A 71,459-nucleotide genomic window follows, 5' to 3' on the forward strand; every position below is an offset into this window, starting at 1 on the left:
GGTTTCCAGTCTTACATGTAGGTCTTTCATCCATTTTGAGTTATATAAAGAAGAAACTGGTTCAGTTTCATTCTTCTGCATGATGCTGTCCAGTTTTCCCAACACTATTTGCTGAAGAGGCTGTCTTTTTTTCCCCCGTTGGGTATTCTTTCCTGCTTTGTCAAGGATTAATTGGCCATACATTTGTGGGTTCGTTTCTGGGTTCTCTATTCTGTTCCATTGATCTAAGTGTCTGTTTTTGTGCCAGAACCATACTGCCTTGATGATTATGGCTTTGTAATATAGTTTGAAGTCCAGAATTGTGATGCCTTTAGCTTTGGTTTTCTTTTTCATAATAGTGGTATTTTAATATGGTTTAAATTTGCACTTCTTCAATGAACGATGATGTTGAGAATATTTTTGTGTGCCATGCATACATGTATCTTCTATAGTAAACTGACTTTTCAAATCTTTTGCCCACTTAAAAAAAATCAGAATGTTCTGGGGTGCCTGGCTAGCTCAGTCAGTATAGCATGCGACTCTTGATCTCAGGGTCATGAGTTCAAGCCCACATTGGGTGTAGATATTACTTTAAAAAATAAATAACAACAAAAATAAATTAAACAGAACTGGATTTTTTTTTAATTGTTCAGTTTTGAGAATTCTTTATATACGGAACATACAAGTACTTTGTCAGATATATAATTTGCAGATAGTTTTGCCCAGCCTGTGTCTGGTCTTTTCACTTAAAAAATAGTTTTAGAGCCTTTTTATGAACATACATTTTTCATCTTGATGGAGTCTTACTTAGTTAGTTTATCTATCATGGATCATGCTTTTGGAGTTGTATCCAAGATTGCTACTCAAAGTAACAAGATTTTCTCCTATGTTTTCTTTTAAATGTTTGATAGGCTTACAGTTTATATTCAGGCATACTATCCTTGTTGTGTTTATTTTTGTATAATGTGTGAGGTATATGTTGAGGTTCACTTTTTTGTGGGTATGGATGTCTAACTGTATTAGCACTATTTGCTAAAATGACTGTTCTTTTTCCATTGACGTCCCTTTGCATTTTGTCAAAGAAAAACAATTGACCATATTTGCATGAGTCTATTTCTGGACTCTCTATTGATTCAGGGTCTTATTACATTCTCTGGAGAATGTTAATTTTTGTTTGTGTTATTAAGCCCAGCCAATGAATTTCTCTTTATTTCAAAAACTGTATTTTTAAGATCTGAAGTTTCCACCTTATTCTTTTTTTTTAATTTTTTTAAATGTTTATTTATTTTTGAGAGAGACAGAGACAGAATATGAGTGGGTTAGAAGCAGAGAGAGGGGGAGACACAGAATCCAAAGCAGGCTCCAGGCTCCGAGCTGTCAGCACAGAGCCCGACGCGGGGCTTGAACTCACGAGCTGTGAGATGATGACCTGAGCCGAAGTCGGACGCTCAACCGACTGAGCCACCCAGGCGCCCCTCCACCTTATTATTTTTTATAGTTTTTAGTTTTTGGTGGAGAACATATGTATTTCCATTCCTTTGAAGAGTGTCTACCTTTACTTCACAAAGCATGTGTTGTAATAGTCACTTTAAAATCTTTACAATTCTGGGGCACTTGGGTGGCTCTGTTGGTTAAGTGTCCAAACCTTGATTTTGGCTCAGGTCATGATCTCATGGTTCGTGATATTGAGCCCTGCTTTGGGCTCTGTGCTGACAGCGTGGAGCCCACTTGTCATTCTGCCTCTCCCTATCTCTCTCTGCCCCTCCCCCCACTTCAAAATAAATAAATAAACGTAAACATTTTTTTAAATAAAATCTTTATAATTCCAACACTTGGGTCATCTTGGGTTTGGCATCTGTTGATTGCCTTCCTTTTGAAAATTGAGCAGATTTTCTCTTTCCTTTTGTTTTTTTGTTTCTCTATAGAGAAGTAATTTTGAGTTGTATTCTGGAATTTTGAATATTATGTTGCGAGACTCTGGGCCCTCTTAAAATCCTCTGGAGAACATTCATTTGTACAGTCATTGTTTGTTCTAGCAGGCAGCGTACCTGGCTGAGTTCATCCCTCCAGTTGGGTCTTGCCTTCTGAGAGTGGTGCTTCCAATGTCAGCTCAGTTTTCAAAGCTTCTGCTGTGCTGTGAGTGCCCGCCTACCATGCACCATTCAGGTGTTAATCTGTTACACGGGCGGTGATTTCTATCCTTGTTTAGTCCTCAAAGCCATCTCTATTCTTGTTGGGGTCTGTTCTGCGCATGCCTAATGCAGGGGTGAATCTGAAACTGGTAATAGTTCATATACAAACCTCAGGGGTTTCCTTCTCCAATTTTCCCATCCTTGGAATTTCCCTGAGACTCTCTGGCTCCCAGGGGTCTTTCTTCCTAGCTCTCTGGCTGTAAAACCAGTGTCTCTCTGAGAATTTTAGCCCATGCACGGGACACATTTCTGAGCACCTGGGGTGCCCCAGGGCAACCTGAAGAGAAAAAAGAGCGAGAAGAAGGTGATAGGCATCCCATACTTTTTGGACTCTTGAGACCCCTTTCCCCAATACCTGTGTCCTGAGGGATGGTTGTCTTAGGGTTTTCAGTGCCCATGCCAACGCCACTGCCACTATGGCAGTGCACCTTAGGGCTAGTTGAGGACTCGGAGGAAAAAAAAAAAAGAATAAAAATAGAAAAATTAAAGGAATTCTCCCCATCTTCAGGTTCAGGGGCCCCTCTTTCTGATCCTCTGTCTAGAAAAGAGGGTTCCTTTCACATGTTTTGCTGTCGTCCTGTGGCATAGTTTCAAGCATCAGCCCACCCTCTGACTAATGCCAAGAAATAAAAAAGGAAAGTAAGTTCACTGCCATACCGATCGTTCTTCAAGTTTTGCCCTCCTTTCTCAATCTAGTTGCTACTGTTTACTTTTCAGAGTCCTCGGCTAATTGCTTTTGTATTATTTCTAGAGGTTTTGTTTATAATCAATGGGAGAGATAGGTTGTAATGGACTTACTCTGTCTTAGTACCAGAAGTTCTGTAATGACAATTTAAATACTGGATGAAGATTCTTCCAGATCATCATTCTCAAACCTACCAACAAATTTGAATTAGCCAGGAAACTTAAAGAACAGACAAACAAACCCCAAACAAAAAACGATTCCAGGGCCCTACCCCAGACTCAACTCTGAGGATAGGAACCCAAGAATCTTTAGAAGATGCTTCTGGGTTTCCGATAGCCAACATGGGACTGGTTTAGGGGCCCGAAGTAGAGGTCCACGCTGGAAGTTTGGGAACCCTTGGATGAGAGGATCTCCAAGTTTCTCTCCCATCCTGAGACACCCAAGCTCTATATTCAGAATATTCCATTCATAAAGCTACTTGTGGAGTGAGTTGCCAGTTCTGTTCACTTCCCTCAAATTTTAAACTGAAGCTTTAGATGACATAGGACGTCTCAAATAATGTCACAGGCACGGACAGAAAAAATTTATAGAACTAATAGGCAAAGTCAACATATTAAAACCAATGCCACAAATGGACTCCCCACCTGTAAGATTAGTTTCATGGAAATTACAACTTCTTGGAATAATAGCAACAATAAATTCTAAGTCTGCTTTGTTTGGTTTTAGCCGCGAGGAATACTGGGTGTACTCATGTCTGATGATTAGTGCTTTCATTAAGAGCCCCCTTTCCTCCCTAGGATTAATCCTTTCCCACATATTTGACAAAATTCTTTTGGTTGAGTGTGGTTTCTTCTTATGTGCTAGGAATCACTGGTGACTTTGAATTTGCTTTTCATGAAAATTTATTTCTAAGGGACCTCAGAAATGATTTCCTTGAGCTCATGTCTATGAAAGAAGAAACCAGACCTAAAAAGTAAAGTGTCTTGTTCTGGGGGTCAAAGCTGGGACTAGCAGCCAGACTTTGGCTCCTGGGCCATGCATTTTCTGTCTGACTGAGTCAGGTGAGATCTTGGATGCAGAGTGTCCTGGCATCATAAGTGAGCTGAGTCAGATAGCTGCAGAAGGCAGTGGCTGAGTTCCATGCAATGCATCTGTAAAGGGCACTTTGACCTAAAAATGTTTTAGCTCGTAGATTTGTGGCTGCGAACATATTGGCAACCAAAATGATCCACAGCTTGTCAAGTGCCATCTTCCTGGCATATCCTATACTGTGGGCACTGGGAAGCAGACAGCCCCTGGCCACCTCTGGAGCATCCCCCTGTCCCTTTTGCTCCCCGAAGTGTCACTTGTCTAGTCAGGGTTTAATCAGGGATGCAGAACCACGGTGAGTTATGATATAAGGGATTTCTTATAAGAATTAGACCTTGAACGATTGTATGAGGGAAGTAAAGGTTTGAAAGGGTGAGTTGGAGAATCAGAGCAGTCACCAACGACTCGATCTGAGAAGCCAAGCATTCCTCTATTGGCCAACTCAGAAGCACAACCATAATAACAAGAAGGGGTTTTGTGAAATGTTGTTCTGGCTTGTATGACTCCGTACAGTATAAGTCACTACAGGTGGAAGCCTGAAAAACAGGGACACCTCAGGAGTAATGTTCTTGAAGCTCTATTCTCCCTTGCCAGTGAACAATCTAGAATCAGCCTGCCCGGGGTGCCTGGGTGACTCAGTCGGTTAGGCATCCGACTTTGGCTCAGGTCATGATCTCACACTGTGTGTGCGTTCGAGCCCCGCGTCAGGCTCTGTGCTGGCAGCTCAGAGCGTGGAGCCTGCTTCTGATTCTGTGTCTCCCTCTCTCTCTGCCCCTCCCCTGCTTGCTCTCTGTCTCTGTCTCTCTCAAATAATTAAAAAAAAAAAAAAAAAAGGATCAGCTTACCTTACCACAGTCTGGAAATGGTTGGCAGCTTTCGTACGGTGGCACTCAGGAATGTGGTGTTTTGAAATCAGTGCGGTGTTGTTGTTAGGCAGTTCTGCATGTCCATGCTGGCTTTGCCCCGTTAGGTTGTGACTGGGACATGCTCTTCCTGCTTTCTGAAATTAGCTTCCTGACTTGTAAAATGGGGCCAGTGGTTACCACCTTACGATGTTGTTTTCAAGTAGGTATAATAGTAGATGCTCAATAAAAATGATTCTTCTGAACTCTCAAGTCGCACTCTTTGCCCTGGTTCATCTAAGACATGTTGTTTTTCTCAGAATGTCTTCGTGCAGGGGCGCCTGGGTGGCTCACTTGGTTAAGTGTGTGACTTCAGTTTAGGTCATGATCTCGCGATCCGTGAGTTCGAGCCCTGCACTGGACTCTGTGCTGACAGCTTGAGCCTGGAACTGTGTCTCCTTCTTTCTCTACCCCTCCTTTGTTTGTGCTCTGTCTCTCTCTCTCTCTCTCAAACATGAATAAAAATTTAAAAAATTACAGTATCTTCATGCAGAAATGCCCTTATTGTCTAAATGTTGGATTTTAGTAATGAATATAGGTATATAATTTATATTCAGCATTCCTGCCATTCCATCATGAGTCCCAGTATCAACAAGTTGGAATTCGTGTGGACAGTGAGAAAGACCACTGATTGGCCAGGGAAACACCTGAGATGGAGGTCATGGCCTTCACCCCACAGGACAAAGATAGAGCATTTCTTAAGCAGTTAGAAATCTATTGACTTGGAATGGTTTATTAAAGTGAGTGTGGTGACCTCAATTCCCCTGGAATCTTCTAGTTTTCCTGGGTTAGAAGAGAGATTACCATGAGGGTAGAGGGAAGAGACAAGTTGAACTTAGAGACAGACAACCATAAAAACAGCATGAAAAGCATAATACGCTGGAGCCATTTATTTTAGGAGGATACACATCTAACAACCTCTGAGTGTATTACTGTGTCATAGATGGACTACATCATTGGTTGACTTTGAATTTAAAGAAACAGTAGTGCTCATGAGTTTCTGAAACATGAAGAAAAATTAGATTCCAAATACTCTATTTAAGAAACTGGGGAACTATATTATCATTTTAGAAAGATTTTAGTCAATAGTAACTAACAGTTTTCAGTCAGGATAAACTTCTGGAAGATTTACACACATAGGATATTTTCTTTCTTTCTTTCTTTCTTTCTTTCTTTGTTTATTTTTGAGAGAGAGAGAGAGAAGAGTGAGCAGGGGAGGGGCAGAGAGAGAGGGAGACACAGAATCTGTCTGAAGCAGACTCCAGGCTCTGAGCTGTCAACACAGAGCCCAACACAGGGCTCAAACTCATGGACCCAGAGATCATGACCTGAGCCCAAGTCGGATGCCCAACCAGTCAGGTGTCCAACCGACTGAGCCACCCAGGCAACCCCACACAAGATCTTTTCTTATCCAAAGTAAGATAATAGACATTGTTTTGCATGATACAGTGCTAAGCAAATGGTAAAAACTGAGTAAGTACTTTTTAAATAGAATTCAGTTTTTACAGGGCAAATGAGACTCTGTGCCTAACTCCTGGAAAATGGAAGATTTTCCTGTAGCCTTTCAAAAATGCAGTTAATTACTTGACTGTCAGAAGACGTCGATAATATATTCCCTACCTGTGTTGTCCTGCAAAATGTTGGCCATTGTGACAAGCCCTCATTTAGTTACTTATCCAGCTGAGCAAATAATTGACCCGAATGTACTCAAATAAGACATTGAGATATAAAATCACTTCTTTAAAAGTTGATTTAAAAATTGATAGTTTTTTTAAACCTAAAATAATGACACTTTTCCTTCCAGCTTATCTCTTATTTTAGGCTCTCAAGATTTGAAAACCAGCCAGTGATACATGCCTTAAAGAATCTGCAGTCAACCCACATGCTTCTATATAATTAATAGGATTGCTCAGACAGCTTATCTGCTTAAGTTCTGAAAATCTCTTTATCCTTTATCTGCAGGAACACTAATCACTTGAAAAGAAGAGGGCTGAGGGAAGTTGTTTCAAAGCCAAGTTTAAAAGAATTTTCTTGTATCAAATTTTATCAGTTTTCTGGGTTCCTTGCATCTCATTCCCTTTCAGGTATTTTAAATTTGCGGGAACGTGGGTGAGTTGCTTGCATTGCTGGTGAGATAAGCATTTCTTAAAGCCTTATCTATTTGCTCCTTGGCTGGATTCCACCAGGCCCAGGAAACAGAGAAGTATCTGGTCTGGGAATTGGGAAGCCTTGGCTCTGGGTTTCCCTCTGTGATTTGGTAAGAGAACTTAGTTACCAGGTGTGGAAAGGATTGGCAACTTTAAGCAAAGGAAACTTACTGGAAGGGCACAAAAGGCTGGCAGAATCAGTGGATGGCTGAAAATCAGGCTGGAACAGGAGCAGGTGCCATGGCCTTTCCAGAAGTTGGGAGACAGGAGCCCCAGCAGCAACCTTGTAACTGGACCAGAGTGGTGAGGAGCCACTGCTAGGGACCAATGGGTCAAATCGCAGGGAGGTTGGCCTAGATTTACAATCCATGGGGTCCACCTCATAATTCCTTAAGAGGAAACCAGGAGGCAGTCTGGGAAAAGAGACTCCATGCTGGGCAGATAACTTTGTCTACTACTGTACTATTACTTGACATCTTTAAAGTTGCTTCCTGCTTTAAAAATGAACGGACAGTGCTTCTCCCATGAGAGCCCTTCAGGTTACCATGTCCCTGTACTGTTTGCTTCTATGAGTGTCTATAAGACCAATGAACAAAATAATAAGACAAATAAGGCAAAGACATATAGGGAAACTAGCGGGTTATTAGTTGTCCTGCTTTTGGTAATTTTATCACTGTATAATAGGGGTTTTATTCATTATTTGTTGCTGCATAACAGTATTACCACAAACTTAGCATCTTTTTTTTTTTTAATGTTTATTTTTGAGACAGAGAGAAACAGAGCATGAGTCGGAGAGGGGCAGAGAGAGAGGGAGACACAGAATCTGAAGCAGGCTCCAGGTTCTGAGCTGTCAGCACAGAGCCCGACGCGGGGCTCAAACCCACTAACTATGAGATCGTGACCTGAGCCGACTATGAGATCGTGACTCAGACGCCCAACCAATTGAGCCACCCAGGTGCCCCCACAAACTTAGCATCTTAAAACAACACAGACTGATCATCTCATAGTTTCTATGGGTCAGGAGCCCAGGAGTGGCTTAGCTGGGTTCTCTGCTTGGGGTCTAGATCCAGGGCTGTGGTCAAGGTATCATTTAGAGTTGCAATCTCATCTGAGGCTTGACTGCAGAAAGTTCCATCTGCAAGCGTACTGAGGTTGTTGGTAGACTTCTTTCCTTGTAGCTATAGGTGGGACTGAAGATTTCACTTTCTTATTGGCTGTTAGCTGCAGGCTCCCCTCAGCTCCAAGACACTGTCCCCAGTGCCTTGCCATGTAGGGTTCCCTAGTTGGGTTACACTACAATCTTAAGTAATGTAAGTACATAACCATGTACACATAACCACACATACACCATCACCCTTACTGTATCCTGTTAGTTAGAAGGAAGACACAGGTCCCACCCACACCCAAGGGCATGAACACCAGGCAGCAGGGATTATGGGGGAACCTTATGAATCCAAGTAGAAGAACCCAGTGGGACAATCCTCAGAGCAGTCTTGAAGTCTAACACAGCTCATTCCTTCTGTGCATCTGATTTCCCTAAACCTCAGTCCCAGGGTGGGGTGGGGGGCAGTGCGGGTTACTTCTTATGAACTGATAAGGGGGCAGAACAAAATCCTGGCCTCCAGTCCCTCTAGTTCAGCTTTAGAGCAGACAGCGGGGATGTAAGGAGCTTCATCGCCTCAGACCTACCATGACCGGGGTGGTTTCTCTTCACAGTTGTCTGGGTGTAGTTGAATCTGGTGGCCTCCACTGAAGTGTATCTTTTGCCTATATTTACCACTGGGCAAGTTACCTTCTCTTCGGTACTTAGTTACCAAGTTACCTTCTGCGTGGAAATGCTTTCATTTGTTCATGTGCACATACTGTCTCCCTCAACTATATCATAAGCACCTTAAAGGCAGGAGACATTTCTTATATCAGGAACCATTCACATATCCTCCCAAGCAGGATAAAAGCAAAGGCAGAAGTACTTTGGAAGAAATAGTTCATATTAGTTCTCTAACGGTGTGAAGGAAGGGGAGTCTGTAAGTCGTTGTGAAAATGTGCTCTCTTGGCTGTACTTGGTTATAGAAACAAAACATATATATTCGAGAGGAATGACCTTACAAATGCTTAGAATACCCGGAGTGTGCTCGGTTCCTACTACGGCAGCTAGGCATACACGTGGAAGCGTATTCTAGCAATGGGATTCTGGATTTACTGCTTTAATCTCTATGAGCCTGTGACCTCATCGTCTTAGCTCGGGGAGACTAGGTCTTTAAAATGTATAGCGCAGTACCTGGCATATAGTAAGTATATACGAAATAGGTATCATGCTGATGCTTGAAGACCCTGACCAGTGAAGGCCCGTGTCAATTCTGAAGGTGTAATTCATCCCCATAACAAAGGGGTCAAGGAGATGCACACATAACAACACACTGTAGCTCGTTCCTTCCCTTAGAGCTCATGGGGGTTCAGTGTGGTAGTTCCTGGAGTAAATTAGACTCCCCATTGCTGTTTTCCCATCCCTGAAGTCGGGCTGTTTGGAAAGTGTGGTAGGACTGGAGCTGTAGCCCCCCCTCCTCTGTAGACGGCAGGGGACGGGGCCAGAGGCTGGCCATTCGCGGCCAGGGTAGGAAGTGCCTCTGCTCCTGTCTTTGGTTTCTAAGTGCCCAGGCCATGGTGGAAAGCTCAGGAGACTTAGCTGCATGTCCTGGGACAAGCAACAGCCTCTCCAAAGCCATTTTCACTCCAGAAAGTAGAGCCATGTGAGGGGGGGATCAAGAGGGGGGAGGAACACGGGAACATTTTATACACTTGGCAGGTCTAAAGGAACCCAGAAGGTATTCTCCTTACCAAGGACTTGCCTCTGAGGTTTGTTTTCATTTTCTCCCAACAGCGTCCTAACTGGCCAAATGAAAATGTGAAATATATTTTAGAAAAGTTTTAATTTGAACAATTTATGATTAAAAATACAGTTTATAAATAATTTTTCCATAGACTTGATTGAGGATTGTTGCAAACTTTACAAAAGGACACACTGCAACAAGAACAGATTAAAGAAATTACAAAAAATACAGCTATAGCCCTCCTATTTAAAAATACAACATTATACATCACAGCATTTTCATTGTGCAAAGTCGAAGACGATGCGGCGTTGGGCATGTCACATATTCACTCAAAGGGAAGTCAACTTTAATATAGTTACTTTGCATAATAGCATAGGCACAGCTGAGACAATGAATCCTCCCCCCCCCCCCCCCCCCGGCAGTTAATATACCTGAGGTTCAACTTTTTGCTTTTATCTGATAGGACTGATGGCTGAAATTGGCTTAGTACAAATATGTGTGTGTGTGTGTGTGTGTGTGTGTAGAGAAAAAAGTGTCTGCTTTGAAATTAAGTAAACCCCCAACATATTTACAGTATTTTTAGAGAATGTGTTCTCCAAATCAGTCTGATTATATCTTCTCATTAAACAACTCTTTAGAAAATTAAATGAAGCCAGATCTGTCAATTAATGGACATCCTCTGTCGAGACTTCCAGTTTTCGCTGTGGGACAAAGAGAGTTCCCACGGAGGTTTTATTAGCACCATCGAAATCCATGCAGGATGGGCCCATTGGCATCATTGGTCCGCCTGGGGTACGGAAGAAACTTTCGGCCACTGACTGTGACCCTTTGGGTGTCACAGGAACAGGCTGATCGGAAAGAGAGGAAGAGGAAAAGGAAGTCAAACCCACACAGATAGGAATGGCATAATAGCCTCAGAGGGCTGGACCGGAAGGGCATATCGCATGGTAGGAGCCTGGCATAGTTTGCAATTGGCTGGGGGTACTGTGGACTCTCTGGGTACTCTTCCTGGGTTTGGAAGGCAGCTAGGCCTTCAGTCTCCTCCTCCCATCCTTCCCCTCTCCAAAGAAGCAAAGCAAAAGCGAATCTCCTGTGATATTATTTGAGCCTTAATAACCCCAGGAAAAAAAATCCACTGAATGGAAATACTCTCACCTGTTGTGCCCCTGTCGCAGCAACTGATTGTCCACTCGGTTGGTTCTGGCCGGGGACTGGAGAGTCGTACCTGGTGGCCCTTCCTTGCTGAGTCCCTGCATTTTCTGGTACAACACTAACAGGGTCTATTCTTGGAGACACAGGAACGGCTCCGGGGCTGGCAGACACCTGCACACTGGGGGAGATGAGTCCCAAGTGCTGCAGTGTGAAGTTTACAATGGCTGAGCTCGGGTTCTGGCCGGGAATGGGGTGGCTCGAAGTGAGAGCCGGGCTGTTCCCGACAGGTACAGCTGCCACGGAAGTTGGTGAGACCATTAGCTTCAAAGGTGTTACATGAAAAGAGGGAAAATTAACAGCGGTGAGTTCGGATGATGTCACTGGAATGACACCTGAAAGACAAGGGGGGAAAATATCTTAAAAGCACAGGCATTTGTCCAAGAAGCTTACAAGGCTTAAGTGAACTTGAGCCCGACCCACATTTGAATAGTTTTACATACACTCACCTGTGATTGGGGAGCTGTAGATCCTGTGGTTTGGGGAAAGTGTACTTGAGTTTTCTTTACTAGACAGAATAGACTCTGCCCCCAGGGATGAGCACTGGGTGAGAGGGATTAAGTATCCTGATGGGAACAAGGTCTAGAAAACAAGGAGGAAGGATTTATTTTACACACAAATATGGAAGAAAAATGGCCATGTGCCTGTTCCAGGACTCCTATCCCTTAGTGGTTGGTTGTCTCATCAGGACCAAAGCGTCCAATGGTATGGGCTATGGGTGGCCCAGCTATATGGCTCCCTGAAGACAATATCCCTCCCTTCTATTCCTGACTTTTGAAAACCATGTGTGTCTTAAATGTTATCTGTGGTCTTAGGAAGTGTCCTAAAGCCAGCAGTCGGCCTGCCTAGAGATAGGATCTGCCCAACACATCCCCTCCCACTGACATCCCTAAGTCCTGCTATCAGACTTTTTGGTGTGATGTGGTGCTGTCAGAACCATTTTAATGCCGTTGGATGCCATAATGGCATTGCTGTATTATTCTATGATTGTTCTTGAATTATGTAGAGTGGTAACTTCCCAGAGTGTTCCGAGGAACCCTACTTCCATGGGATGCAAGTTGTCCCTACTTGAATCGTGGTCCAACCTGCCACGGAAATGGTTAACTGAACAAAGGAAAATGGCGTCTTTACTGGAGAATTCCTGGGGGGCTTTAATGATGGCATGCATTGTAAATCCCCGAGGGGCTTCCAGCAGGTAGCATTTCCCAGGCAATTTAGCAGCTAAACTTTTGGTAGTATTGGTATTCAAGGAAAACATTTTAAGAAATGTTGACTTAGAGAAGGGGGCTGCCAAATCCTGGGCCAAAATCTGGCCTCCTGTCCACTTTTGTAAAGAACATTGTATGGGAACACAGCCATGCTCATTCATTTGTGTTCTGTCCGTACCTGCTTTCTTCTATTTTTACAATGGCATGGTTGAATAGGCAGCACGGAGACCATAGGGCCCACAGAGCCAAAAATATTTACTACCTGGCTCTTTACAGAAAAGGTTTGCTGACCCCTGATTTAGAATAAAGTAATTATACAACTACAGATGTATTCTTCCTAGCACTTTAGGTTCCGGTGATACCAAGCACGTTTATAACGCACCAACTGAAGGGCAGGGCACCAGAGTTCAAAAACTATAGTTGAAAAGAGAACTGATTAGTTCATACTGGAGACCCTCGTGGCACAGAGCAAAAGCTTCAGGCAATAAAGTTATATCCTAAAGAGAAATGGCCAGTGTTGGGTTGTGTGTACCCCCCACCACGCCTGCTTGGCCCCCGTACTTTAGCAAACGGAGAGCCTGCATGGGTGGCTGAACTGCCTGAAAAGTCTGTTTCGGCCTTACCACGAGCAGGCCTGGCAAAAGCTAAAAGCAGCTCTTGTAACCTGGGAGCCCTCTTTTTATCTTCCTTCAGATCTTTCTTCTCACCATTGTCAAAACAACAGTCTACACTTTGATCTAGCTGTTAATAGGTCCCATCTTTTCCTTGGGAACCAGCGAATTCCAAATCTGCAAGGCTAACGGTGTTCCACGACACTGCTATTTATCAGTTTTGTTTCTGAAATGTTTGGCACTGTTCCCTATCTTTACTCGTTGGTTCCTTGAAAGCCGCAGGAACAGAAAGTTTTAATGGGTGGATTTAGGCGATTTACAAGTAGCTGTTCTTTACTACCGTTCATCACACTCTCTCATGGTACAAGTTACTCTGGTGGCTGGTTTAATTCTTTCAAATCTTTAGCAAAACCTATAGTACTCTAATAATTATGTTTCAATTTTCTACAGACTACGTTCATCACAAAATCTTTCAACCTAAGATGCCAATTCCTTTTTTTTTTTTTAATTAGAACTGTTAATTAGCAGGTTGAATGAATTTGGTATATTTCAGCTTGCATGCTTCTCATCCAGTCTACATTAGCTCTCTTATCCCTTTCTTCCTATTCTATCAGCCTGTTTTATGGTCATTGCCTGACATATTTGTGTTTGTTTATAAACTGTCTTCTCTCCACCCACAGAAGTGCAGATTCTTAGTAATGTTTGTTGAATGAATTAACACACAAATCTCTCATTTCCTTTGTTCAGCTTAGTCCGCGCTAAAAAGAAATGGTCAAAATGAAGCCGTAGAGATGAAAAGAGAAGCAGGGGCACACGGAAAATCTATCTACTGAAAATCCTAATCCTGAATAACTAAGCGAGCAACAGGAGACCATTATTAAATCATATCCATTGGCCCAAAGAGATTATGGACCTCCCAGAAAATTGAATCAAGCCAAAGCCTTGTGATTTTCCCCTTAGCATGTATATTACATGCAAAATGATAGTATGCCAAGATAATAGATGTTTTGAATGGTTACCATGAGGCCATCCTCAGGGAAGATTTGACAAACTCTAAAGCCTCTTTAATAACAACAGTTGCAGATAATACCCTTCAGCTTATACGGTGCCTTAAAAGGATCACAAGCCCCTTTATGTATATTATCATGTAATAAATTCACTTAACCTCACAAAAACTGTAACGTGGCCCTGGGGCAAGTATTCAAAAGCAACAGTCACCAAAGGCAGGTGCTGGGTTTGATTTGATCCAGAGCACGGTGCTTTATACCCAGTAGATGATCAGGAAAAAGTCGTGGAATAAATTCTTTATAGATGTGGAAAAACAAGATGTAGAGAAGGAAAATAACTTGAGTTAATAGCAGGGACAAAATGAGAGATTAACTTCTGCCTCCATGTTTAGTGGTGTTTATTTGGTGATAATGTCCTCCATATGTAATTGTCCTGAGGGAGAAAAATGAGATAGCCTATATAAAAATGCCTAGTACTTCTGCTGCCCGGTATATGGGTAAGCATCTAATAAATGTCAATTCCTTCCTGAACCTAACTCCACCTAGGGAAAACAATTACCTGGAACATCAAAGTCTCTAGAAACCAATGCATCAAGTGTACCTACAATCTGCCAAGATACGCTGGACTTTTCTGTTACATAAAATAGAAATTTTGGTTTAAATTTTAAGTGGACAGTTAAAACAGAGGGGACGGTTTATCTTCCGGGCAACAGATGCCAGGTACGTGACATCCAACAAACATTAGGTAATGACTCAGAAAGCAGGAGTTACAGGAACCCTATGCATCCACCCATTCATTTGGGGTTACGTCTGCTTGTAAATTATTTAAGACTTTCGTGACAGCTGTTTGCATTCCAGTATGTGACACAGCAACAGACTTAAGGACAACCACCCGTGGTGCTTTAAAAAGGGAGCAAATAATCCCTTCCTCCAAAGGTTAAAAATGTCCCTGCCGTCATCCCAGTCAGGGGATTAGCTGTCTGGGGCTTTGTTTGGATTATGGGACACGAAGGAACAGAACCTTGTCTTCTGAGAAACTGCTCTTTGCTCTGGTAAATTTCACAAGCTACCAAATTCTCCTCTAATCAACTGTGCACTTCCTAAAGCTTTACACAGTTCGGGGCTGTACTTACTGTGGAGACACTGTCAAGTCCTTTCAGGTCCTCTTTAAACTTCTTTTTGGAATCACTGTCCTCGAGCATGCTTGCCCTCTTTGAGCCTCTTTCTCCAGCAGGCTCCTTGTCTCGGTTCTTCGCACCTGGTCTCTCAGGCACTGGCTGCAAGCTTCCAGGCCTGGTGGAGGCACCGGATTTGGTGGCGTCATTGGCTGCCTTCTCGGTGGTGGCATCTGTGGAGTCTTTTGATCTTGTAGCTTTAGAAGAGGGGGCGGGGCAGACTGTCGGGCTCAGGCCTTGGGGTGGCGTCACGGTCTGGGCGTGGGCAGGCTGCAGGTAGATGGCATAGGACGGGCCTGAAGGGGCCTGAGGTAGGATCATGGGCACTGCAGGTGACAATGGGCTGGGGATGAGGGGGACCACTCCCAGGGGCTGGATGAGGGGCGGGGCCGTCAGTTCCAGCTCAGCGTTTGCTGGGGTGTGCAGAGGAGACACTGGTTTGCAGTGCCCGCATCTTTCCAGCTGTCCCTTCGCTTTCTTGCTGGGTTCGCTAAAAGACAAGATGTAAAATATGACACAGTGGAAACACATCTTCTCTAAAATGTTCTAAGACTGGGCCAGATTGTAGCCGTGCGTTTATGAAACGAGCAGATAGCTTCTACAATGACTGCATAAAAGTTATAGAGAAGACGGTCTCACCAGTCTCCAAGGCTAGTGCATATTCTTACGTAAAGCAAGTAATCCTAACGATGCAACGTAAAAGTAATTCATCCTGCTACTAAAGAGTATTACTAACCTACCTTGACTGCTCTTCTAACTGCATTTTGCAAATAGCTGCGAGCTGAGCCATTTTACTTGGGAAGGGTGCCGGATTCTGAGCGCTCTCAGCTGATAAAACAGAAAGGGGGGCGGTGGTGTTGGTCACAGCAAAAGAAGGAATGCTCACACAGATAAAACATCATTGAAGTCAAAGGAACAGAAAACACGCACCTCCCTTCCAAATCACATAACCATTAAAACCCACCAATTATTTTTCGTCTTTTCATTCATACGTGAGTTCGGCTTCAAGTGAGTGGATCGGGGTATATGGGTATTGAAACAAATCTCTAACAAGTACCGTAGGGATCAAGTAAGTGAAAAAAAACCAGATAAAAAGGAATTCTTCAGAGCAGAGCCTGATGTGACTGAAAACATACCTTTGCTTGTCTTGATGGGGCTACTGGGAGCAGAATTTATCTTTCTCCGGTCACTTTCTATGCTCTTAACCAGTTTGATCAGAGATGGGTGTCGAGTGAAGTTTGGTTTCCCACGCGTGGAAAAGAGGTTTTTGGCACAGTTGTCTTTTGAAGGCCGCTTCACTTCTAGATCGGAATGGGGGAAAGGAAGGACTTGGCCACGTCCTGAAAGAGAGAAGGGCAGGGGGTCGAAACCCGGCTGGCTCGGCCTCCTTGTAGGAGATGAAGTCAAAGTGAGGGTCGAGAATGATCTTTAGGAATGAAAGAAGCAACATTTATAGAGCACCAGCTCTGGGATAGACACCGTCTGAAGGGCTTTCTGTACAAAACCTTGTTAATCTTATTTTAATTGAGTTCTGAGGTAAGATTTCACACCTCAACATCTCTGAAACCCACAGCATCTTACAGCCAACCAGTGGTGTGCTAGAGTGTAATCATTAGTGGTTTCTCTTTCTTATTATATATATATATATATATATATATATATATATACACACACACACACATACATATACATATATATAATTGTGCATCTTATAGTCAGTGGAGTCCTACCCTGATGAAATATGGTGGCTCTCACTGCTATGGACTGAATAATGGGGTCCCCTCAAGTCCACAGGTTGAAATCCTAACCCTCAATGTGATGGCATTAGGAGGTAGGGCCTTTGGGAGGTGCTTAGGTCATGAGGGTGGAGCCTTCTCGAGTACTCTTAGTGCTCCTATAAAAGAGGCCCCACAGCACTCTCTAGTCCCTTCTGCCATGTAAGTTATGACGAGAAGACAGCCATCTAGATAGCAGGCTCTCGCAAGACTTCCCAGCCTCCAGAACTGCAATAAACTTCTGTTGTTTATAAGCCACCCAGTGTATGGTATTCAGTTATAGCAGCCTGAATGGACGAAGACACTCTCAACAACTCCACCAGGTAGGTACTTCTTAGGAAATGCATCCCCATTTCAGAGACATTCATCAACTGACCTTGCTCTCTCAGCTAGTACAATGTGGGCCTGGGATATGAGCCCATCAGTCTGGCCCTGGAGCCTGCACTCTGAATCCCCTGTACCAAAGACCTCTCTCTGAGATGGCAGTTGACTCTTGAACAGGTTTGGACTCTGCAGATCCACTTATATGCAGATTTTTTACAGTGCAGTGCTGTAAACGTATCTTCCTTTACGATTTCCTTGGTAAGATTTTCTTTTTTCTAGGATACTTTATTGTAAGAATATAGTAGATGATACATAAACATACAAAGTATGTTTTAACTGACTATTTTCTTGGTAAGTCTTCTGGTCAACAATAGGCTATTAGTAGTTAAGTTTTGGGGAGTCAAAAGTTATATGCAGATTTTTTACTGCATTCCTAACCCCTGCATTGTTCAACAGTCAATGTATATTCAAAACTGCAATAACCTTACAAAGATACCACTCTTCTTCCCATCTTGCAGGTGAGGAAACAGCCTTGGAGATGTAACTTGTTCAAGGCCACATAGCCAATAAGAGGCTAAGTTTCCCTCTGCCCCCATGGCCCATGTTCCTGCTACTTTAAACATTTCTGCGTGGGATCTTTGACGGAACATAAAATGTCAGAACCCTGGAGCTGAGATGGAGACTAGAATATTGATACTGGAGTGAATTCACTTCATGTTCTCGATGTGTGTAGGCTCTGTTATGGTCACTGGGCAGCCTAACAATTAAGCAATAGTATCTTATGTTTTGTGATGCTTTCCACTTTTTCAGATCCTGTCACGCTCAGAGATTCTGCCTCGTGAGTACAGGGTTGGAGGTGTTTTGGCCCTTGGGTTGTTGATGGAACCAGTAGCCAGACTTTCCATATTGGCACTCGTCTTTGTCTTTCCAACAACTTATATATGTTCTTTCCATGTGGGAATGTGGGCAGGAAGGGGAAGGGAGAACATCTCCCAACGCACATTAATTGAAAACAATGAAGCAAAGAATGAAGGAAAACAAATACATACCACTGGGATTTGGACTGATTTCTGGGCCTGTCCATTTAAAAGCTGGTTTTCGGCCTCTTTCTTCCGTAACATGAACTTTCTTGATAAGATTCAGGCTACTCAGGACATTAGCTATATCATACAACCTCCTAATTTTTGCTAGAAAATAAAAGATATATACCACTTAATGGAATAATGAAAGATCAAAGGACTTTGCTTCTTGAGGACTTCATATATATTCAAAAAGCTATCCGAGTCATCAATGTCAGGCAGAGAAAAACGTGACTCTTTTAAGTTATTCTGGTGATACTGCATTAATTCAAACAAGAAAATAGTTTTAAATATTGAAAAGACTGTTACTGCTGGTACTGAATTTAGAAATGACAGAGGTTGAAAAAGGAAAAATGACTTTGTGAGATCACCCTATCGGGAACTATGTTACAGAATTTTTAATAAAAAGTCCCCATTGCTGGTAATCCTCTAATGACGATTCAGAAGAATTTTATGAACAAATAGAAATGAAGCATCAATGATAAATGTGTTGCTTTCCAACTTGTGACAGTTTATAACAATGAGATTTATTTAGTATCATAAGCATGGAGGGTGCTATAACGCATCAAAATGTGTAAATTTAAAAAAATTTTTTTTAATGTTTATTTATTTTGAGAGAAAGCGAGAGAGAGTCCGGGAGGGGCAGAGAGAGAGAAATCCAAGCAGGTTCTGCACTGCCAGGTCAGAGCCTGACGCGGGGCTTGAACTCACGAACCGTGAGATCATGACCCGAGCGGAGATCAAGAGTTGGATGCTTAACCAACTGAGCCACCCAGGTGCCCCCAAATTTGTAAACTTTTATATTGTCCTTATGTTATATGCAAATCACTGATTCGTTAATTCTACACATCTTACACACCTTAAAATGTTTTATTACAAGAAACTGGTCTTTACTTCCAGCTTGATACTACAAAATTATAAATTGACCTTGTTCTTCGTAGCCATGCCAGAAGGTTTTGAATTCCCTGGGGATGCAGCAAAGTACACATCCACAGTTCCTGGAATGGTTTCCAAGGCTGTGACTAACTAGCGAAACACAGAGCTGAAAACTGTCTGGTGAGTCAGAAAAAGCAGGCAGCCCATCCGTAGTGGGTTGAAATTGCACATCTCCCGAGCCAATCACCAGTATTACTGCCTTTACTCTCGACTTAATTTTGTCTTTATAGAGACACTATCAACCTGGAGATGTCTGAATATACTTTCATGGGATTAGTGCAGCTTTACAGGAACGGGAAAGGAGTCGGTGTGATGGCTCCCGGGCACTCCCCACAGCGGTCCCCTCGTCAGGCAGGTCCCCTGTTCAGGCTAGCCTCATGCCCTACGTGGAGGTGTGCTGATACCCCCAGAAGACGTGGGCATGCTGCAGACCCTTCCCATGTGCTGAGCACTTCTTTCCACACTCTCCTCTTCTGGAGGCTCCTGCAAAGCCTGTCACTGAGGCGAGGGCAGAGCTCTGCATCAGGAACCCAGCCCAGGCCCCTTTCCTACTTTGAGCAGGTCTGGCTGAACCTATTCTTTCAACTGGGCTGCAGGTCACTTCTGGGAACAATTTTAGAAGAGTTATTTATACCCTTCCCTATAAGAGCAGAGATCTGGGTTCCAGACCCACTTGACAATGTATTGCTCATTTAGACGTTTCTGAGCGACATTTTACGGTTTCAGAATAGGTCCGAAAGCCCACGGCAGTCCTGACACTTACTTTTAAACTTGCTTTTATCCAAATCTTCCACGTGGTCTTCCCCAATTAGAATCTTGGCAGCAATTTCTAGGCTTACTATCTGAGGCGTCGACACCAGAAACAGCATCACAAACTTCTGGCTCATCACTCTCAGAGACTTATCTTTGCGGCTGTTTACAGAAGCTTTGGAGGAGGAGGAGGATTAGAGAATTAAAATTCATGAAGGGACAAGTGACTTCTAAAGTAACAGGGCTAAAAATACCACAACCTGATCAGACAGCTGACAACAGCAGCGTTTTAGCATGTTAAAAGGCAGGATTTGCTTTAGAACCGCGTTCTCTAAGAAACCATTTTCTTTAGACCCAGGAGGAGGGCCCTGTGGCCCAGGCTCTTCCAACCATGGCTCACCTGCCCGAAATTCCACTCCAGGGAGTTCGACAAAACACATGTCCGCGTGTCCATTCTGGCCGGTGTTCGATTTGATGATATGATCCTCTAGGCTGATGGTCTTACCAAAGTCAAACTCTTGTTCGTATTCTTTCTTCTTGATCATCATAATCTGCTCGGCATACTTGTTCTCTTCCCCGACGCTTTTCAAAGTCCCCAGGGTTTTGTGGAGATTATGTCGCCCGTGCCAAGTGTATCTGTTTTTGGCCAGGCGGCTCACCATGTGTAAACTCTCTAGGACATTCACGATATCGTAAATGCGTCGCCGCTCAACATCTACGAAGAATGAGCAACGGTACATAACGAGGATCAGGTTTTGCAACGTGTAGAGAACTGAGTAACTTTTTCTTTCACCGTTTATGAGTCAGCGGGTCTGGATGACACAATTCTACTTACACTCAACAAAGAGCGTAAGGACGAGCCAGACACGTTTCTGCTCTCATAGCGTGTAAATAACGATAATAGGAATTGGAAAGGTAACATTTATTGAGGACCTACTCTGTGCCATACAGCTTTAGGAGATTTTTATCCTAAACTGGTGAGGCAGGTATTATTATTCACACTTTAATGATGAGGGAAGGGGGCTCAGGCTGCTACGTAGCCCAGGCCAAGGCACGGAGCCAGTAAGTGACAAAACCAAGTCTTTTAATATTCTAAACCCCACACATTACAAGCTGGTTTTTTTTATATTACTCTTCAAAGCACGTGTGTGCACACACATGCACACACACATGTGCACACACACAGGCAGTTGTCACAGAATAGGTACAAAGCACTGAGATTTCTTGCTGTTCCTGGAACCTGCCAGATGTGCCCTTGCCTGAAGCCCCTTTACTGGGCTGCTCCTTCTGCCTGGAATCCCTCTTCCAGATGCCCTCATCACTCCTCACCTCCATTTTTTCAAGTTCTTGCTCAGATGTCACCCTTTCAATGAGGCCTGACCTGACCACCTAATCTAACATTGCAAAAACACACTCCCAGCCCTCCTGGTCCCCCTCTACCCTGTTCTACATTCTATTTTTCCCCACAGCATGTATCACCTCCTAACATGTTGTTATACCTTGCTTGCTATGTGCTTTGCATATCTGTTATGATCTCTCCTTATCTGTCCTTTGCATACTCATCTATTCCCCCCGCTACAAAGTAGGTTCCACAGGAGGAAAGATTTTATTCTTTGTTTAAAAAATGTTTATTTAGCGGAGGGAGGGGCAGAGAGAGAAGGAGACAGAGAATCTAAAGCAGGCTCTGGGCTGCCAGGGCAGAGCCCCACACAGGGCTCGAACTCAGAAACCATGAGATCATAAGCTGAGCCGAAATCAAGAGTTGGATGTTTAGCTGACTGAGCCACCCAGGCACCCCAGGGTGTTATTCTTTTTATCCAATGATGTTATCCCAAGCTTTTACAGTATTGCGTGGCACACAGTAGGTGATCAAAAGCTACCTGCTGAATTAAAAGTACAGCCTGCAAAGCTACAATTAAGTGTGTGTGACTAGATGAATCTAAACGGCTATTCTTAAAATAGGAAATCAAGTCAGTATTTATAAACACGCATCCGAAGAGCAAAACTTTCTTCCTGGAGTGACAGCTATATATGAAAATATCCTTCCTATCTCTTCAGTTTCAGACTCTGAGATTTTCATGACTCCAAAAGTATCCCAAGTTTACCACAGACCCCTTTCTAGCTGTAACTAGATTCAAGTCTATGAAGACAAGAATAAAGGGGATAGGAGGATCACAGTAACTTGCCAAACACCAACACGTATTGTCCTCAGAATCGCGCCGAGTGGCAGGCGATGCTAAAGCCCTGCTTCTGCTCACAGAACAGGCTCCTCATCACAAACCAGGAAGATACCATTCTCCAGCCTAGCTCTTCAAGGAGAGAGGGAGGGAGCCCAGAGAGTGCAGACAAAAGTTCAAAGTTGTAGCTGTTTTTGAAACAAGTCATAAAACAATGTTGCCTTTCTCCCCGCGCCGGGGTGGGTCAGCTGGTTAAGTGTTGAACTGCAGCTCAGGTCAGGGTCTCACCGTTGGTTCCTGGCTTGTTCCTGAGTTCCAGCCCCGTGTGGGACTCTGCCCTGGAGGCCTGCTCCCGATTCTGTCTCCCTGTCTCTGCCCCTCCCCACTCTTTCTCAAAATAAATAAACATTCAAAAAACAACAACAACAACAACCAATGTTGTCTTTCTTTACAGCTTCAGAGCTTTTGAAATGCAATCAGAAGCAATCTCCGTTGTGATTTTTTTACTTCTGTTTGAAAACTCACGGAAGTTGGAAACTATATGCCTTTATTCTTAAATTAAAAGGGCTGCAGAGGGGCACCTGCGTGGCTCAGTAGGTTAAGCGACTGACCTGGGTTCAGGTCATGACCTTGCGGTCCGTGAATTCAGCCCGGCATTGGGCTTGGTGCTGACAGTTCGGAGCCTGGAACCTGCTTCAAATTGTGAGTCTCCCTCTCTCTCTGCCCCTCCCCTGCTCACGCTCTGTGTGTCTCTCTCTCAAAAATAAACATTAAAAAATAATAAATAAATAAATAAAAGGCTTCAGAGATTTATAATTTCTATGTGGCATTATCTGTGTCGTTAAGAACACTGGCTAGATGAGCGTGGGTCTGAAGGAGTACTTTAATTATTAACCTGAAATGGTTATATGGTTAAATGGTGAGCTCTTTGCATACTTACTAAGTTCTTCAGCTACTTCATCAAGACAGATGTCATTGTTCACAGCAGGGTTGGGGTAGTTAGGGTATCGTGCTAAGAACTTATGACACAACAATCCTAAACTTTTTTCTTTTCGACTTGGTTGGGATTTCTCATATTCATCTCCAGATAAGTGTTCCTACAAAAGAAGAGGTAAATCATGTCTGAATCGGAAATAGAGTTGGACAGATTTATTAGGGTCATCTGCCCTCGATGGCTAACATGCTTAGCTTCAACAGCTGCAAAACTGGGGGTGGAAAGGTGGGAGCCAGTGTAAACCGTGTGGCAGATCGAAAAAGGAGGCTTGTGCTGAAATAAGTCAAAGGCTCAGGATTCCTAGTGCTATATTTGATGGAGTCCTGTGCTCCGAAGCAGGCTAATAAGTCTGTGGGTGTCGATGCTTCATATTGCTGGCACTTCTGTAATAGCTACTCCTCCCTGCTCCTACACACACACACACACACACACACACACACACACACACACACACACCAGCCTCCTCCCATCCTTTTGCAAACCTACGTGCAAACAATCTTTGGCCTCAGGTAATCCGTTTCTGCTATCAAACAACCCCCTTTTCTGATCTCTATTTCGGATCTCGGGGCTCACGGCACTGATGAGCATTTTCAGGTTGGCTGTTGGTGTCCACGGTTCTCCCTGGGAGAGTTCCTTGGGCTTGGTGGGCGTGGTCAAAGGGCCAAAGTCAGGCTGTATCTCTGTCAACACTATATTTGCTGCAGTGGATTCTTTCAGAGGTGTTTTCATTAGTCCTCTTTTATGTGGCTCAAAAAAGAGATTTTCCTGGTTTAAAACAAGTAAATAATTAAATCCACCATAAAACAGGATTTATCATACAGTTTTCGATTCTAGAAATTGTACAATAAATAAAATATTGTCAAGGGAAAAGTGCCTAATCAGGTTATAGGGCCGATTAAATTAGTAACTATCCCAATGATCACTTGACACTTACTGTCCTTTTTACTAGCTAAATTTCCCATTTTTAATTTTGTAGTTCATCCTATGTTCCAAGAATTGAACAAAAAAACCTTTAAGGCAGAATTTTAAAACCTTTTTGACATCATTTTTGATTTAGAATAGTGTTGCAGTTAGTATAAAGCGTTCCCATACACCTTTCACTCAGCTTCCTCTAATAGGACTGCTAATTTTAAATGATCCAAAGCTCCTAGGAGTGACTTTTACACACAACACTGCAATAAGTAAAGGCCTACATGGCAGAAACCATGTCCCATTCATCTGTGTGTGTCTCATCTGGCACATGGCTCCATACACTGAGTGCTCAGTAAAACACCACTGATGTGGAAGAGTCAGAAAGCCAAGGAGACCAAGGTGAGGGCTGGCATATGGTCATACTTACAGGCAAAAGCTAGAAGGGAGCGAAACCCAGAGTGCCGATGAGCAAAGAAAGTCTGCTCTTACAATATTTACCCTTCTCACTTTATAGAAGGAAAAATGGGGCCCCATAAGATAAAATTAGTTATGGTTCCTGGCACAGGCAGGACTGCCACTGAGACATGATGGTAAATGAATAGCAGTTTACAAGTAAGAGTAATGGAGACTATGTTTCTTCCACTTTTGGACACTGGGGACTTCACACATTCTTACTCTCTATCTATCGCTATTTTAAAGGAAATGCTTGGAATGACAATAAGTAAAAGAACACAGAGACTCACTAATTCCTCAGTGACTTTAGGAACAAAGATTAATGGGGCTGTTTAACATGTCCGTGATTCCTTAGGATTTATCAAGTGCTTTTCTATTTGTATTCTCACCATATCCTACATGTAATTCTGGTCTGCAGAAGAGGAGAGGCTGGCTGAGAGAGGTTACACAGGCCTTGAACCTGAATGTCCTCAATCCAGCTATGGTGTTCTTCCAGGGAAATAAGTGTGACGAATACAATGGGGGACCCTCCTGGGCAGGTGCACCTGAAAGGTGCTGACCCAAGAATGGGATTTCTCTAAAGGCTGCTGTCCTTTACCTCAGACTATCAGACACAATAGCAATTCTCATTTGACTAGTATCTAAACCTTTTAGGAACTTTGCATTTTTTCAACCTATCAGTAGCTGGACGATGATCAAGACACCCCTACTGACAATTTTTATTTACAAAATGCCTATCTCACAAATAGTATTTATGGCCCCCAAGTTTAAGAAGCTGCTGATTCAGTAGAAAATCATCTCAAAAAGAAATCTGATCTCAAATCACGTCAGATGCCCTCTCTAAATTCTAATTGTTCAAGAATTCTGAGAAATATCATAATGCAGCTAACGAATTTTAGTATTCTTAAAAAAATACCTTTTCTCTCTGCTTATTTCTTTGAGACTTCCATTTGCAATCAAACTATTAAAAGCTTTGGATTACCTTAACTCTGGCCAAACTCTTCCCTTCTTTAAAAATTAAATTTCCCTTTCTTCTGGGTTTTTATAGAAGCTAACTAAAAAGGGATGTAGCTTTAATAAGATATTGGATATGGGAAAACCATAGGGTTAAATCAGGATGGCATTGCTTTTAAAACTGGGAGGATGAATACTAAAGTTAAAAAGGTACCTTTTCATTCTCCATTCTGTAAATTTCTCATACATTTAGAGTTTCTTTAAAAATGAAAAACTGGAGTTGCTCCCAACACCCTGATGGTTTAAGTAGTTCAATCAGTTCTATTAAAACGTTTAATATCCTTAAAAAGAAAAGGAAATAGAAAAAGTTAAAGAAAAATAAAACCAGGAGATCGGCTGAATATTCCCTCATGGACACCAGAGGCCACTTAAACAAAGACTAACGAAAAAATGACAAATTACATTTACATTTTATTACGGACCAGAGATCACGCTCCTGGGCAGAGAACTCCCATCAAACGCCAGTAAATTCCTTCAGCAAACCGATCCACTGTCATGAGACTCAAAGCAAACCACAGGACTTCCAGTGACAGCTTTCTCCCACCTTCAGGGACGGCACGCCATTCTCCAGACCCCACCGAAAAGGACTGTAGCAAGCACTAACACCCACCTGTTCACAGGTCAGGGTTGGGGACGGAGCCAGCGTCCCAGCCCTGCTTCCGGCTGAGCAGACACGTCCCCAAGCATCTGGATAAAAGTGTACATCTTGATGTCTGAACTTTTCCCCTGACACACACTTGCACAGGCTCAGCAGTAAAGACTTGGGAAATAGCTTGATGGGAAACTTCCAAATTCAGTTCTTAAGTTCCGAACATACTCCGGGTATTTAAAGAGCGCCTTATGATTAAGACTTATTCTTTTTTTAGGACATCCTTAAAGATGAAAGGCGCGGTGTACTCTCAATTCGGGTGGCGCGTTCACGCCACGATGTTGGATCTCACCAAGGAGGCTGCATTGGTTCAGTAAAGCCACCAGGTACAGTCCCCCGGCCGCCACTCGCTCCGCGCCCCGCGCACTTCCCCCTCCGCCCAGCCAACTACCCCTCCCCCCGGGCCCAGTCCGCGCGCCACCAGCCCTGCAGTTCCCGGACAGCATCCTCGCCGTTCCCAGGGCAACGATTCCTAACCAATCAGAGAGCTGGACGCGGGCCTGCGATTGGTTGGTGGCGCCAGGGGCGGGTCCGGACCTTCCGCCTTCGATTTAAAAATTTGGCGCGGAAAGCCGGACCGTGGCCGGCACCGCCCCTTGGCTGCGCGGGGCTTGAGCGCGGGCAAACCCGCGCCCGGAACCACGGTATCCCCGCCCCTCCCCCTCGCTCGCCCCCTCCCCTCTGCGCGGGAGCTCAGCTCCTCCCTCCACGGCCCCCGGCTGAGCGAGAGGCGGGAAACGGCCGTCGCTGCCGCAGCCCTCCCGATCCCTCTCCCGGTGCCGGGCCGGCTGGGTGCCGCATCCCTCTGCGTCCCGCTGACCTGTCAGTTCACTTCACGGTTGGAGCCTGCGGGGGCTGAGCGGGGGACACTTCGGCACCGCTTTCCCCGCTCAGGTCCGGGAGCCCGCGTGTCGGGCCGTCAGTCGGTCCTCACGCTGCGCCGAGGTGGGTGCCACGGAGGGAAACGCCGGGACCGGGCTTGGCGGGCCGGCGGGCGGGCAGAGGGAGCGTGACCGTCCAGGAGCAGTCAAGCCCCCGATTTGAAATTAACCCGCTCCCGGCGCGAGCCGATCCCGCGGGCTGGGAGGGCCGCTCCCCTCCCCCACGCCCGCTCTTCCCGGCCCCGGACCCCGCGCGCCAATCGCAGCCTCCAGACAAGAGCCGGCGGCGAATCAGGGTGCAGGCACCGCCCTCTGGTCCGCCTCCGAGACAGAGTTGGGGGAAAAGTTCAGCAACTTTTTTTTTCCTTTTTTTTTTTTTTTTTTCCCCTGAATACCCCCTCCCCTTGCTAAAGTTGGGGAATGAAGTTTGGCCCGCCCGGGGCACGAGGACTGAGAAGCGGGCGCTCTGCGATTCCCGGTCTGGCCGTCCCACTCCCTGCCCAGCCCCAGATCCACTCACCTGCCCTCCGGACCCCAGCCGGGACCGTCCCCCCTTCCATCTCTGGCATGCATTATTGTGCTGCCCACCACCTGCCCCACGGCCTCTAGAAAATTGGTGTGCAGAGGGGGAAGCCTGACCAACTGGTGCCCAAACTCGTTAGGCGTGGGGTCTTGGCCGAGATGTGAGAACTCAGGTGTGGGAGGAGGAGTAGCAAGGTTGAAAACCCGCCAGGCCAGTTCCGGGCGTCTGCCTTCTTCCCTCCCGTGGTCTCCCACCCGCTCGTCCTTTTCCCCTCCCTAGTCGTCTTCCCTCACTTTCCCCTCTTTTTCCGGTTTCCGATCCTCGGACAGTTTCAGCATGGAATATTGCAGAGTTCTAGATTAACAGTAGGATTGGGAGACGCTCTAGTCCAAAGCCCTCGTTTTGCAGACAGGGAAACCGAGGCCCGGGGCGGCAGAGCTGCCTTGCCTGTGCCCGGATCGGGTTGCCCTGCGTTGGCTTGCCCGGCGGTTCTCTGCCTTAAAGCGTTTCCCCTTTTCTGGGGACCTGCGCTGGAGTCGCGGTACCGCATGTATTGCCCAACCGCGCCTAGATCAGGGCGCCCATCTACCGACGGTTTGGTTTGAGCTCTTCCCTCTTTTTTGTGGTCTCGCGTCTCTAAGCTCCAGCAAGGCCCACGACCCCGATCCCCCAGTCCCACTCATACTTACGTGTCAGTGAATCACCAGTGCTGATTTGCAGCGCGGGACAGTCTCCTATCCCCGAACGAACGCAATGTAAGGGCGGGGATGCTGTGCTACGGTGGCTGGGGTCGCAGCGCTGCAGCGACAGACCGTAGGACCGGGGGTCCGGGTGGCGAGCAGTGGCTTTTTCACCCCTCAGATCTCAAGCCTAGGGGTGCACAGGGTGGCTGTCCCAACGGTTAGCGCCCTGGTGTCCCTGTCCTCTCCTCCAGCCGCCAGCCAGGGGGCACGGGCCATATCGACTTCAGGCAAATGTTGCTCAGGAAGGCGCTTCTACTTGGAAGTCGGCCTTTCGCGGGTGCTGTGCAGATGGTCTCAGATTTACAATAAAGAGAGAGTCACTGGGCAGAGTCTCACCACCAGCAGCGCTAAGCAGCTGGTTTTTATTGAACTAGGGTACACCTTTTCTAGAGCAAGGTGTGGTGACACATGCATGGACAAAAGGGGGGCAGTGGGTGTTTCTGCTTTAGCCGCAGTTTCAGATTTTTGCCTCCCTGTCCCCCTTCCCCAGCCCTTAGGGGAGTGCTCCCGTTCCCCTGTGTTCAGGGGCAGTGAGGAATGGGTTCATATCTGATCTATGTGGGCATTTATGCCCCAGGTCCGAGTGCCAAGGACCTGTGAGGCACACAGCACAAGGAACAGCCACCTCTGCTGACACCGCACAGATGGCATCTCATTTGATACTCAGCACAGGTGTTAGTTAACCACGGGCCATGAAAGGGAAGCAGAGCATTTTAAAGTAACCGTCCCTAAATGACAGGGCTGGGATCTAAAGCCAAGTCTTGTTTACCGCTAAGGGCTTTCCACTGAAAGCTCTCTTCTTCACTGTGCTGGTGCCGGCCCTCACTTCCTTCACAGGATAGTTGTGTCCCTCTTTATAGAGAAGGAAACTGAGGCACAGAAAGGGTTAAGTGATGGCCACGTTAGCTGTTGAGTCAGAATTGGAATCCAGGTCTCCCTGCTCCCGGTTCATATATCATCCGATTTCACGGTCTCTGAAAGTTCCTATGAAAACAAGGTTGGCGACACCTGAGAAGGATCTTTAAGCATCTGCCCCTCCCCGCACCCCAGCAGAACAAAATAGAGAAAAAGCAGGACGTGTAATCCTTGTTTTAGTGACAATTGTCATATCTTATTGAAGCATGTGAAAGTACAATCCAAGTCACTGACTGATGAAAAGTAGCTCTATGAAGAGTGAAATGGTGTGGTTTTGAAGCCTTAACTCTTTTTTATGTAAGAGGTAATGAAAAAGCAAGCTGAAGCCTTTCTCGACAGACACTATCGTGTGTTGGTTTGAAATTCAGCATGAATATGAAAGGAAGCTATGAGACTACTGAAAACTTTTCTCTTTACTGCACAGCTGAGAAGGGAGGATGAGGGGGCAGGTTGGAAATCTTGTAACTTTCCCATCAAACATGCGTTCTGTTGATTAGTTATAAAATCCAAGGGAATATTCGTTCATTTATTTCTGGTCTTTGGTTCACCGTGTTGTGTAATCTGTGTCTCACTGAAGTTAGACCAGTTTTTCAACTCTATGCTGCTACCCTTTATGGTTTGCACAACTTGGAGGGTGAGATGTTGTGTAATACGTTAAGCACTAATCAAGGAGAAAAGATACCAGACGTGAGGGGGAATGATGAGTGTTGTCTGAGGTGTCTAGATTCAAAGGTAACATTCAGGATTTGGGAATCATGTGTTTGTCATCACCACCGGAGCTGCACTCAGTGAAAAGAGCAGCGTCCCCCGCCCCCCGCCCCCCCCCCCCCCCCCCCCGCCCCAGGGCTAGAGAGGGAGGTGCCCTAGCTGGTGGGGCTCCTAGACCTTTTTGTCTTGCCGCCCACCTCCCAAGTTTGACCAGGGGGCAATGTGGGGGTTGCGCTTTTTCAACAGCATGAGTTGGCACAGCCGCCACAAAACAGCTGTCTAGTGCTTTAAATGGCACAAATCCCCAGGTGCGGGGTTAGATCGCAGCTGCTCGTGACCAGATCTCAGTCCTCCCCGGTTCTTTCAACTAGTTACTCTGTCCCCAGATGAATTGTGCTGGGTCCAGTCTGGGCAGGGTTTAAAGAGGGTGGATACAAGCAAGGGACGCAGGCGGTGGGACAAGCCTGGATCTGGCTTGTGCCGACTGTGGGGCTAGATTTGGTCCGAGCCTGTTGGCAGGGGCAGGCGGCTGTGGGAGCAGTCCCCTGCAGCTCTCCTTGGCTTCCTGTGGGAAACCTCACTCAACTGATGAGCCCTGGATGGATATCTGCAGCCCTGGACTCAGCTGCAGCCGCAACAGTTGCTTCCATATATCGAGCAATTACCACATCTAAATTTTTTAAATGCTTTGGGGATAACTGAACACAAAATACTGAAGACCCTTTTATAGAATGGGAGTCTGAGTTCTGTGCTCGCTGTATTACTATGTCATCCGATCTTAAAATTATCACAGAGCTGAGGATCATGTAGTCTTAGTGCTTATTTGTAGATTGGAAGAACCCATTTTTTCTAGGTTCTAGAGCATTAGAAATGCATATATACAGATTCCTGGGAGTGGGGGCAGGAATTTATTACATGAAAAAGTCCCAGTCAGTGCAGGAATCCCAAAAGCTCCATGGTTAGCAATGATTACCTTTTGCTTGAAGTCTGGTCGTGAAAGGTAACTGGGCTGACCCCCTTTAGGCAGATTCCTTATGTCCTGTCTTGATCACAACCCTGTACACCCATCTCTGGCACAGACACCCCATCTACACCACTGTGAGCTCCTGGAGGGCGGGGAGAGGGACTTCCTTATCTCTTTCTCCCCAGAGTGCCCAGCTGGGTACCTGTCCCAGAACGGGAGCTTGGTGAGCTTGGTAAGTGTCGGTTCATTGAATAAGGCCCTAGTCTTGAGTGCCCTCTCACCAAGCCCAGAAGATACCTTGTCTTTTAACCTCTTTATCTTCAGGGCCAAGTTCAATGCCTGACACCTACTTGGTTCTCAATAATGTTAGAGAAAATGAGCTCATAATTACCATCCTTAAAAAAATTTTTTTTTTTACTTTACTATTTCCACCTGCCCCCCATACGCATAACTGTTTTATCTATTCATTTACTAAAGCATAGTAAATGCATAGCATGTCCTGAGTGCCTTCCAAGCCCTGAATTAGGTGCGCTGTGTATACAGGTGAGTGAAAGAGGAAAAGTCCTTGCCCTTTTGGAATTTACAGTCAAGCAGGAGAACAGTGTCCGGCACAAAGCGTTCACTGCTGTTACTATTATTACTATTATCATTTTATTTTTTTCTCCTAAGTGTGAGACCTCTCTGCCGCTCCTCAACCTAGCAGACGTGACTTTTCTCTACGTTCTTCCTCTGTTGGACTTATTTAGCGAGTTAGTGAGTTTTCCGTAGGTATTTTTCTCCCCTAGGAACCCGTATTCTGTTCTTTTCTTCCTTTCAGCCACATGTAGGAGTCACTTGCTCTGAGCCCAGGGACTGTGCCAGGCACAGACAGAGACTCTGATGACAGAGACAAGGCCCGCCTTTCACTTACCACTCTTCTTTCTCTCTTTTTCTTTTTGCAGGGACACGACCTTCCTTTGGAGAAGTTGTTTGCTTTTCTGAGTCTTTCACACTGCTGCTTCAGAATCACTGGAGGAGGCCTGGTTTCTCGTGGAATGATCACTGAAGCCCGCTTAAGTTAGTTACTTCAACCTCGGCCCCGCTGTCACGTGTGTCCTGGAGTGGGGAGCCGGGAAGACAGAACAGGGTCCTGATCAGCCACGTCGGGCTCCGTGGCATCTCCCCACAGGCTTCCAGGCCGTCACCGAGCCCTCCAGTCTCCCACTTCTTCCTCTAACGGTGCCTCCGTGGCACTTGTGAATTCCCCTTGAAGTCATGGATTTCAGGATCTGATCTGACCTAAGATATCCCACAATACCCAGACATAATTTGGTAGAATTTAGCTGCTCACTGTACTGCTTTATCACACAATACAGAGATTGACTAGGACATGCATAATTCCTTTTGTTGACAAACTACTTAGGATCTTCCAAAAAGAAGTAGGTAACTCTCCTCTCAGCTTTCACTGCAAATGCTCAATAAAATCTCACAGTATGTTTCAGTATGGAAATTGGCTACAGTAGATTGCATTTGAATCTGCCCACAAAATGGATAGTTTTACATGTGCGTTTTAAATAGCGCTAAGCTTTGTTCCAAATTCAATCTCGGAAATAAGAGTCTATAATTGTTTTCAAGTTAGTTCGAATGATATGACATGACATTTTTTTATTACAAAAGGAAAGATACTGGTTAACCAAAATTTTCAGATGCTCGTTATAGCTTGGTGTCATTGTGATAATGTCGCATCTACGTCATATCATAGATGGTTGCCTCTTAAGGAAACTCGGGGTTTGGAGAAGGGAGAGGCATCTTCCCGTCGGTTATCTTCTTTGAACGAGGATAGGATGTGGATACAAGTTAGGGCTTTGGAGGGAAATAGACCGTGGTTCCAAGTCACCTCATCGTTACATCTGTGTGACCTTAGCTAAATTACTTAACATCTCTGAGCCTCACATTCTCCTCCTCACTGAAATAGGGATCAAAACACCCACCTTGAAGGGTTGCTGTGGGGCTAGATGAGATAAGGGATGTAAAGGACTTAGCACAACATCCACACGTTAGGGTAAGTACTAAGTAATAATTGTTATATTCTTTTTTAAAAAAATTTTAATGCTTGTTTATTTTTTTTAATGAAATTTATTGTCAAATTGGTTTCCATACAACACCCAGTGCTCATCCCAAAAGGTGCCCTCCTCAGTACCCATCACCCACCCTCTCCTCCCTCCCACCCCCCATCAACCCTCAGTTTGTTCTCAGTTTTGTTTTTTTTTAAATGTTTATTTATTTTTGAGACAGAGAGAGACAGAGCATGAATGGGGGAGGGTGAGAGAGAGAGGGAGACACAGAATCCGAAGCAGACTCCAGGCTCTGAGCTGTCAGCACAGAGCCCGACGCGGGGCTCGAACTCATGGACCGCGAGATCATGCCCTGAGCCGAAATCGGATGCTCAACTGACTGAGCCACCCAGGTGCTCCTGTTCTCAGTTTTTAAGAGTCTCTTATGCTTTGGCTCTCTCCCACTCTAACCTCTTTTTCTTTTTTTCCTTCCCCTCCCCTGTGGGTTTCTGTTAAGTTTCTCAGGATCCACATAAGAGTGAAACCATATGGTATCTGTCTTTCTCTGTATGGCTTATTTCACTTAGCATCACACTCTCCAGTTCCATCCACGTTGCTACAAAGGGCCATATTTCATTCTTTCTCATTGCCACGTAGTACTCCATTGTGTATATAAACCACAATTTCTTTATCCATTCATCAGTTGATGGACATTTAGGCTCTTTCCGTAATTTGTCTATTGTTGAGAGTGCTGCTATAAACATTGGGGTACAAGTGCCCTTATGCATCAGTACTCCTGTATCCCTTGGGTAAATTCCTAGCAGTGCTACTGCTGGGTCATAGGGTAGGTCTATTTTTAATTTTCTGAGGAACCTCCACACTGTTTTCCAGAGTGGCTGCACCAGTTTGTAATGCTTGTTTATTTTTGAGAGAGAGAGAGACAGAGACAGAGACAGTGTGAGCGGGGGAGGGGCAGAGAGAGGGAGACAGAATCCAAAGCAGGCTCCAGGCTCTGTGCTGACCGCTCAGAAACCACGAACACGGAGCTTGAGCCCCTGGACTGTGAGATCATGACCTGAACCAAACTCACGTACTTAACCCACCGAGTCACCCAGGTGCCCCTGTTCTACATTCTTATGATCCAGACAAATCAAGATTCCTTTTTGTTTTTTATTTTTTCTGGTTGTGATCACTCTGGGGAAGGAGATTCCCAGGAGCCAGACTATTTGGCCAGGAAATCGTTCCTCCTGACCAGCTGGGTCTGCGTCTTCTGTCCCCTTCCGCTACCTCCCGCCATCCCCTGCTACAGGGAAGCTGTGCTCAGTGCTCAGCTGTGGGGGCAGGTCTTTGAAACCTACAACTAACAGTCTGCTTCAGCTTTTTCTGCGGGGGGAGGGCGGACTTCATTTGTAGATATGCTGGAGAAAGATACACTGAACAAGAAAAAGTACTCTAAGATAACATATTCTTATCTCTTAGTAGAATTGGTAAGTGCATCCTAATTTAAGGTCTCTCATCTAGTTTGTTGGCTCTATTAGTACATATTGCCTTCTCCTGCTCTCTGCTGTTGTATCTCTTCTCCCAGCCTATAAACATCTTAATTGCTCTAAGCACAGCCCCCGGCATTGAGTTGATTTGGTTAATACTGGCCAACTGGCTTACAACCCAAAGACTCTGGCTCTAGCCCTGGCTGTGCTGGCTCTGTGACCTAAGGTAAGCCATGAACCTCTTTGTACCTCAGGCTCCTTTTCTGTGAAAGGGGCTGGAAATGTCTGTGACATAAAGACTTCATGGATGGTGTGGGACCAACCGAGGCAACAAACTTAAAAAAAAAAAAAAAAGAAAACGTTCATTTGTATTTGATTGTAAGGAAATAGTCTGCTTAATATGATCTAGTATCTTGCTAGGAACTGTCACATGCTGTGTGATCTTAGACAAGCCAGCCAACTCCTCTGAGCTACACTTCTCCTGTGGTATGGAAGGGGGAGAGCAGACTTGATTACTCGAGTGTCCCAACATTGTATGATTCTGTGCCGAGGCTGAGGTCCCCTTGGAAACGGGAAAAGGCACAGGCTTTGAAGTCTGACAGACTGGGGTCGAGCCCCTGATTCATCGTTTGCTGTCTTTCTTTGCTTTTCTGGACCCTTACAGGAGTGTCTCAGAGGGTTGTGGGTATTCGTGAAAACTTAACAGCAGTTTGGGTGAAGGGCAGTTTTGCCTGCAGTTAAGACAGCAGCTGTGAGCAGAGCTCTGCAGTGGCAGAAAATGGATCAGACCAAGATTTAGGTCTGTAATTTCCAAACACCAGGGGCCCATTTGATAGAACCAGTTTGCTTTGGCGTGTTGAGTTTTGGTTGCGTGCATGACGGTGCCGCCTCCAAGAACCGGGCTGGTTTATTGGCCCCTTTGCCATTTTGCTGCTCTCAAGGTATAGCTCAAGCGTTTCAGACAGGGCCCCGCCCCCCGGCCCTGGCCCAGGGGCCTGCAGCTGTGTCAATAGGCCTTTGAAGTTCACACACAGCAGCTGACCGGTCAGCAGCCCCTGGGATCATCTTGGCCACGTTTGTCCCCGGAAATCAGGAAAGGGATGTGGAAGCTGGTGTTGCCTGAGAGGCATGGGCAGGAAAATGATGGAGCCCTTGATGAGAAGACGGGAGGAATTTACCCAAATTCGTGGGCCAATTTCATTAGCAGAGATTGTTCCTCACTGCTGTTTCTCCTTCTGGCTCAAAAGCTTAATCATCAAAATGTGAATATTTGTTCCGGAGAATTTGAGTGTGGAGTATTATTATTATTATTATTTTGTATCCCCTACTTGGGGGCTCTGGCATTCTTTTGTTCGGCGTTTACTTCGTACTCTCTTCGGACAGGTACTTTGCAGGTGCATCACATTATCATCCCATTTTATCTTATTTAATCTTCACATTCCTGAGGGGTATGTTGTTTTTATCCCTATTTCGCAACGGAGGAAAGCTCTGGGAGGTGAAAACTGGCTGAGGGTGACACAGTTAGCAAATAGCATAGCAGGTGTCCCTAACTGACTCGTAAGCCCGTGTTCAGAACTCCTACTCTATGCTCCTTCCTATGGGGAGAGCTTTGTTTGGATAATGTGCTGGGTAACTGGGAATCAGAATCTTTGCTGACTAGCAAGCCCCCTTTGCTGTCCGTGATATTCACATTCAAAACCATAGTCATCTCCTCCTCCTCTTTCTCCTTGCTCCGCACATCCTCTTGGCCACTGAGTCCTGTCAGTTTGTCCTTCCCAATGTCCCTTGCATTTCTTTTCATTCATACCCTTGTTACTGCATGCTCGGACTATTGCAGTAGCCTCCTAGCTCACATGGTCACCAGTCTTTTCCTTTTCTATCCTTTCTGCTCGTCCTGCCAGATTCATCTTCCTTTAACACTGCTTTGTCCTAAAATATCATTTAAAATGTTCCAAGGACTTTCTGTGGCTCACAGGGTAAAGTTAATAATAGATAGAGTTAATAATAGTTAATAATAAAGTTAATAATAAAGTTACTCAGGGCTTGAAATTGAGATCCACCCCCCCACCCCCCCCCACCCCCCGCCGCCATGTCCCCCTGCCACAATTGACCTCAAAGCTGCTTTCCAGCCCCACACATCACTTCAGCATCTTCGCCCATGCGGTACCTTCTACCTAGAATGTTACACATCTTTCTACTCAGTCTCCCCTCTGTTAAAATCTCATCCTGGCCTGTCGTCAATGAAGCCTTCTCCAGTTGTCTTGCAGGCATGATGCCCCATCCCGGGGCATTTTGTAACACTTAAGCAGTACATCTCACATGTAACTTCACTGCAGTTATCTGTGTGCCAACGTTTCCTACCTAATCCCAACGTGAGGAGGGAACCCGCGTGCGTGTGCGCATGCACGTGTGTGTGTGTTTCCCGCTATGGTCGTTGTTACTTGCATAGTGCCTTGTGCATAGTGGGCCATTACTTGGTTGAATGAATGAACTAATGAGGGGAGGAAACTAAACGGGAAGAAATAAGTCACTTTTTGGGTGTTAATCTGTGCCAGACAGTGTTCTTGGTACTTTTATAGGTAACGATTCCTTTATTCCTTGCATCTACCCCGAAAGATAGGTGATACTATTGTCCCCGTGACAGAGATGAGGAAATCAGGGCACAACGAGCTGAAGTAACTTGCCAGAGAATTAATGATGGATCCAGGATTCAAATCCACACCGTCTGTCTCCAGAACCGAGGTTCTCCCTGGGGCTACCTGTCCAGGACTCTTTTTCATCTCTCCATGGACAGTCCTGAGCCTGAGAGGTTCACTCACATAAGAAACATAAGAAAGAGGTTCACTCACATAAGTCTGCTTCACAGACTTGAAGCAGGTGGTTCAGGAGACTCTGAGGATGGTCCGGATCTGGCCTTTCTTTTCTGCGTCAGCCCGCAAAGCCTTGCCCACCTCAGCGATGCGCACTGGGCAAGTTGGCGAGCCAGGGTAACCAGTCTCAGCTGCTGGGCCGGCGCTGTGTAAAAATGGAGCCTGTGTTCCACGTCCTAGGAAACATGGCAACTTCATTACACAGTCATCAGATTGTGGGCCAGGGGCTCCTAGAACCCTCCACTTCAGGCATGAGACGATTACTCGGTTAATAATCCTAATCAGCCTAGTGCACGTGCCCTATGTTTATCACTCCTGTCTCATAATCAACTTTCATATTTTTCTTAACTTTACAACTCAATCTGTGCACCAGAGTGACTGCAAACCCGTATTTATCTTATTTAGCAAACATTTACATGTGCTGCAATTAGCCTCACATGTGTGATCAACGTCCTTTGCTAATTGCATAATTCCTTTTGCGTTTAATTATCAGATGGCATCCTTTTTGCATACGTGTGTGTGTGTGTGTGTGTGTCCGTCTCCACGGTTTGCTGCTGGTCGTGAGCTGCATGCGTCACAGGCTGAGGCACCTGCAATGACAGAGCCAAAGACATTCGAGAGCTGGGAGGAGCAGCCTTTTTTGTTCACAGGTGAGGAAACAAGGCCCAAGAAAGCGAAGGGACCCCCTATCCAAATAGCTCATTACTGAGAAGTCCCGAAGGCATGGAAAGATAAATGTAATCTGCAAAGAATATCCCCCAAACCATTCCAGGGTAGAAATTCCGTGAATAATTCAATCCAGCCTCAGTGGTTAGCGTGGAACTTAAGTCTGGACAAGATTAGGCCAGGCCTAAAAGAAATCAAGTTACTGGCAAGGAAGAATCTTAGGATATCCTGAAGTTACAACCCTTAGCAATTGTTTTGCAGTGTCAGGCTGCTTATCCCCAGCCCATGTTTCCTTATAAGGGAGGCTGGCTAACCTCTTTCCCCTTCCTTCGGCATCTTCTTGTAAAATATTTTATTCCTCTCCAAGCCCAGGTGAAACGAGAGTGGACGATCCACTCAGGAATTAGGGATCAGCACAGAGAGAATCACAATGGTATTATTGCTGAGTGGAGACCCAAAGATCTAATCTACAGAACTTGCTCTATAGGCCGGCATCTAAAGTCACAGCACTGGTTGGTAGCCGATCTGGGACTTGAGTCTGTGTCTCTTTACTCGGGGCTCGGGTTTTTCTCCACGCAGCGCTCTGCTAAGGAAGAGACCAAGAGGACAAGGTGTGCCTTGACACCTTGCACTTGTCCTTCCTCCCTCCACACCTTTACATCGTGCCTGGGAGTGCTAAGCCAGGGCTGTAGGGGTGCAGAGGTTAAGGTAGTCATCTTGTCTGGGATGAGAGGGCTAGGGAAAGGAACACCCCCGATGGGGAAGGCACCTGCTCCCCATTGCGGAGATTTTGAACCCAGGATTTAAGAGAATGCAATGGAGCCCAACACCAGCGTCTGGTCCACAGCAGGGTCTCTTCCAGTATTTGCAGAATGAGCATGTGCACCGGCCAGGGGATGAGGTGGGGGGGGAGGCTAGAAAAGTAAGAGGAGGCTAGCTGTTGCTACCTGGAGCTTCTTTGCTTAGAAGGCAGAGGACATCACAAGAGGCTTGTCACAGTGGACTTCGTCCCTCCGCCTGCCCCAGAAGAAAGACGCGATCATTAATGTGGAAGCACCAAGAATCATTGGGGCTGGAAAATATAGGCCAGTGGTGTGCTGAGAAAGAAGAGGAGAACGGCTATTGGCCTCTGCCAAATCTCCCGAACTGGCAAGCCTTCCTACTGCTGCCGACAGCAACAGGGAAGCCCTGCTCTCTGAGCCTCTAGCTGCCACGGCACTGCGACTGCTACTGGGGCACTTGCCACCCCCGTCAGCTATACACCCTCTTCATCTCTTGGCTCCTATCACAGTGTCTAGGAAATAGTAGGTGCTCAGTAAACGTATATGGAACAAATGAACGCGTGCACTGGATGCTGTTGGAATGTGTGGCTGTCCTCAAGTTGGCAAGGAGAAAGAACATATGGAAAGCCAAAGTAGTATTAGCAACGTTTTAAAAAAATTTTTTTTAATGTTTTTATTTATTTATTTATTTATTTATTTTAGCGTTTATTTATTTTTGAGACAGAGACAGAGCATGAACAGGGGAGGGGCAGAGAGAGAAGGAAACACAGAATCTGAAACAGGCTCCAGGCTCTGAGCTGTCAGCACAGAGCCCGATGCGGGGCTCGAACTCATGGACTGTGAGATCATGACCTGAGCCGAAGTCAGACGCTTGACCGACCGAGCCACCCAGGCCCCCCAACAACGTTTTAATAACGTGTATAGATGGGCCAGAGCAGTAAGATTAAATTTACCTAGTGCAAATGTGACACAAAATCTACTTTGAGTTTCAAAAAGTTGCTTGCCCAAACAGAGAGTGGGGTATGAGGCCCAGTCCATATTTTCCAAAGCCAGCAGGGGGTGGGTCGTGGTAGGCCTAAGTTCAATGGGGAATAAGATTGTGATGCAGCTGCCAAAATGGGATTGGATTCCATAAGTAGAGGCCGGGTCCAGACCAATGCAGGCGACACTGCCTGTAGTTTTGAGCCTGCTCAGGTCATATCTAGTGTCTAACGCTCATTTGGGGTTTCACGAACAGCCACACTTTAACCAAGCCAATGCTTTCATTTATGAAGTGTTTTCCCAGGCGTTATCTCATCACGCTGTCCCAAAGAGATGGTTTCTATACCGTCAAGGGCAAGCTGACTTGCTCAAGGTCACCTAGCCAGCGAGTGGCAGAGCCCAGCCTTCTGACCCCTTGTCCGTACTCTTTCCGCTGCATCACACCGCCTTTATGCAGGCCAGAGCCCCACTGTGCAGCATCTAAAAGCAAGACCAGCGTGACGCTTGTCAAGTGCTGTCAACAGCGGACACGCTCAGATGGGCACCTCGCTATCAGACAGCCTGACAATGATGTCTCAGAAACCACCTTTCCAAACCCAGGAGGGCTCTGACGGGCCAGCTCACAGCCGCAGGTGCAGTGGCCCTGGCCTGTGTCAGAACTGGTACCAGACCAACATCGAACATCACCTCACCTCTGAATGAGCCCAGGAAAGGACAAATCTTCATGCTTAGCTCGTTGGGTCCCATGGAAAGGATTTGTGAGCTGGACTGTGAAGGAGGAAGAGGGAAAGGAAAAGAGCTAACATCTGTCAGATGCCTATTAAGTGTCTGGCTCAAGACATTCACATATATTTGTTTCCTGTTTCTAACGCAGTGCCCGTTTCTGCAGCCTGACTGCTCACCCTGGTCACCGTTGGACTCCTCCACCGCCTGTGTCGGGTTGTCATAATAATCCCGCACATTCATCTGGTCTCCCCCCAGTGGTTACCCGCTTTCCAAAAAAAAAGCCCACGAAGAAAAAAAAAAAACCTGCATGCTCTCACGTATATGTAGAATCTTAAAAAGTTGAATCTATAGAAGCAGCGTGTAGAACCATGGTTAACGGAGGCTGGGAGGTGGGGGAAATGTTGGACAAAGAGCACAAAGTTGCAGTAATATGGGATGACCATGTCTAGAGACCTCATGCACAGCGTGATGGCTGTTCTTTTAAAAAAAAAATTTTTTTTTAGCGTTTATTTATTTTTGAGACAGAGAGAGACAGAGCATGAACGGGGGAGGGTCAAAGAGGGGGAGACACAGAATCCGAAACAGGCTCCAGGCTCTGAGTCGTCAGCACAGAGCCCGACGCAGGGCTCGAACTCACGGACCACGAGATCATGACCTGAGCCCTGAGCCAAAGTTGGCCGCTTAACCGACTGAGCCACCCAGGCGGCCCGATGGCTGTTCTTTTTATTTTATTTTATTTTATTATTTTTTTTTTCAACGTTTATTTATTTTTGGGACAGAGAGAGACAGAGCATGAACGGGGGAGGGGCAGAGAGAGAGGGAGACACAGAATCAGAAACAGGCTCCAGGCTCTGAGCCATCAGCCCAGAGCCCGACGCGGGGCTCGAACTCACGGACTGCGAGATCATGACCTGGCTGAAGTCGGACGCTTAACCGACTGCGCCACCCAGGCGCCCCACGATGGCTGTTCTTAATAAGACTATTACATACTGGAAATATACTAAGTAGAATGCAGGTGCTCTCATCACAAAAAGGTAACAATGCAAAGAAATGTGTTAGTTTTATTAGTAATCACTTCACTATATATATGTATATAAAATCCTAATTTTTATTAAAAACAAAGAGATGGGTAGGGCAAGAAGGCCTTTCTGTCCTTTGTCCATCTGTCCACTCATCCATCCTTTCATTCGTTCTTTAACAGATATTTATTAACTTACTCCTCTGTGCTAGGGACTGTGTAATGCACCAGGGAAGCAAGGATTTCTGGGAAGCTCTTGGGAGAGATACAAACTTCTACAAGAAAAGGAGGTATATTTGGGGCTTGTAAGTAGGGAGGCCACGCTTTTACAGGATAGGGTGGTGGGATGTCATTGCAGACCATGACCAGCAGGTGGCACTCTGGATCCCAGGAGGCTCCAGAGCCCTTTCAGCCTCCCACGCCTCACTTTCATTTTATATTCATTACTGTACTTAAAATCAAATTCTGAGTCATATCATTGAAAGACTGTGTCCAATTTGGTTTTAATTCCATTTATTTGATATTAATTGTTTCATGCTCTTCTAAAAATGGTTAAATTAAATCTAGTTGTGTCAGGGCTTTCTGGGTAAGTAAAAGACATGTCCAGAAATTTAGAGTCCTAAATAAATTAACACCTCTAGTGATTGGTACTAGCTCCTGAATTCCTCTTGTAGGAAATGCACCTTTTGTAGGAAAAGTTAATACTGTTGGGAAAATATGTGGAAGGATACACTTTAAGAGTCAGTTGTACAGTCTCCTAGTGGCGAGACTATGGGCTTTTTTCTTTTAGATTTGTCTTTACTTTGTTCATTTTTCACAGCATGTATTAATTTTTTAGTTTTTCACTGAAGTATAACCTACAAATGGAAAAGTGTGTAAATGTCAATCAGCTTGGATTTATGTATTTATACACATGCGTCATGTTCACCCAGATTAAGATATACATTACCAAAGCCCCCAAAAGCTCCCTCATGTCCCTTTCTAGTCACCCTCCCTACCCCCAGGAATCATTTTTCTTTTCTTTTTTTTTTTTTTTTTCAATTTACATCCAAATTACTTAGCATATAGTGCAACAATGATTTCAGGAGTAGATTCCTTAGTGCCCCTTATTCATTTAGCCCATCCCCCCTCCCACAACCCCTCCAGTGACCCTCAGTTTGTTCTCCATATTTATGAGTCTCTTCTGTTTGTCCCCTTTCCTGTTTTTATATTATTTTTGTTTCCCTTCCCTTATGTTCATCTGTTCTGTGTCTTAAAGTCCTCATGAGGGAAGTCATACGGTATTTGTCTTTCTTTGACTAATTTTGCTTAGCATAATACTCTAGGTCCACGTAGTTGCAAATGGCAAGATTTCATTCTTTTTAATTGCTGAGAAATACTCCATTGTGTGTGTGTGTGTGTGTGTGTGTGTATACATATATATATATATATATATATATATACATATGTATGTATATATATACATATATATTTAAGATTCTACATATGGTGTGTATATATATATATATATATATATATATATATACCACTTCTTCTTTATCCATTCATCCATCGATGGACATTTGGGCTCTTTCCATACTTTGGCTATTGTCGATAGTGCTGCTATAACCATGGGGGTGCATGTGTCCCTTCAAAACAGCACACCTGAATCCCTTGGATAAATACCTAGTAGTGCAATTGCTGGGTCGTAGGGTAGTTCTACTTTTAATTTTTTGAGGAACCTCCATACTATTTCCAGAGTGGCTGCACCAGCTTGCATTCCCACCAGCAGTGCAAGAGAGATCCTCTTTCTCTGCATCCTTGCCAACATCTGTTGTTGCCTGACTTGTTAATTTTAGCCATTCTGACAGGTGTGTGGTGGTATCTCATTGTGGTTTTGATTTGTATTTCCCTGACGATGAGTGATGTTGAGCATCTTTTCATGTGTCGGTTGGCCATCTGGATGTCTTCTTTGGAAAAGTGTCTATGCATATCTTTTGCCCATTTCTTCACTGGATTATTTGTTTTTTGGCTGTTGAGTTTGATAAGTTCTTTATAGATTTTGGATACTAAGCCTTTATCTGATATGTTGTTTGCAAATATCTTCTCCCATTCCTCCAGTTGCCTTTTAGTTTTGGTGATTGTTTCCTTCACTGTGCAGAAGCTTTTTATTTTGATGAGGTCCCAATGGTTCATTTTTGCTTTCGTTTCCCTTGCCTCCAGAGGCGTTTCGAGTAAGAAGTTGCTGTGGCCAAGATTAAAGCAGTTTTTGCCTGCTTTCTCCTCGAGGATTTTGATGGCTTCCTGTCTTACATTTAGGTCTTTCATCCGTTTTGAGTTTATTTTTGTGTCTGGTGTAAGAAAGTGGTCCAGGTTCATTCTTCTGCATGTCGCTGTCCAGTTTTCCCAGGACCACTTGCTGAAGAGACTGTCTTTATTCCATTAGATATTCTTTCCTGCTTGGTCAAAGATTACTTGGCCATACGTTTGTGGGTCCATTTCTGGGTTCTCTGTTCAGTTCCATTGATCTGAGTGTCTGTTTTGTGCCACAGGAATCATTTTCTATTACCATAGCTTAGTTTTGCCAATTCTGGAACTTCATATAGATAGAATTATACAGGATCTCCTCTTTTGTATCTGGACCCTTCTTGTTCAAGATCATGTTTTTAAGTTGATGTGTTTAAACACAGAAAAGCTCACAAATCTGGTTGTCGCATGTGGTGGACCCTGTTCTTTTTCACTGATGCGTAGTATTCCACTGTGTGAATATATTGCAGGTATTCTTTTTTTTAAGTTTGTTTTGAGAGAGAGAGAGAGAGAGCACATGAGCAGGGGAGGGGCAGAGAGAGAGAGGGACACAGAATTCCAAGCAGGGTCTGTGCTGTCAGCACAATGAGTTTAGACAGCAGGAATTGGCTTGGGCACAGATGCACAGGGTCTTTGAGAGAGAATGAAGGGTTAGCCCGTTTTGGATAGGCTGGCGCTGGCTGTCCCACTAGTTGTGTGCCCTCGGGGCAAGCCTTTTAAGTCACCTTGTTCTCACTGAGCCCCAGTCTCCTTGTCTGTAAATGTGTAGCATTACCAGATTGAGAAGAAAGAAAAAAAAACCAGAACATCTAGTTAAATTTGAATTTCAGGTAATGATGAATAATTTCTTGGTATGAGTATGTCCTGAGTATCACGTGGGATATACTTATCCTAAAGAATTGCTCGTTATTCATTGTAATTCAGATATAGCTCTATTTTAACTGGCAACACCAAAAAGAGGTATAATCACAAACACAATCGTTTGTGAGAAAGCGTTCATCATAGGTAGAAAAGTATGTGTAGATGAAAGAAACCAGAGAGGGCCAGAGAAGCAGAGAGGAGGACCCCTAGGTTTGGAACTGGGCTCCGTAAGCCCCAGCAGGACAGGGAGCTGGTCTCTCTTGGCCACCCCCACCCCAGTGCCCAGCTCATGCCTGACTCTGAGAAGGAGGCACATCAACATTATCTGGGGAATTACTGAACGGATCTGATTTCCAGTTCCTGCATTTACTTGATTTTCACCTTTCCCACTCTGTGGTTCTGTTTTCTTATTGCATTCATTCAACAAATCCTGCAGGGAGCCAAACTCTGCCAGGTACTAGGGAGAAACCCGATGCACTGACAGGTTTCTGCCCTTCTGGAGTTTGTCTTATAAAGAAGGAAGAGAGAAAGTCTGTCACTCTCTCTCAAAATAAATAAACTTAAAAAAATAAAGAGATAAAAATCCCCTTCTCCTAGCTTTTGTCAGGGAAAGATAACAATAAATGAACAAGTGAAACAAACTGTGATACCTGTTATGGAGACAGAACAGGGACGAGGAGGGGAGAATGGGTGGGGGCAGGCAGAGAAAGCCTCCCTGAGCTGAAAGGAAAGAGGTAAGGGAGAAAGCCACCTGAATATCTGGAGACAGAATGTCTCAGGCTGGACAGACAGTGAGTGCAAAGGCCCTGAGGTGGGGACATACCCTGCCTGGTATGTTCAAGGGAACGGCAGAGAGGCCAGGGTGACAGAAACAAGTTAGAGAAGGGGAGCGAGATAAGGGGAGGGGAGGGAGATAAGCCAGAGCAGAAGGGGCTTTGACCTCTCAGCCATCGCCAGAACTATGGGCTCAGCGCACACTTGAGAAGGGCTTGCTCCTTGGTTGGAATTTGTTCCATGGGGATAGAGCTTTGAGTCTGTGAGGAGCAGGGGAGCCTGTGCCTGGCTTTGTGATGCTCCCTGTCCCCAAACCCAACTGGCGGGCCTTTCACTCTCTTTGATACAGCCTGGAATACACAGTGGCTCTCAAGCCCATGCCGTGGGGCTCAGATGGATCTTTTTCACCTGAAATAGGACCAGTTCAAAAAGCACTTGTGAAATCAAGTCTAGATTTGCGTTACCTGTCTCCGTCTCAGGGTGAGTTTTTTAGGTTCTTAACAGACAGAGTTGATCCTTGTGGTTGGCAGATTCTGTATTTGCAAACTCACCTGCTTGCTAAAACTTGATTGTGACTTCCGAATGGGGGCTCCCTGGGCTTCACGGTCATTCGCTGACGTGCGCAGGTGGAAGAGTGAGCTGGCCCTTCGCGCTCATTCCCGGTGAGGCGGAGCAAGGTGAGGCCCCGCCTCCTTGTTTCAGTTACACTGCGAACAGGGATTCCCTCACAGTCTACCTTGGGCCCAGGTTTTTGCGTTTTTGTGCCGTTTTGTGATTTTACTGCTTAAAACGTGTCTTCAATAAATGGTGCTGGGAAGGGGGCACCTGGGTGGCTCAGTCGGTTGAGCGTCCGATCGGCTCAGGTCCTGATCTCATGGGTTGTGGGTTCCAGCCCTGCGTTGGGCTCTGGGCTGACAGCTCAGAGCCTGGAGGAGCCTGCTTCAGATTCTGTCTCTCTCTCTCTCTCTCTCTCTCTCTCTCTCTCTCTCTCTCTGCCCCTCCCCCTCTCCTGCTCTGTCTCTCTCTTTTAAAAAATTAAAAAGAATAATAAAAAAATTTTTAAAAATGGTGCTGGGACAACCGGACAGCCACATGCAAAACAATGAAACGGGACCCACTTTCTTACACCACACACAAAAATGAACTCAAAATGAATTAAAGACTTGAATGCAGGACCTGAAACCATAAACCTCCTAGAAGAAAACACAGGACATAAACTTCCTGACATTGGTCTTGAAGATTTTTTGAATCGGACACCGACAGCAAAAGCAACAAACACATAAATAAATGAGTGGGGCTACATTATACTAAAAAGCTTCTATACAGCAAAGGAAACCATCAACAAAATGAAAAAGCAACCTCCTGCGTGGTAAAAGATATTTGCAAATCATATATCTGATAAAAGGCTAATATTCAAAATCTATAAAGAACTCCAACTCAATAGCAAAACAAAACCAAACAAAAACGAAACCAAGCAATCTCATTAAAAAATGGACAGAGGGTCTGAACAGACATTTTTCCAAAGAAGACATCCAGATGGCCAACAGGTACATGAAAAGATGCTCAGCATCACTCATCATCAGGCAAATGCAAATCAAAACCACAATGAGATAGCACCTCACACCTGCCGGAATGGTTAGAATCAAAAAGAGAAGAAGTAACAAGTATTGGTGAGGATGTGGGGAAAAGGCAACTGTTGTGCACCGTTGGGAATGTTAACTGGTGCAATCACTGTGGAAAACAGAATGGAAGGTCCTCAAAAAATTAAAAGCAGAACTACCCTATGATGTAGAAATTCCGCTTCTGGGTATTTATTCAAAGAAAACGAAAACAGCAACTTAAAGAGACATGTGTGTCCCCATGTTTATTGCAGCATTATTTACAATAGCCAAGACGTGGAAACAAGCTAAGTGTCTGTTGATGGATGAGTGGATAAAGAGATTGCGCACATATATAAATGGAATATTATTCAGCCATAAAAAGAACGAAATCCTGCCGTTTGCAGCAACGTGAATGGACCTCCAGGGCACTATGCTAAGTGAGTAAGTCAGATAGAGACAAATGCCACATACGTGGTCCCTTATATGTGGAATCTGAAAAACAAACAAAAACCCCAAACCTCTCTCACGGACACAGAGAATAGATTGGTGGTTGCCAGAGTGGGTGGGTGGGAGAAACGGATGAAGGGGTCAAAAGGTTGAAAGGAAAAAAAAATTGTATCTCTTTTACATGGTATAATTAGAGACCAGAGAATACCTTATATTGAAATAGCCATTCTGCAAAAAGATGCAAATATTGAAAAATTGATTTCTCAGCCATCAATCTTCTCTCACTAATCCTTACTCCGTGATTTCTGAATTACATTTTTAAGGGATAAATATGATCACATTATTGACTCAGTTTAAACTCCATTTTTTTCCCAGGAGTTTTAAAGATGAGGGGTTTTGTTGAGCCAGGGAATCTGATCTAATCTCAGCAGCTTCATTCCCCTTACTCCCCTCCTCTTGTGCTTTCCACAAACCAAGGACTATTGTTGGGGGGGGGGGGACACCCGAAAAGAACCCACAGACTTATCCCCATTATACTGAAAGCTCTTTGAGGAAGGGCATTACAAAAGCAGAGCATTAGGTGGGAAGAAAAGTGGCGATACGGCTGGTACAAGAAGTTGAAGCATTTCTATCCCGTTTTCCTAAGGTGTGTTTTAAAGATTAGAGTTAACAAGAGAACGAGCTTGCAAACAGAAAGTGTAATCGTTTCTGGTTAAAACAACCTCGATGGTGACTCTAGTTAGTAACACCGTATTGTATATTTGAAACTTGCTAAGAGAGTAGATCTTAAGAGTTCGCGTCACAAGAGAAACATTGTACCTATGGGTGGTGACGGTCGTTAAGGAGACTAACCGCCCACATTTGGAAACGTGTGCACCTGAAACTAACACAATGTTACATGTCAATTGTATTGCAATGCAAATTTTTAAGACGGTTTAGAGAAAAATGAGAAGCCCCTCCAAATCTTCCACTGATCTCAATCGAGGTGAGTAGTACTGAAAATGGGCATTCTAGTGAGCACAGGAGGAGCAAGCTATACAACAACAACAACAACAACAACAACAACAACAACAACACAGTGTGTCCCTCCAAGCTAGTGCTTAAGTGTTGGCTAGTGTTGCTAAGCACAGGCTAATGTTTCTAAGCTGGGATGTGCCTTCTGGAGAACATACCTGTGTTGGATAAGCTTTGTTCGGGCCTGGGGTATATAGGGCTATTGGCTATGAGTTCAGTGTTAATGGATCAACAATATACGGTATATTAAATAGGGTGTCTTTGAATAGAAACACACGTAAAACAAGGTGGGTGTTGATTGGTAGACAAAACCGTCGTGACCAGAGGCTCAACAGTAATCTAACCTTGTATTTCCCCTAGGACTGGTTGTTCAGCATTCACTAAGTCAGTGTTCACGGTGACTTCATAATACATAACTGATGGAAATAACAAGAATCGACTAAATTTGGCCAAACTGTTTTCCAGAGAAGTACAGTCAATGTGCATCGTTACTAGCAAGGTGTAAGAATGCGTGTTTTACTCCACATCTGGGAGCATTAGATATCATCATTAAAAAAAAACCTTTTCAGGGGCGTTTGGGTGGCTCAGTCGGTTAAGGGTCTGACTTGGGCTCAGGTCACGATCTCATGGTTCATCAGTTCGAGCCCCACATGGGGCTCTGCGCTGACAGCTCAGAGCCTGGAGCCTGCTTCGGATTCTGTGTCTCCCTCTCTCTCTGCCCCTCCCCTGTTCCTGCTCTCTTTCTCTCTCAAAAATAAGAAAAAATTACTTAAGAAAATTAACAAGAAAAAATACTTAATTTTCTTTTGCTAATAACTCCTTGCCCCACCCTCACACCCTCATTCCTATTAAACTCCTCTCTTCTACCTGCTAGGTGAGATGATGTTACCCGATCCATGAATCAATAAGGCCAATTAGACCTCCAGATTTACTCAGGTGAATTTTTGTTCTTTAACACGGGAATTTTAGTTTTGCTTCCCATTTGTTGATTTCTTGGGCGTAAATCTCGTCACCCCTCAGAACCTCAGTGTCCTCACCGGTTAAAAATACAGGCAAATGCCTACCCTTTCCAGGCATCCTCACGTCTGCTATTTGAGCTTCACCACTCTCATGTGACATGTTTTGTTGGTTCCCGTTTTGCTGACCTGGAAATTGCAGCTTGGAGAGGCAGAGGTGACTAGGAGCTGGTGAGAGGGAGAAATTTGGCCTGGCAGCCCAGGCCTCCTCCTCCCCCATCACTGATGTCCCTGGTGTAAGATGGGGAATTGATTTCGAGGGCCATCCATCCCCCCCACCTCCCGCTAGGAGTCAGCACCCCTCAAAAGGAAGAGTTGTGTGCAGGGGACCTCGTTGACTCAGTAGGCGCGTCTTCACGGTCGGTTAAATACACTCATCCCGACGCTGCCGTTATGAGATGCTTCAGCTCTTCTGACCATCCCCTCTCCCTCGGTTTCCACCGAATATGTGATTCTCGACTGCTGTCTCCTTACCCCACCGCCTTGCTTTCTGGCTGGAGGCTCTCCTGCTTGCCTTTGTGACCAGCATCAAGGGCTTTCCTCTTCCTTGCTCTGCTCCTCTCTGGCATTTTCCTGATGCCGCAGGAAAGGGGTCTTCTTCGGGCGTTGTTCTGCACTGCGAACAGTTAGGCCAGTCCCACCGCCCACTGCTGATGTGCTCCCTGCCTCCACTAGCCTCTCCTCTTGGAGAATGAAGTCACTTCCTTCGCCTCCCCTCTGATCCTGTGCAAGTGCACAGCGGCTAACACCCTCTGGTGACCTGGTGACATCATCTGCACCCTTTGGCAAGGCCCGACGTTACTTTGCTGTAGGACACGATGTCCGATGTCCTTTCTGGCTCGGTGATGAGTGGTGAGTGTGGTATTAGGGTTTAGACTCTTTGCTTTCCCTCTGCGTTGTGGCTGCTTGGTTGTCACAAGGCTCCCAGTCCTAAGTCTGTAGAATCTGAAATGAACTTTATTGGCTCACTTGCAACCATTCCAAGTGGCAGCTCTCTGAGAATGGCCTCCTTAGCTCTGTCTCTGTCACCTTAGCCCATTGCAGGGGCTTTGGCTTGTCAGAGGAGGAAGGGTTAATTGAGGTACCAATGATTGGGTTTTTTTGCTCCGTTTTTCTCACTGGTTAATGCTGTTGCCCCACGGCTGGTGCCAACCTTCTCCGCCTGCCTATTTCTTGGCAAATTAAAAAAAATTTTTTTTAATGTTTCTTTATTTTTGAGAGAGACAGAGAGGCAGAGCATGAGTGGGGGAGGGGCAGAGAGAGAGAAGGAGACAGAGAATTGGAAGCAGGCTCCAGACTCCGAGCTGTCAGCACAGAGGCCGACGCGGGGCTCGAACTCACAAACCGCGAGATCATGACCTGAGCCGAAGTTGGATGCTCAACCGACTGAGCCACCCAGGCGCCCCTTAACTTAGTTCCTCTTAAGGGCCACTTTGAGCATGCTTTGCTCTTTGACTTGAATACCTCCTTCCTGTTATTCGTTTAACAAATATGTGCCATTCTTTGTCTAGGTGCTGGGGATGTAGCAGTGAACAAGACCCAACTCCCCACCTTCATGGTGCTGATGTTCTAGTGGCCTCTGTGAGTGTGAGTGTGTGTGTGTGTGTGTGTGTGTGTGTGTGTGTGCATACATCTGCGTGGAAATAAGCACAGCCATGAAAATAAATACAAATCAGAATGCAGTAAAGGTCGTGGAGCTAATGAACTCTTCTACTCATCTTTCACGGTCCAGACCAGGGGCCACCTTATCCTGGAAGACTTACCTGGCCCACACTGCTGCTTTGAGTTTTCGTCCTTGTCCTATTCTGTGCGTAGGCCTTGATCATAGCTCTTGACTTGCTACACTGTAATCTATTTCCCTACGAGCTTGTTTTTCACCTGACTACGGGCTTCCTGAGATCAGAGACGAAGTCTTCTCTGTGTGTTCCCAGCATTATAGAGAGGGCCTGGCACAGGAGGGGTTTAATACATGTTTGTGGAACGAATGAATGAGGAAATGAATGAAGTAGTGGGCGGATGCTCCATCTGTGTGGGCCAGCGTATTCTCATAGTGGGCACAGCGAAGTCCGAATGCTGTCTATCAAGTGGATTCTGACTTGCAGACGTGCTGAAAAGGCACAGTGTGATGAATGCCATTTGCTCAGCCAGACCCCATTACCAAAGGCCCGGGAACCCAAATGTAACAGACCCTAAACCCAAATGAGAGCAAACAACCCTGCTGCTTGGAACCTCAACTCATCCCAAGTATCGGCCATCTATCGGAATTTCCAACGGAACTGAAGTTGTTCCCTCCTGCCCAAGCCAAATTTTCCTTGGTAAACCAGTTACAGTGGGAGTCAGGCCTTTATCTCCTTCTAGAACAAAGTAAGAAGTTTGAAAATATTTTCAACCCTGCTTAAGTCAAGACTTCATTTCGTTAGCCTCCTGCCCTCCCGAGAGTCTGGTCATCTTGTAGGCTAAATGATGCCTCGTTAGACACACTACTATAGCCTCAGAGGTGGGGAGGACTGGGCCCTCATTTTCAGAGGGTAAATCCAAAGCCAACCTCCCTTGTCCCCGGCACTGGCTTCCGTGTCACCAGGTGATGGTGTTTAACACCTTGTCGTGTCAAATGCCCACAACCACAGGGAGTTTCATTGCTTTCAGGACACATTCAGAGCCACCTCTTGCTCTGTCCCAACAATGGCCCTTGGAATTTGGCGGGTCCCAGATATTTCCCCCCATTTTACAGATGAAAAAGTAGAGGCCAAAAGATGAATGACTCACCCAAGCTCACCCTTGCCAGAGTGGTAGAGACAGGGTTCAAACTTTATTTGGAGGGCGGTGCTCCACGTCCTTTTCTCTTCTCTCTGTGACTCAGCTGTGCCCTCTGGCAGGGAGCCAGCTGGATACCCTGGGCAGCCAGCCTGCCCATCACTGGCATTTGCAGAATTTGGTTCCCCGAACAATGACGTCTTCCCCGAGTGAATTTGAACTCCAAGTTGAGGAAAACTGTTCAGTGCGAGGGGGAGCATTTTGTCCCGTGTCATCAGTTCCCGCTTCTCCTCCCTTCCTTTCACTGTCAATGCAAGAGCCCCCTTGGTTTTATAAAGAGCCCAGCGCGGGGCCGGGGGAGGAGGGTGGGAGAAATGCCAGTCTGGGACGAGCTGGAGCGGCAGAGGTGTGATTCACGCACGTTCCCCGGGCTGTGAGGCCTGCACCCACCTCTGATCACCTGCCTTATACATGCAGTTGCTGCTGGTGTTCCCTGAAGGGCCCTGTGGACCCAGGGCGATGGAGAATTGTCTGTGACTCTATTACTCTGGCAGGAGGTTGGATACAGTTCTGGTGGGTTGTCTTTGGAGAAAGCAAAGTGCAAAGGGAGCACTGCCAGCCCCTGAGTGGGCGCTTTATCCACAAGGGAGGAGGTAGGTGAGTCATCGAAGCCCCAGGCTGGTGGCAGCCAAATCCCCCCGGACACGCTCACAGTGTGCAGGGCAGAGTGGCAATCCCGTGGGCGGGGAGAGACGTGAGACCGTCTGCCCCCAGGCTCCTCCTCAGGAAGCCTGCAGATGTCTGGGAGTGACAGAAAGTCACGATGTAACGGGGCTGGAAAAGCCATTAGCGTGTCCCCTCCAGGTGTCCCTGAGTGTCCCCTGGTGGTCGGAGAGACGATCTTAGGAGTCACATGGAGAAATACTGAGTTTTAAATTTCACAGGCATGCGTTTTAATGTGTCTCTTCTATGCATGGCCAGTCATACAGTTTTTCACTTGACGGACGTGATATACGAGTTTTTTTAAAAAAAAGAAATTGACATTAAAAAGTGAATTCGTTGAAAAAAATATTTAGGGCAGTAGCATATGATAATAAAGAGAATGAGCTCCGAAGCCAAGTTGCCCGAGTGGCATTGGCAGCTCGGCACTTACTAGCTGTTGTTTAGCAGGCGAACTTCATGACGGTGTTGACGGTCAAATGAGTCAATACATGCAAAGCTCTTACAACATTTCCCGGCTCATACTAAGTAACTGTTCAATAAAATGGGGCGAGCTGAAGGTGGAGGGGGCGTATGGGACAAAATCACGAGGAGAGTTCCAGGACAGCGGAAAGGTGGAGAAAGCTTGACTGCTGCAGACCTTCCTACGACAGACCCGGGATCCTGAGGCCCCGAGAGCAGAAGGGAGGTGTCCAAAGTTAGAAACTGACCTGGCGTCATGGAGCCAGGTCGGAATCCCTGGTCACTGCCAGGCTCCAGGGGTGGCCGCTTCCATGGAGAAAGGTGATCCGTCCCACGGACCACTCCACAATAATGGGGAACACCATCTTCAAGAGAGGGGACACGGACATTTCCTCAGAGGAACCCTGCTGCACCTTGGACCTTGGAGTCCCCCACAGCTCTCTGGGTGCTGGTAAACTGACCATAGCTCTGACTAGGCTCCTCTCGGGCCAGGGCCAGGCCCTCCTAGTTCACTGATGCGGCCGTAGGACCTGGCATGCAGCCTGGCCCAGAGAAGCCTCTAAATAAATGTTTGCTGACTGCCTTCCTGACAGCCAGACTGAATAAATGAGGAAACAATGATCCCCCATCATCCCTGACAGGAGTGTTATCAAGGGCCCTCTTGATGTGTGTGTGTGTGTGCGTGTGTGTGTGTGTGTGTGAGAAGCTGTTAAGGTAGGTATCTGGAGGAGATCTTAGCCCAGCTCTGGAGGTGTCAGACATGAACCCGTGCCCTACATGTGTCATACGTGTTTTCTGTGCCCTTCGGGACCTCAAGCGTCCATATTTCCGAGAGTGCCAAGAAACAGTAAAACTAAGAGTTTGAAGGAGGGAAGGGAAATGAGACAACTCAGGGGCCCAGGGCCCAGGGAAGTCAGAAAGGATGGTGTTTGAAGGCACTTAGCAGTAAGGGCCAGATCTTCTAGGCAAGTTTAGGGTTTGATGATTAGAGCCAATTTGCAGGAGCAGCTGACAGAGTCTATCACTGTGCAGTTTCCCTGAAGCACTGTCACAACGGATCCTCACCACCACATGAGGTTAACAGAGCAGTTGATACAACTGCCATTTAAAGACAAAGACAGGTCAGAGAGGTTAAGTGACTTGTGCAAGGTCACACAGCTATTGAATGGCAAAGCTGGACTAGAACCAATATCTCTGATCCCACGTCTGGTACTGTCTACCAAACCAAGCTGTTTTCTGGGGCGTCTGGGGGACTCAGTCCGTTGAGCATCCGACTTTGGCTCAGGTCATGATCTCGTGGTTCATGAGCTGGAGCCCTGCATCAGGCTTGCTGCTGTCAGCGTGGAGCCCGCTTCAGATCCTCTGAGCCCCCTCTCTCTGCCCCTGACCCGATGGCTCTCTCTCTCTCTCTCTCAAAAATGAATAAACATTAAAAAAAAAACCAGGCTGTTTTTCTGAGCAAGCAGCCCTGGGCATAGCATGGTCCTCTTGGACCATGGTGGCTGTTACCCACATGGTAACACATGGTGGCTGTTGCCCACCTTCAGGATTGTTTGCTGATGGGTCAGTGACCAAAATGAGCAGTGGGAATGAGAGATGACCAAAGATCTGTGGTAGGGGCTGGTGGTAAGAAGGGTGTCAGGTGGGGCTGGAGGGGCAGGAGGAATAAACAGCTAGAAGGAATTCTCTGAAGACAGGTACCCTTTTTCATGACTATGCAGTTGGCCAGGCCAGGCTTCAGCTCGAGCCTCCCCTTCCTTTCAATTTATCAGAAAATGTCGTATCGGTCTCTTAAAGACTTAGAATAAATCCAAAGCCCTCACAATGGTCTTCGAAGTGCCACATGAACCGACTGCCCACTGAGGTCTTATTACGTTGGCCTTTGCCATTTCTAAAACATTCCGGTGTGCTTGGGCCTCAGGGCACTGGCACTGGGCATTCCCTCCGCCGGAAATGCCTTTCCCCTAGATGTTATGAAGTCCACTTCAAATGTCGCCTCCTCAGAGAGGCCCTTTCTGCCACCTTATCCCATTGTCCTGCTTTATTTTTCTTCCTAACACTGATCACTCTCTGGATCTATCATGTATGTACTTGTATCCGTTCACTGAAAATTAAGCATCATGGCGGCAAGGACTTGTGCCTTTTCACTGCCATCTGCTCAGCGCCTTGCACAATGACTGGTGTGTATTGGGCACAAACGAAATGTATTTCGTGAGCCAATTAGTGCATTCTGAAGCGTTCCCCTCTCTGTGGCTTCTAGGTGCACCATGTTCACAGGAACACCGATCCTGGTCTAGCTGGCCAGTGCCTCCAAGGCATCAGGACTTGTACTTTAGCAAGTTCACCGGTCCCTTGTAGAGAGGAGGCACGTTTGGCAGGAGGCAGCCCCAGGCCCAGAAACCGCTGGGGCTTCGTGTCCCAGTCTGGGAAGCAGGGTTACCAGCAGTGGCGGGAGGACCCTGAGGCTGGATGTGGATCCGTAGGCCAGAGCAGTCAGGGGTGGGCAGGGCTGGGAAAGATCAGGCCTGAGAAAGGCTGCGGTCAGGATCAGGATGGCAGGGGTCAGAGAGCAGGTCTTGTGTGCAGGTCGGGAGGGGAAGCAGGCCGTGGGGAGCCACCCGGCCGGGCGGTGGCACAGTAGCCCGTGTGTCTGGAATGCGAGCAGGGTGCCAGTTCATGTTCTGCTCCTTGCAGGCAGCTGGCCCTGGCTGGGCCCGGAAGGTCCATTTCCTGGCAGGAACAAGGGCAGCAACAATAACACTGAAGTGTATAAATGCCCTTCATATCCACGATCTCATAACAACTATGCGTAATGCATCCATTCATTTAGTCAACAAACACTCTTGATCCCTTCCTAAGCCCCACGCATTTCTTCAACTAAATCTATCAATTATTTACTGAAATATATCAGGTGCTTTATCATCAGTTCTAAGAATAGTGCCTGTCACGCAGTAGATCCTCAATATTTTTGAATTGCTAGATTAATGTATAGGTCAATCAGTTTCACCATTCAATAAACAAGGAAATAGCCCAGGAAAGTCAGATATGGGAGTTTGGTCCCAGGGTGGTCTCACTCTTGAGGACAAAGGGCTCTGGTCTAAAGCAGAGGTTCTAAGCCTTTGGGGCCTCACAGACTGGTACATTTCTCAACGAAAAATGCCAAAAAGCATTGGAGGGAAGAGGTCAAACATTGCCAGCTTTTCATTTTTACAAGTAAGGAGATAGAGACGGATGTTACTGATGATGCTTGTTTTACAAAAGGACATTTTTTATTTTTATTTTTATTTATTTATTTTGAGAGAGAGAGAGAGAGCGAGTGCACGAGCAGGGGAGGGGTAGAGAGAGAGGGAGGGAGCGAGAATCCCAGGCAGGCTCCACAATGTCAGCACAGAGCCCGAGGCGCGGCCTGAACTCATGAAACTGTGGGATCGTGACCTGAGCCGAAATCAAGAGTGGGACGCTTCACCCACTGAGCCACCCAGGCGCCCCAAGACACTTTCTAATACTCCAGTTGGGTGAGGGATGATCCCATAATTTTTTTAAAATGGGGGACGTCTTGGCTGTGTGGAAAAGCCACTAGATTGTTTTTATTGTTCTCCTCTCACTGAGGGTTGTTTCTGGTCAGCACTGAAGGGACAGGTCAGGGCTCAGATGGGCATTTGGGAGCCTCTGGCCTGGAGGCACCAGTCACTCAAGGTCCTGCCTCTCCCTCTGTCTCTCTCTAGGTTTTCTCTCTTGTCCTTTCTCACCTCTTACATACAGACACACTGAGGCACATTTCAAAGCTCCAAAGAGAAGCGTGTCATGTATCCGATACGGATCTCAGATGAATAAGAAAGACAATCTCTCTATTCCGGTACCGAAACTCTGCAAAGGGGTAGGGGTGAGGGTGGGGGATGGAGAATCTTTCCCACTTCCCCACCCACCTTCTTTATTATACTCTCAGTATTTGCTTATGATTCCTATTAATCACATGTAATAACCCTCCCAATTATTAAATTATAGAGACATGTATTCCCTCAACCAAACAGAATAATTATTTACTAAAATGAATTAACATATAGAAAAGCCTCAGTTCTATGGAGGCTGAAACTTAGCATAATGAATTTATCAGGCTTAAAAGAAGCCCAGACAGGCTTTTTTTTTTTTTTTTTTTTTTTTTTTGGTGAAATAAATACACTGATTACAGCGAAGCTCATTCGTGCTGGCATCGTGCCATTTGCTATTTCTTTAATAAACACAGCTTGAGTTGTTTATCTGTTTTCAATATAATTTATCGAGGCTCCCCTTCCCAATTAACAGCCATAGTAGGGGTGGGGGTGGGGGCGGGGAGAACATGTTCTCACCAGCCTTCTCCTGCGGGTCCCCAAAGTTGCTCATTTGGGGCCTCCTTTGTGATTTGATAGGACTGCCAATCAACAGGCCTAGTGCATGGATCTGCTCTGCGTTGACAATATACTTGTCACTTGGAAAGGCATCTCTGGGACATCAGCCTTAGCAGGGAGAGGAGCCAGTCAGGGGGAAACAATTATGCAAATTTAAATTCTCCAGAGCCCCTGTCATGACCTGGCAAGAGGATAAAGGTCTGCCTTCCATCCTTTCCCCTAGAGGCAACAGGCCTTCTTGCCACGTCTTCTGGAAGGATTTCTAAGTTATTTACACATCTTCAAAATGGCCTCATGGACACATGGTTTGGAAACCATGGGTTTTATGGGTAATTGGGCCCAAAAACCTCTATTTTTTTCATGGTACCACTAGGTGTCCTCAGTTTATGTTTAGTAGTGATTTAGGGACTGTGCCAAATGTTTACCAAGGGACATTTAGCTCATTCATCTCCTCATTCATTCATTCCTTCAACAAGTATGTATCCTATAGTGCAGCACTGGGAGCTCATGGAACTTATGGCTTACCTTGTTCATTTAAAAATATACAATGAACATCTATGTACTCGGCATCGAGGACACCCCCAGCCCTAATGGCCAGGCCATCCGGGATGATGCAGGTGCCAGAAGTGAGAGCTCCAGGTGAGGATTCTGGGTGCTCTCCATGTCTATTCCACAGTCATCCTGTCTTGGGTCAAATACCCCTAGTGATGGGAATTACACATCTTCCCAATTACTCTGTCCCATCTTTGGGTGTGAAAAATCTGCACGCCTGTGGCTTTATCTCCCTGATCCTGTTCCTTTTGTGGCCACACCCCTGCTCTGGTGGTTTGAGCCCCTCTTCCCCAGATAGTCATCCAGCCCTTCCTTGTTTTCTCTCTCATCCCTGAGCAGCGCCCCTCACCCCCTGCTTTCCTTCCAGACTCTTGGCCTCATCCGTTTTGATACTTTTGACCTATATGATTTGGCTGCTTTTTGAACTCCCCTTCTGCCACTTCTGCCTTAGGCCTCTCAGCACAGTCCCTGCTTGCTCTTGTGGTCTTGGTGTCCTGCAGCTTTAGGTAGGGATTCTGAAACCCTGGGGTTGGTTCACTGCCCCTAGATGTGTCACGCCGGGACCCCTCACTCACATGGCAGGTCCTTCCGTTGAGCTGAAAAAGGCTCATCTGGCTAAACAGGCCTCCTTGGCACTCCACTCCCTCCCCAGTGACTTCCTTTCCCCTCCCTCCTCCACCAGCCTCAATTATCGCTTCTGCAGATGACTCCCTAGAGGTTGGCTCCTGTCTAGCCAGCTGCCTGAGGGACGTTTTCTTGTGACAACCTTCCAGGCTCCAGAGCTCAGCATGCCCTGCTTCCTGCCCACTGAGCACTCACACTGGGCCAGCGCCCCTTCCTGTAAGCATCCCCTCTCCTCTGCTTCCCCACTGGTGTGCCTCCTTCTCTCCCGCGTTCTAAACTGGGGGAAGTCCGAGAGTCTTCTCTTCCTTCACATGCTAAATCTATCATGCCGTCTGCCAGCGTTTTCTTCCCAGGGGCTCCTTCATCTGCCCCTTCATCACGCCCCAATCAGCTCACCCCTGGACTATAATAATCCCTGTCCCCCGAAGGCTTTATTACATGGGACAGTGCTGGGCGTCGCGAGTACCTGGTAGGCAAGGCAGACCTGGTGTCTGTCCTCATGGAGCTTACAGGTGACCGCGTTCACCCATCCCTTCATTCGAATACCTGCCATGTTGACTTTGTCTAGTTGACCGAGATTTCTAATAGTTGGAGGTAATAATAACTCCTTTGCTTTCTCAGTTGTACTGAGCAGGGGTGGGGGCAGTTTCCAATAAACAGCTTGACAATTGCTTTAATAATTGCTAGCAGTGGATGAGAAGGACTGTCTGGAAAGCCTGGCACACGTTCATTCTCTACCCAAGAAGCAGGGTTCCGAGAGTTTCTGGGCTGGAGCCTTATCTGCAGGTCTGAGTGACTACCAAAAGCCCCGTAATGACATCCCAGGAGAGGCCAGGCCCGGAGAAGCCACCCCCAGGGACTGCCTCTATGTTCTCTGGATCCTGTGAGTTCCCTGGTCTCAGCCCACTTTCTGCCCATCACCTACAGCTGATCCACTTCTGGCACCCGCGGCATCCTGGATGGCCTGGCCATTGGGGCTGGGGGTGTCCTCGATGCTGAGTAGGGAGTCAAGACGAGCAGGCAGCATTGGAGTGTCTGTGTCCAGACAGCTACCTGTGGGATGTCAGGGAAGGACTCTGGGCCAGAAGGAGGGAGGCAGCCAGTGGGGAATGATCTAGCACACTGCAGGCTATGGTGTGTGTGTGTGTGTGTGTGTGTGTGTGTGTGTGTGTGTGCATGCTACAAAGGCCAGCGAAGGCAATGAGGTATCAGGGGTAGAGATCTTAGATCTTAGGGGTCCCAGAGCCTTTGCCACTAGCTTGTTGGTGTCCTTGGGCTAGTGATTTAATGTCTCCAAGTGGCATGTGTGTCCCCATCTTAAATGAGACCAGTCATACCAACCTCAGAAGATTGTTGGAGGTTTACAAGGTCAATGAATGATGGCTACTCTTTATTATTAAGGTGAGGCTCGTGTTGACGCTGGGGTCAGACAGAAAGAACCAGAAGACGGGAAGGAGCCAGAGTCCTCCCAGAGCATTTAAGTTCAAGCTGGAGAAACCACAATCCCTTTCAGAGACAAAGAGCAGGCAGAGGGATAAAGTGGGACACAACTCAGGTCGGAAGCGAGTGGGACGTCAGAGATGTGGGGAGGCCGTCAGCAGTCGTCAGGACTTTTTCTGGGCTCTCAGCAGCTGCCTTTATCAGCTGTCTGCTGGGGAGGTTGGACAGAGGGGGCAGAAAGTGGGGCATCTAAATTGCTGCCCTCTGGCTTAGGCCAGGACTGTTTTCAGAGTAATGCAGAAGGTCCGGATGACTGCGCGGGTAGCCCCTGGGTCAGGGACTGCAGGGCCCCAGGGGCAGAGGGGGTCAGGGAGGCCCATCCGCACCCGAACCGGGCCCACAGAGGAAGCGCTCTGGGCCCACCTGGAAGCGTCGCACCTTCTCTCCTTCTGTCCAGACTGGTCAAGCCTGTGCTCGTCTCCCCTCCTTCGGGGATGCCTGGCTGACGGACCGTAGCCTGTGGATGACCGCTGCGCCTGGACTGCTCACAGCAGGCTCTGTTTCCGCAGCGCTGGGCCAGCCGCCTGATACTCAACGTGGCACGTACTCCTCCAAGCCTTCGTGTGAGGCAGATGGTATTCCCATTTTACGGACAGGCAAGACGAGGCTCAGACAGATGAAGTGACTTTGCCAGCATCCCTCAACTGGGAAACGGCAGGGCTAGGATCTAAAAATAGGTCTGCCTGGCTCTGAAAAGCCAAGCTCTGTTCAAGGAACCAAGATGTTCCAGTCACTATGACTGAGTAGCAGATGTCTCCAAACTTCAGTGGCATGAGACGACCATGTATTGGACTCACGTATAAATGCAGGGAGGGCATGGCGGGGAGGGCTTGCTTCCACGCCACGGTGCTAAGAGCCTTGGCCGGGAGATTTCAAAGGCTGCAGGCTGTACTCACTGCAAGGCTGGCTTGAAGGGGGGAGGGGTGGTGGCTCTGTTCCTCTCCACGTGGATCTGTCTCTGAAATGTCTCCCCACCTTATGGGGGCGCCCACATATGAGGGTCCAGAAAGGAGAGAGAGAGAGCCAGGCAGACGTCATACTGGCTTTTATGACCCGGCCTCGGCAGGCGGGCACTTCTGCCCCCTGGTCAAGGCCGTCACAGGGGGCTGTGTGTACCCCTGGGGAGGGGAACTAGACTCCACATGTTGGCGGAGGCAATGTCTGAACAGAAATGTTGCCATGGCTGGCTCCTTTTGGAAAACACAATCAGCCACGTAAAAGAACGCATCCAGTGGGCTCGCTAGGGCGGCTTTGTCTCCATCTTTGCAGCACTCGTAGACCCAACACATGGAGACACGCGTGGTGTTTGGTGGGTTAAATGAATAAATACAAAAAATCCAAGTCAACCTCAACCCGGTTTATTCTTCTTCAAGCTCTTTTGGGGGCTTTATTCTTCTTCCGATTTTCCACTTAAGTGTGTCCGCTTTTAACTTCTGCAGCCAAAGCGTTCTAGTTCATCGTTTTGCCTCAAGATTTGTTCCTTCCACCAGGGATTCCAGGCGATGCCATTTCATTGTGGACACCTGCCTCGTGCCTCGCGGGAATCTCTGGGGGAAAAGCTCTTAAAAGCCTTGAAGCCATGTCATCGAACGTCCGTCAGAGCCTCGAACTCTGAGGACAACATCGCCTTTCCCCTTTGCCCAGCCACGCTCAAAGCCTGGGGAGTTTTCGTCCCCTTGAGCTTTCCATGGACTGTACCTGGAGGTGACAGGGGACCTGAAACTGTGGCCTTGAGGCTTGTCTTGCACATTTGAGGGCTGGCGGTATGTAGCCCCGTGACTCTCCCATTGCTGCCCGTGAGACCACAATAGTGGCTCTACGTGATGGACAGCACAGCTGTCTTTTTCTCCCAGGCAGGAATGGGTGTGGGTTTTTTTTTTTTTGCGGGGAGGGCAGGAAAAGGCACGTCGCTTCTTCCGCGGAACATAGGGCACTGGTTGAGGAAGACCAGAGGGGAGAAGGGGGGCATAGCCCTCTGGCAGCCCTGGGTTTGTGTGGGCAGGTGGCCGCTGAGGGCTGGGGAGAAGGACAGCAGGTAGACTGGCAGCCCAGTCCTACCTTAGAGCTGACAGCTTTCTTGGGGAATAGAGGGAAGGCAGAAGGCAGGCAGGCAGGGTCCCCGGCTCCTCCTGCCCGAAGAGGACGAAGCCAGCAGGTATGGCTCAGCAAATAAACCCCGTGCTCCATCGGTGACCCCAGTGAACATCAATGTGGAATTATTTCTTTCATAGGGGCTATTGCCTATTAACCGGGGAGGCACAGCGCTGGCAGCTTTTGTAGAAATCATCGGGGAGCCAGGCTGACAAGTGGGGCCCAGATAACTGTGCATCTGCTGTGTTTACAGAGCCTCCAGGTGGTCTTTAAATCATTCAAGGGTCACATCCAGAGAGCTGTGAGGTTGAGAGAATTAGGGAATCTATGGTTCTCTATAGAAAGTAAACGTTCAAAAATTTGAAATCACAGGGAGTGTGTTCCAAATGAAGAAATTTACAAATACAGAAGGGCAAAAGAAGAGAGCAAATACTCAAAAAAGAAAAAAGCCTTGGTCATATTTCCAGAAAATTTTTTTCTGTACATATATACACACAGGTAGAAAATGTTTTGAAGCAAATACACATGGCTTATACTTTACAGTATATACTTTATACTGGTAACTGGCTTCCTTCACTTTCCTACCCCTAACCCCCATGTTTCCATCAATAAGCATTTCCCTTTTGACACCCGCTTTGAAGAGTGATTATTCATTTTATGGGTGTGCCATGATTTACTTTACCAATTCTCATTTTAGGACATTTAGTAAGTTTTCTTTCTTTTCTTTCTTTCTTTCTTTCTTTCTTTCTTCCTTTCTTTCTTTCTTTCTTTCTTTCTTCCTTTCTTTCTTTCTTTCCTTTTTTTACTAGAATGAACAGCACAATGGGCTTTCCTGCAACTAAATGTCTTCATACATCTCTTATTCTTTCTTTAGGATGTATTCCTGAAAATATAATGCAGTTAGTCGAGGCTATTTAAAGACAGCTTTTTTTTTTTTAATTTTTTTTTTCAACGTTTATTTATTTTTGGGACAGAGAGAGACAGAGCATGAACGGGGGAGGGGCAGAGAGAGAGGGAGACACAGAATCGGAAACAGGCTCCAGGCTCCGAGCCATCAGCCCAGAGCCCGACGCGGGGCTCGAACTCCCGGACCGCGAGATCGTGACCTGGCTGAAGTCGGACGCTTAACCGACTACGCCACCCAGGTGCCCCTAAAGACAGCTTTTGAAAAAGCTGAGAAGAATGTCTCCCAAAAGTTTGTAATTTATGTAATAGCATCAGTACTTGGGGTTGCTAATAACGCCTCACCGATGCTTAGTGTTTTCCATGTGACAAATATGGTGAAGGCTTTACAGACATCGTTTCAGATTCTCCACCGACTTTATGAGACAGTGTTGTCATCCCCACCTTACAGATGGGAGAAGCAAGGCCCAACGGGACAAAGTAACTTGCTCAAGGTTATTCAGCAGGAAATGGCAGAGGGGGGATTCAAGCCCAACTCAGACTGGCTCCAACCCTCTGCTCTTATTCTCATGCTACCTTCTTCCACTTGCATGATCATGAAAACTGCCATCTGAAGTTTTCTTTTTCCTTTTTTTCTTACTACCAAGCTCAGCGTTCCTGCTGTTGGCCGCTGTTGTCATGGGCTGAAGAGGCTCTGAGTGACTCAGAACCATTTTTGATTAATTAGGTTTTTGTTGCCAAGGAATTAATTTGCTCCCCCCTGCCTCTCCCTTCTCGCTCAAAAAGCACAGGAGAAAATGATTTTAGCAGCGGGGATAATTATAGAAAATGTGGTGTTAACTCGGATGGAATGCAAATAGTTTAGGTTTTTTTTATTGTTCTCCGGGACCGCCAGCGTGGAAGGAAGAGAGTGAAATACACATCAGCAGACACAAGGGGAGGGAGCAGGCACCAGGCGGAGAGGCTCACACTCACCTCCGTGCCCGCCCCTCTAAAAGTCTCCCAGAGAAGCAACCTCTGGGTTTGAGCCTGGATGATGGCAGGAGGGCGGAGGCCCCCTGGACGCTGGGTATGCTCACGGGTCAAAATGTCCTCGCAAAGGCGCAGGTGAAGCCGAGGCCTTTCTTTTTCTGGCACGTTCCTTGCCTGGTTGTCATAGATCCTCTCCGACAAGTGCACAAATACCTCAGCCCCATTGGAGGTTCACACCTGTGGGTTTAGACTCTGAAGGCTACAGGCGGTTGTTTGTCAAGAGATAGAAAAGCGAGTGGCTCTGGATGGGGGCTGTCACTAACACGGGCCATCCAGGTGGACACGGATAGGACCCCATCCTTAGTTCCCCTTGCCTGGACTTGTCTTACACTTTCTTCATTTACTCCTTCATTTTGCTTGAACACCTCTTAGTAGCTTCGGAGGAAAGGATCCAAGAGGATAGATTGTCTTCATTTTTGCCAGCCTCGACATTCCATTGTTCAGCTCTCTGACGATTGATAGTTTGGGTATGCAATTTGGGGCTGAGAACCAGAATCTTGAAGGCATTTCTTCTTCCACATTGCTATTCAAAGTGTGGTCCGCGGGCCAGCCTCAGTCTGCAAACTATCTGCCATCCATCCGTGAGAAGTACAGAAACTGAGAGTAAGCTTTCCAAAACTTATACTAATTTGCATCATTGTTTGTCTATTGAAGCTGATGATAACATTTTACTTTGGCTTTTACTTTGTTTTGTCTAGGAATTGTTTTCTACTCTATTTTAAAAAAAGTAGCAGCCAGTGACAGATTGGAAACAAGTGAATTCTTTGATTCATATTTTGAGGAGCACTGTTCTAGTATAAGGTGCTGTTCTTTAAAACAAAAAAAAAAATTTAATGCTTTATTTTATTTTTGAGAGAGAGAGAGAGAGAGAGAGAGAAAGCAGGAGAGGGGCAAAGAGAGAGGGAGTCACAGAATCTGAAGCAGGCTCCAGGCTCTGAGCTGTTAGCACAGAGCCCAATGTTGGGCTCAAACTCCTGAACCATGAGATCATGGCCTGAGCCGAAGTCAGACACTTAACCCAATGAGCCACCCAGGTGCCCCTATAAGGTGCTATTCTTGAGAAGTCCTTTGTCAGTCTGGTTTTGGTATTTTGTAAATAGTGAGTTTTTCCTCTCTGAAGCTTTTAGGGTTTCCTCCTTATCCCTAGGGTTCAGAATTTTGTTATGAGAAGCATTAGCGAGGACCTTTTGTGATTCATTGTGCAGGGCTGCAACGGGTCCTTTAATCTGGGAATTCATTCATTCATATTAATTTCTTCCCTCTCTTTTCACTCTGTTCTCTTTTTCTGGAGTTCTTATTAGTTGGATATTGGGCCTCCTGGCTCATATGTTGAATCTTCTATTTATCCCCATATTTTCAGTCTGTTTTTCTGTTTTACATCTTATAAGAGCCTTCAACTTTACCTTCCTATTTTTTCATCTATTAATTTAAGCCATCATTTATTATTTATATATACTCTCATTTAAAAGGAATTTCACTAAAAAATTGTTTTTAATGTTTATTCATCTTTGAGAGACAGAGAGAGACAGAGCATGAGCGGGGAAGGGACAGAGAGAGGGAGACATAGAATCCGAAGCAGGCTCCAGGCTCCGAGCTGTCAGCACAGAGCCCTATGCAGGGCTCGAACTCACAAACTGTGAGATCATGACCTGAGCTGAAGTTGGATGTTCAACTGACTGAGCCATTGAGGCACCCCAAAAATTTCATTCTTAAGTAATCTCTACCCCCAGTGTGGGCCTTGAACTCACAACCTCAAGATCTAGAGTCGCATGCTCTACTGACTGAGCCAGCCAGGTGCCCCTATATGACAATAGTTTTAATTCAATAACTCATTCTTATTTTTTTGATTGTCTCTTTTTTGGTAATATTTTCTTCTTGTTTTTTTTTAATGTTTTTATTTTTGAGAAAGACAGAGTGTGAGTGGGAGAGGGGCAGAGAGAGAGAGAGAGAGAGAGAGAGAGAAGAGACATGGGATCTGAAGCAGGCTCCAGTCTCTGGGGTGTCAGCACAGAGCCCGATGCTGGGCTTGAACTCATGAACCGTGAGATCATGACCTGAGCTGAAGTCAAATGCTTAACTGACTGAGCCACCCAGGTGCCCCCTTCTTGTTTTTGTTTTGTTGTTGTTGTTTTTTTTTTTAATGCAGCAATCAGTTATTTTGAGGAAACTGACCAGATGTCTGTCTGTCTGTCTTTCTTTCGTCTTTGTTTCCTACATTATATCTGTTTCCTTTTTTCTATTGATTGAGTTTAGTTAGCCTCTCTTCACATTGTCCAAGGTCTTGGTTGTCCATTCCTACCTGATCATAAGGCATGAAAAAGCTGATGCATAGATCTGTGCGTGAGTATGGATATAGGGGTTTGGTAGTTGGTTGACTGCACCATTGGGCAATTGGGTGGGAGGCTAGCACTGGGGGAAACCCAAACAATGGCGTGTGAAAATTTTTTCTTTGGGACTGTTCAGATTTTCCAGGTAAAGAATTTCCTGATCCCTTCCCTGGGGAAGGGTGGTGACGGGTGAGAGTGGTAGGTGTGTCTGACTGCTGGTGCTCTGCATACTTGGTGGGAGGAAAGGACTAGGGGTTCCAATGTTCAGATACAAAATGTGTGTAGCTCTGTGCTGTCCCCGCCCTTCTCCATGGCAGTTTAAAAAAAAAATTTTTTTTTAATGTTTATTTCTTTTTGAGAGAGAGACTGACAGAATGCAAGCAGGGGAGGGGCAGAGAGAGAGAGGGAGACACAGAATCTGAAACAGGCTCCAGGTTCTGAACTGTCAGCCCAGAGCCCAACGCGGGTGGGGCTCAAACTCAGGAACCCTGAGATCATGACCAAGCCGAAGTCAGACGCTTAACAGACTGAGCCACCCAGGAGCCCCATTCATGGCAATTTTAATCAAGTCTTGAGCTTCTCCGGGGTTCTGTGGGGGCAAACTGGGGAACCTTTCTCCTTAGCCTCCTCTGCAAACATTTTAATTTGTGCCTTTCTCTGGCCTGCTGTATCATTTCATCACTGTTCAAATAACTTTTCCCCTTGCAAAAAATTCTTGAAATCTCTCATCCACTGATGTCCCGTTTCCCATTCTCTTTGTCTGGGAAGGAGAGCAGATACATGTGTGTGATCAACAGATCATTTAAAAAACATTTTTTAAAAATGTTTATTAATTTTTGAGACAGAAAGGCAGAGCATGAGTGGGGAGGGGCACAGAACGAGGGAGACACAAAATCCAAAGTAGGCTCCAGGCTCTAAGCTGTCAGCACAGAGCCCGACGCGGGGCTCAAACTCACGGACCGTGAGATCATGACCTGAGCCGAAGTCGGACACTCAACCGACTGAGCCACCCGGGTGCCCCTCAATGGGTCATTTTATTATTTTCTTTTTCTTTTTTTAATTTCATTTTTTATTTTTTAAAATTTACATCCAAATTAGTTAGCATATAGTGCAACAATGATTTCAGAAGTAGATTCCTTAGGGACCCTTACCCATTTAGCCCATCCCCCCTCCCACAACCCCTCCAGCAACCCTCAGTCTGTTCTACTCATAAATATGGAGATCAATGGGTCATTCTAAACCAGAAGTCTACATCCTGCTCCTTTCCAGTTAACTTGTGTAAGATAGAATATTTCTCATTGGGTTTAACCCATTTTGGATCCCATTTTGGGTTTAACCCTTCCTTGTCTTCATCCAACTTAGTGATAAGAATGTTGAGCAAGAGAGGCTCCAAGAGAAAGCCCAGGGGCATATTCCTGAAACCTCCACTGATGTCGACAGATGCTGTGGCTGTCCTGTTCGTGCTATAGCCCCTGCGTGCGAACTTAGTTGTTGCATAATGAACATTTGTTGAATGTAACAATCGTATCAAAGAAAGAAATGAGGGTGATCCTGTGAGATTTGTTTCCAGAAACCCTGCTGCGGGTAGTGCTCCCCATTTCCCTTTTTCTCATGAAATGTTATTAGTTAATTATCCCTCATAGGATTTTTGTAGGGATGGATAGTCAATTCATTGGTTGTGGCTTTTGGAATATGTCTCTTTACTCCTTCTGAAAAGAAGAATACTGCCTTTCCTGGCTCCTCTCCTGATCTCACAGATCCCAGTATATTATAACACTGGTACTGGAGATGCCTCCCTGCCTTGGGTTCGTTGGTGTGGGCTTGGCCCATCCATCTCATTTAAAATAGCTTAAGACCGTCTTACCAGTTCTGTTTACCTGGTGCTTCATTGTCTTCCTAAACATGTATATGCGATGTTTTCAGGTGTGAAGGTTATGGTCCTTGATAGAGCTAAAGGAGTTAAGTAGATTTTGCTTTGCTTTTCTTATTTTTCATCTGTGAGCATCTCAGACCACCCCTCCTTGTTCTTCCTGGTCTGGACGTTGATTTTAAGAAAGGGGGAAGCTAAGAAGCCACTCGATCAGGTGCCTAAAATCTTACTACTCCCTGAAGTTATTTTACTTCAGTCCGTCTTCTACGTGCCAGTGAAAATTGGTATGTTTTCTTTGGTAGGGGAGCCTATTTGTAGCATTTTTAGAACAGGTCCCGCTGGATGCAGTGGACCCAAGCAAGGTCCCGAGCCTGGGAGCGATCAGGTGAGGTTACAGGGAGAGCCAGGACTTCTGGACAATGGCAAGGTGAGGTCAAGGCCAAGCCCTGTGGCTCAGATGGATAAGTCTGCTGTGACCTTTGACCTCCTCTTAGCCTCATCCCAAACCATACTCTCCTTGCTTACTATGTTCCGGCCAGACAGGCCTTTCTGTTCCTCAGACCCACCAGGCCTGTTCCTGCCTCCAGGCTCTTGGCATTCATGTCCTCACTGCCTGACAGCCTGTTCTGTGTCCAGGTCTTTGTGTGTGAGCCCCTTCTCTTCACTCTGATGTGAGCTAGGAAGCGCCCTCCTCAGGAGCCCTTCCCTGACCACTCTAGCCAGACTGGGCCCTCCCCCTCTCTCACCATTACTTTCAGTTATCATCTTTGTATCACTCATCGATACCAGAAATATTCTCATTTGCCTGTTTCCTGGGTTAGTGTGTCCTCCTCTGTCCAGCGTAAGCTCTGGGGACTTTATTTGCTTTTCCGCTTCTGACTTGCAGGGTTTCACCGAGAACGTGGCTCCCTGAAGGAAGCCGGTACGTGTTCCTTGAATAACTGAATGGGAACAACTTTGCCAGCTTCATACTTGTCCTGAGGGCAATCCTTGACCACTCCAGGCACTCCTTGAGGATTTTCAGTCTACACTCCGGAGTAAGGGTCTGCAAACTATGGCCCCTGCGGCACATCCAGCCCGCCGTCTGTTTTCGTGTAAGTAAATTTTAGTAGAACGTGGCCACGCTCATTCCTTTCCAAATTATCTGTGGCCACTCACCCCCCACAATAGCAGTGTTGAGTTGGTGAGACAAAGACCATATGGCCTGCAAAGCTGAGCATTTCTACTAGCTGGGCTTTGACAGAAAAGTTTGCCAACTGCTGCTCTAAAGGAAAGATTCTCCGGATTACTTCAGACCTTTCTTTCATGTGAGTTGATGCCGCGGTGGCAAGAGGCTTTGTTGCTTCCCAGCTCAGAGGCATCTTTCATGCCAGCCTCTTTAGATACGGGACCAAACCTTCCTGTTCGTAAAATTGTCGGCCTTGACAATCTGCTTAATTCAGGTGGAAAACTACTTTGACCCGAATCATCCGGAGAACAGAGATCAGTGTGTTTTCTCTAATTGTTAATTATCAGAATGACACGTGATATGAGCCGCTCTGCCCGTCTGTCTTTTTATCTAGAGGAAGGGTTTAGCACCGCGCCTTGGTAGCATGAAAGATAGACTTCATCTGTAAGAGTTTATTATTTTTATTATTTCCCTTCGCTTAGATCTCTATAAGAATCATGATGTTTCCAAGGCAACACATGGCTTGGGGAAATTGGAGAGAATACTCTCGATGCAAAGGGATAACATCACAGCTACCACAACAATGCTATCCTGCGTGTAAATGTCGGATGTTCAGAGGGACCAAGGCATCTTGATTAGAATCTAGGAGGCTGGAGTTTCAGAGTGGAATAATCGTGCTTCTGTTCCATAAATACGCAAGTCTTCCTTGTAGTGCAGTGGAGAAGGGAGCACGCTTGCCACAACGTATGGGACTCGGCTCAGGTATGGGATGGTTGTCAGGGAGCGTTTTATTACCTTGCCAGGATGAATTAGATGCATTTGAATCTCTTTTCTATTGTACGCGTCTACTGGGAACGCTAGTTTCCTTTTCTTACCCGCCCAAAGTATCAGGAAGCTATTCACCTTGCCAGATTGTTTTCCCTGGAATGACACTCATTTCTTAAAAAATAAAGAAAGAAAGGAAATGTTTATTACAAAAAAGAACATGTGTATTGTAGAAACACCAGAACAGACAGCTATTTAAAGATAGGAAAGCAAAAAGATCAAACTGCTACTCTGAAATAATCATTGTTAATATTTTACTATAAACTTTTCCAGACTTTCCCTTATGGGCTAAAATAAAACAATATATATTCACATATATATGAAGCAGTCATGGCAAAGTATTAGGCCCACTAGTCTGTAATCTGTTTTCTTTCTTTTTCAACGTTTATTTATTTTTTATTTTTTTTGGGACAGAGAGAGACAGAGCATGAACGGGGGAGGGGCAGAGAGAGAGGGAGACACAGAATCGGAAACAGGCTCCAGGCTCTGAGCCATCAGCCCAGAGCCCGACGCGGGGCTCGAACTCACGGACCGCGAGATCGTGACCTGGCTGAAGTCGGATGCTTAACCGACTGCGCCACCCAGGCGCCCCATGTTTTCTTTTTAACTGAATAGCCTGTCGCGAGAATTTGTATGCTCTACTGTGGTCAGAATAGTGTGGTGTCGGTATCATGTACTCTGAAGCCTGACTGCCTGGCTTCAAATCCAAACCCTACCAATTACTAGCTAGATCACCTTGGGCAAGTTCTGTAACCTTTCTAGTGCCTCAATTTCCTCATCTGTAAAATGGTCATGATAACGATGGGATCTCCTACATCTAGTTGTTGTGACGATCAAATACGTTAATACAAAAAA

The 71,459-nt window shown here is 46.1% G+C and overlaps 1 protein-coding gene across 2 annotated transcripts; it reads right to left on the reverse strand.

The window, feature by feature from the left end:
• Positions 1 to 9,902: 9,902 nt before the first annotated feature.
• Positions 9,903 to 27,188, reverse strand: E2F8 (E2F transcription factor 8). Of its 2 annotated transcripts, none has more exons than XM_043580787.1 (13): positions 26,916 to 27,188; positions 25,601 to 25,727; positions 23,554 to 23,832; positions 23,014 to 23,170; positions 20,297 to 20,611; positions 19,910 to 20,071; positions 18,181 to 18,318; positions 16,169 to 16,372; positions 15,773 to 15,860; positions 14,991 to 15,522; positions 11,481 to 11,613; positions 10,978 to 11,366; positions 9,903 to 10,670 (listed from the first exon to the last, which is right to left on the reverse strand). In XM_043580787.1, exons 2-13 carry the CDS (start codon positions 25,613 to 25,615, stop codon positions 10,488 to 10,490), a joined length of 2,595 nt encoding a protein of 864 aa, XP_043436722.1. In that variant the 5' UTR covers positions 25,616 to 25,727; positions 26,916 to 27,188; the 3' UTR covers positions 9,903 to 10,487. The 2 variants fall into 2 exon arrangements, with proteins under 2 accessions (XP_043436722.1, XP_043436723.1); XM_043580788.1 differs by lacking the exon at positions 26,916 to 27,188 and adding an exon at positions 26,057 to 26,432.
• Between the last annotated feature and the right edge of the window lie 44,271 nt (positions 27,189 to 71,459).

The sequence above is a fragment of the Prionailurus bengalensis genome, chromosome D1, assembly GCF_016509475.1.
Source record: "Prionailurus bengalensis isolate Pbe53 chromosome D1, Fcat_Pben_1.1_paternal_pri, whole genome shotgun sequence".
NCBI classification, from domain to species: Eukaryota; Metazoa; Chordata; class Mammalia; order Carnivora; family Felidae; genus Prionailurus; species Prionailurus bengalensis.

Bases quoted from the DNA above. Each gene is read 5' to 3' on its own strand.
- E2F8 (XM_043580787.1), bottom strand. The intron at 23,171-23,553 runs GTAGGTTTGCAA...CTTCTTTTGTAG, and splicing joins AGGCCAAAGATTGTTTGCAC to GAACACTTATCTGGAGATGA. The intron at 20,612-23,013 runs GTAAGTATGCAA...CATTCTTCGTAG, and splicing joins TGAAGTAGCTGAAGAACTTA to ATGTTGAGCGGCGACGCATT.